This window comes from Lolium perenne, chromosome 6 (genome assembly GCF_019359855.2).
Source record: "Lolium perenne isolate Kyuss_39 chromosome 6, Kyuss_2.0, whole genome shotgun sequence".
NCBI lineage: Eukaryota > Viridiplantae > Streptophyta > Magnoliopsida > Poales > Poaceae > Lolium > Lolium perenne.
Window position 1 is genome coordinate 77,551,443 of NC_067249.2, and position 72,089 is coordinate 77,623,531.

At 43.1% G+C, this 72,089-nt stretch overlaps 1 protein-coding gene and 4 long non-coding RNA genes across 7 annotated transcripts; 3 read left to right on the plus strand and 2 right to left on the minus strand.

Annotated features, from left to right (window-relative positions):
- Positions 1–7,601: 7,601 nt before the first annotated feature.
- LOC127309609 (cytokinin dehydrogenase 7-like) lies at positions 7,602–9,231 on the plus strand. The gene has a single exon (XM_051340395.2). The coding sequence runs from the start codon at positions 7,636–7,638 to the stop codon at positions 9,229–9,231; it is 1,596 nt and encodes a 531-aa protein (XP_051196355.1). The 5' UTR covers positions 7,602–7,635.
- A 16,303-nt stretch (positions 9,232–25,534) lies between these two features.
- Positions 25,535–27,168, minus strand: LOC127309610 (uncharacterized). 2 transcript variants are annotated; one of them, XR_011746347.1, is made up of 4 exons: positions 26,996–27,168; positions 26,823–26,897; positions 26,667–26,729; positions 25,535–26,157 (listed from the first exon to the last, which is right to left on the minus strand). It is a non-coding gene; the product is annotated as an uncharacterized lncRNA (long non-coding RNA). The 2 variants fall into 2 exon arrangements; XR_011746348.1 differs by having other exon boundaries at positions 26,823–26,917.
- Positions 27,169–29,681: 2,513 nt separating this feature from the next.
- LOC127309611 (uncharacterized) lies at positions 29,682–30,755 on the minus strand. The gene is made up of 3 exons (XR_007857245.2): positions 30,597–30,755; positions 29,899–30,065; positions 29,682–29,767 (listed from the first exon to the last, which is right to left on the minus strand). It is a non-coding gene; the product is annotated as an uncharacterized lncRNA (long non-coding RNA).
- A 4,140-nt stretch (positions 30,756–34,895) lies between these two features.
- On the plus strand, positions 34,896–36,609 carry LOC139831940 (uncharacterized). 2 transcript variants are annotated; one of them, XR_011746350.1, is made up of 3 exons: positions 34,896–34,972; positions 36,299–36,480; positions 36,579–36,609. It is a non-coding gene; the product is annotated as an uncharacterized lncRNA (long non-coding RNA). The 2 variants fall into 2 exon arrangements; XR_011746349.1 differs by having other exon boundaries at positions 36,559–36,601.
- Positions 36,610–36,617: 8 nt separating this feature from the next.
- Positions 36,618–37,446, plus strand: LOC139831941 (uncharacterized). The gene is made up of 3 exons (XR_011746351.1): positions 36,618–36,651; positions 36,745–36,807; positions 37,315–37,446. It is a non-coding gene; the product is annotated as an uncharacterized lncRNA (long non-coding RNA).
- The last annotated feature ends 34,643 nt before the right edge of the window (positions 37,447–72,089 follow it).

Genomic DNA, 72,089 nt, shown 5'->3' on the forward strand with positions numbered 1-72,089 from the left:
TCGAGCGAGGAGGAGGTGGAGCGCTTTCTAGTGGTAAAACAACCCACCTTATAAGGTGGTCTAAGTTCCTCCCAACTTTCTATATGAGACTAAACTTCGCACCTCTTGTCACTCCCTAGTGAGCTGCCACCAAATCGAGCTCAAACTCACATGGGCTGTCACTATGTGGGCTTTGAGATTAAAGGCAAAACTGAAATACTACATGGGCCAAATGATTTAGCCCATTTATTTCAACAGTATCATGGTGGAAATTTATAGCATGGGCACTCACATGAAACTGATCAAAATAAAAAGCTATGCAAATACTAAATAAAAGTAGGAGGTGGAGGATGCCATTTGTCTGTTTGTCATGTCAATTCAGTATGGACGGTCAATCTTTTAACATAAGTTTTAAGCACCACTCATACAAGGGAGCAGGAGGTACCTCATTGCCACCTCGTTACAAGCTATTTGCATACGAGGAGGAACATCTTGTGGCCTAAGTTGAGTAGCGTGTGGTTTAGGCAATTGTGTTACATGGGAATGAGACACTTTACTTAGAACATGTCAAACATATAAGGAGTATATTTACTTTCACTTTAACACCACAAATCAGGGCCCCAAATAGGATCGCGGGCCATTGGTTATGCCATCTACCATCACTTGCACTCCGTTTATTTACAAAAAAATGAGATAAAAGCTTTCCCTATTTCATTGGTTAAGAAGATATTAAGAGTTCATACTACAAGGAGCTAAGAGGATCCAAACAAAAGCCTAGTGGCATTGCTCATAATGGCCAAAATAACTACAGATATATCGAAGCGACATTCCTAAAACTCTTGCATTCCCCTCGTTTCAAATTTCCTAAGAGGCGATGAGAACAAAAGAAGAGAGCCCCTTGCGCCACCATCCATGGACTTCAGTGATTGTGCACCACCATTCATCAATATTGCCAAAACAAAGCCCATTGAGTGGTGTCAAAATCTAGGAAGACAAGTCACTCCTTAGCCGCTCCAAATATGAAGGGAGTATCTACATTTGAACATGAAGAATGCCACCGTCTCTGGTTCCTGCTTGCAAAGTTGAAAAATGTTGCAAATCGATCATACAAAAAAATTGCACTTGGGAAAATTTTCCCACACCGCCGCCTCTTGATGAAGGATGTTGATGCCACCTCGAATTGCGCCAAGTAGGATGGGGCGAAGAGTATTTTTAGAGTTGGTGAGCTTGCAAGTAATTGTGTCTGCGGCCTCACTAGAAATTTTCTCTGTAGGTTGGAGAACTCGGTGATGTGAAGGGCCGAAATTCCACCCTCGAAGGCTAAGTTTGATATCTAAAAATCTCACGCAAGAGCTTATTAATTTACTCATTTCCATCGTTGAAGTATGACAGTTGACAAGCTACCAGTTTTTCATCAGACATATATAGTTTTGAACCAGCAGATACATGAGTGGTATCAGTAGCCGCTTGTGTGCATGAACCAGCGGCAAAGGCAACACCCTCTGTGTTGGCTTTGGAGCTTCTTTGAGGGGCGGATAGTTCTGAAGTAATCACCACTAACTCGTGGAGATTATTCAACCGGTTGACGTATCAGAAGATTTGATTTGGTCTGGACATATATTTTCCTCAACGTTCAGGCACCCTCCCGATCTGCAATATCATATACCTCTAGCCTGTTAATACCTGACAGGTCCTGCCGTCTCGGGGAATTTTTATTGCTTACATGAACTAGGATTTCTATTGCTTACATTCCGGAATCCGGACATCCCATTAGTTTTTTCTAAGATATCGCTAGACCGGAATGTCAACTAGGCCTACATCACAGCGAAAACATGGTTAGCAGTTCAGTGTGAGGCCAAACCTGGTCTCGCTGACTCATTCCATCGCATATGATAGAAGTGTTGTCAATCGGCAAAATTACGACGCCCACAAGCGGCCAAGCTGTTATCAACAAGAGGCGACAACTCCTCACCTAAGCCTACGCTCCCGAGCTACCAAAATAGCATATATACTTCTGAAAAACTTAAAACAGAGGCTGAGCTACACGTAGCTTTTTATTTGCAAACACACAAATTTTGTATTTGAAGTTTTAAAAAAATTCGAAACAAAAGTCTAGATATAACAAATGATGCATACTACAATGGTTACTACTCGATATTTTAGGCTAACACAAAAATAACAAATTCTGACAAATTTTATAGTGAATAGTGCACATTTCAAGAATATAAAATTTATCAGATTTTGTCAATTTTGTGTAACCTAAAATACAAATTAATTTGCATTGAAATTTTACACACTGTAGCATATATTATTGGCTACCTCTTGAATTTTTTTCGACTTTTCTGAAACTTTAAAATACGAGATTTAAGTGTTTGAAGATAAAAAAAAAGACATGTAGCTCGGCCTCCAAAACGGCACACACCTCCTGAAAAACCACACTCATATACTCCTTCCATTTTTTATTTACCTTGTGTTTTAGGTTTAGTTGAAGTCAAACTTTGTAAAGTTCGATAAAAAATGTCGAGAAAACTATCAACACTCCTAATATCAAATGCATACAATATGCAAATATACTTTTGATGATTCTAATACCATAGATTTTATATAATAGATATCAATACTATTTTCTAAATATTAGGTCAAATTTTACAAAGTTTGGTAAACAAAACAAAGGGAGTACTTTTATAGGTTATACCGTAATCTATAATCTTCTCTTTCTTAATACTTGGTTTCATTTTGCTGGCCTCACATTGAGCCACGTCACTGGGTCAAATTTCGTGCCACACCCACGCGCCCCGACACGTCCGGTTGCCCTTCCTCTCCACACACACCACGCTCGAACAGACGTCCAGACCGCCACGCCCGACCGGATGCAGCACCACGCGCGCGGGATTCTCTCCCTTTCATCTCCCCACGACGGAGGCTCCATCGGCGCGCGGATCCTCTCCCTTTCCTCTCCAGACGCCCGAACGGAGACAGAACCGGAGCACCGGCGAGCGGATCCTCTCCCCATCGACATCGATCTCTGCTGCCCTTCCTCGCCAGATGGCCCGACACCGGCCCATGAACCGGCTGACTCTCTTCCCCTTCCTCGCGTCCCCAACGATCTCTCCCCATCGATCTCTGCCCCACCACGGCTCGGCCGTCGTTCGTCTTCCATGATGTTTCTCTCCACCTTCGCCCGTTACCTAAGAATTCATGGCCACACAAATCCATCCGCTGCGATCTATGCCCTCCTCACCACAAATGCTCGTCAAACCATCCCATTGTGCCTAGCATTCATCAGCCATCAGTTCCCTGTAAATGCATAAGAAACTGCTAGGTGGAACTGACCGGACGCTGCCTCCATGCTTAAAAAGATCACCTCCACTCTGGTAGTTTCCGCTCCAGGTTCTCATATCTCCATTCTCATCTTATTCACTGACTCATTTTTTGCCAGTCTATAAGGTTGCCATTATGCTGGAAAGCTGCTCGACATTATGCCTACCCCAATCTGATTGGAATTTCATTGGATTCTTCATGGTGCTTTGATTGGATTTCAATTGGATTCTAAGCTGGTTGCTGAAGCAATGCGGATCATTCTGCAATGCGGATCATCACGCCTATGACCATACTGGACAACACTACGTGCTTAAATTGGTACACAAGCTATCATCTCTTACATTTATTTGTTTAGTTTGCAGTGAATCAACCCACGCATCTTCTAATTTCTGCTTACTGCTGGTATTTTGTCTTGGTAAGCAATGGGTAAGTCAGTTTTCCTTCCAAAAAAATTCAATTTCAGCTGCAGAGTTGCGAACTATTTGCACCTCCATATGCATTGTGTTACAACTAATAGAACCAACAGTCAAAAAGGTATTTACCTCCAATTTGGTGGTCATACTCTATTCTTCTAAATAAATCTAAGGTATACCTTCGCAGGATGTGCTTTACAAATAAAAAGAGAGATGAGACTAAAACCTTTTTTGTAGGTGAGGATTTTTTACTTAATTTTATGAAGAAGTGCAATATTTAACAGGTCGTCTGCCTTATTTATATTACCAGCCAGTGCAATATTTAGCAGTTCCCATTTGAAGAACTATCCGGAGAAGGACCACTATACTCTTGATGGGCAAGAATGGACACAGACCGACATAAAAAAAGTGATCTCCTTTCCAGTTCTGCCAAATGTCTTCAGAACTTTACAATCACTCATCGGAATCTACGTTTTTTTATTTCCATATGGGATTTGTTTAGTTTACAGCGAATCAGATCACGCATCTTCTAATCTCTGCTTCCTGCTGGTATTTTGTCTTGGTAAGCATTTATGGGCAAGCCATTTTTTCTTATAAAAAATGTCAATTTCAGCTGCAGAGTTGCGAACTATTTGCACCTCCATATCCATTGTGTTACATCTAACAGCCTGGAAGGTAAACATTTAACAACTTTGCAACCAACTAGCCACACATGTCTTTATCAAGTTTCCCCTTCTTGCGGTCTAAGTTCACTTCTGAATTCAGATTTTCAGTGTGAAATATACATTTGTTTTACTTGATGGGCTGACAAGTGCGATGACCTTATTCCAATGATAGTTCTGAAGAAGAGATATATGCTTCAGAACAGATTCCATTTAGTTTTATCCATCTTCTATTCATTGATAATTTCTCATTTGTAACGTTCTGCCGAATTTGGAATTATGTCCATGCCATCCTTTTTCTACAGTTTGCTTTTGCAATAATTAGAGGTCAAAATACATCCTTCCAATGAAAATGTTTCCTTATCTTTTACTCTTTTTCTCTCTTTACTATGCACTTCTCTTTTCATCTCTTCGTTACACTCTACCGCCATATATTCTCATTACTTACCCCTACGGCAGTTTATACAAGTTTGGTTGGTAATCTGCCTTGCATCGTGAGCTTTGGTTTGTGCAGAACACAAGTATGTCTGCTGTTCTTGCAGGCAAAAAACAACCGCTGCCAACTAAAACTTAAACAAAGTAATCAATACTAATTCTATGCTAAAAAAAAACTACCTCAGTTAATTCTTTTGCAAACGTCCATTTTAAAGCTGCTGTAGCAAGCCAGGGCCGACCGCGCAGTACTTCCATCTTCAGCTGATTGCTAGACTGAACCTAGCAAAACTGTGCAGAGCGCACGTACTTCCATCTTCAGCTGACCGCTAGATCGAACCTAGCAAGACCTATACTGATGCAATGCCAAAACTCACAAGAGGGGAACCAAGGGAGGTATTCACGCGCTGACATCACAAGCATTCTTGGGTCAGATCATACAATCCACAACTGAATACATCAAACATGGAAAGATACATGTGAGGGCTATCCTTTCCGATGACAAAATGTAAGAAGATGAATAGTGACCAATGCGTTCATCAAGCAGAGAGATCATGTAATAAACTTTTTTATCAATGAAATGCTCTACTTTACATCAAAGTTTTCATAAATCTATAAATATATGAATTCTTATTTTGTACATTGCTGAAAAATCCCGCCGCAACGCGCGGGGTATCATCTAGTATCTAAATAGGAGCAACCCACTAAAATAATTCTCTCAACATGCAAGCATGCCACATCACTTTTTCAGTTTCACATTTCATACACCCCACAAAATCTGCCACGTCAGCGTTTCCCAAGGTCTGATCGTCTCAACCCTCCCTGTTATGTTCGACCCAAGCTTTTCTTTTGAGGATTTTCTTTTCGCCCAATGTTGCTGCCGAACCGAATTTTTAGCCCACATCCAGCCCAGTCTTTCATCAGCCCACTTCTCTCCCGATTCTACGAATCTGCCAGATCTAAAAAGAGAAGAACGTGATGAACCAGCCCAATACTATACTTCATCTTCCTCATCGACACACCAAACGGATCTCCCACACAGCCTACAGCCATTAATGCCTCCCGCTCTATCTTCGCCATCAATCCGTGAAGCCGCCTTCTCTTCATCTCCCCCACGATCTCCACGAAAAACGGAAACTAATGGCGGCAGATGACGAGGTCGCGCAGATTTCTCGCCCTTTAAACTGTCACGTCCACCTTCACCCTCTGATCCTTCTCCAGTTCAGGTGGGTATGGGCGCTGCCGCTGGTGATCCACTCTCTTCCGTTTCCTCCATTGCCCCTAGAAAAGGATGACTCACAGATTTTTACTTGCAGGTGCTCAATATGACGTGAACGCTGAACCTGTTTTCCCTGGTCCTTCGCTGCATGCCATACTGACAGCTACATTTGGTAAAGTTTTACATCCATGATCCATCCAGAGGTAATCTGCACAAGGCCCCAGGTGTGACAAGATCTATCACTCCATTTGCATTGATTAGTCTTAGGTTTATCCTCTTCAGACTAGAAACAATTTTTCAATTATAAGCCAAAAGTCATGTAGATAAATTCATTGGCTTTTTAATAGCTTGACGAATCCCAGCTTACTAGCTACTTGCCGAAATGACAAGCCTATGGTTTTCTCAAGCACATCTATAATAATACCATACTGCTAAATATTGAAGTTTTTGCTCTAATCATAGTTGTTGTATCCCTTTTGCAGGTTAGTGGCATATATGGGAAGAAGAAAAAACAGGATGTGTCTTTGAAAATGTTGTAAAATAAAGGTGACTGGAAGATAATCAATGATTTTGTGCACTGTCTCATACCATTTTCCTTACCATTTGATCCGTTTAGTATATGCACAAGTTTTCTTTTATGCTATTCTCGAAATGGTCTAAGAAAAATATACTGCTGGCAGTTCCAAACATTGTATTCCAAGGTGAAATCATTGATAATCATAGTAATCAGAAATTTCATTAGCCTCCACTTTTTTCTATTACACTTATATTCTACAATTTATTGTATCAAAATATTTTGTTACTACTTTCCGCTGCAACGCGCGGGGAGTCAACTAGTATGAGTAATAGTGGGAGATTTTTTGCTAGGTAATAGAAGTAAACGTCTTCTTTTAACATATACAAGGAAATGTCTTTAGATCATTAAGTGTTGGCCACGGTCGATGAAAAATTGGTCTTCTTTCCCTTCACTTCGTTCAATCTAATCACCTATCCCCGGGAAAGTACTGCCAAATTAATTCATGTTTGGGTTTTAGGTTAGCAATCTTATTTTATCAACCTCGCTTATGATGTGGCGCTGAGTGAGAATCGTCCCAGTTGTAACAAGACGAACGGAGCTGCCCAGTATTAATAGAGAAAAAGGGCATCGTTCTGCTTAATTAACAAACCAAAGTGTTTGTTCAACTGGCATGAAAACGAACAGAAACAGAGCAGCCCGTTTCTCCACTAGCCCGGGTCAAAACTTAAAACAAAGCAAAAAGAATGGGATAGATTTAAATATAGCTCCAACAATCATTAGTTATGTACTCTCCAAGTCAAAACCATGAGATGCAGCCATCTCATCAAGCTTTTTTTTTTTGCAAGGGATTTAGTTTTCCTTAACCATGCTTTTGGCATCCTTAATTATTTCCCCCCTCCGAAGTCAATACACTTCAAACCAATAATGCTAACGTAAAACAATTCAAGAACTCTGCACGACCTACATTTGTCAACTTCTGCTAGACATAATGCTACCCTATAAAATGTCATGAAGTTCTGGACCTGAAACAACACACAAGCATCAATCATTCTGTCTACTGACCTAAGCATTTCCAAATCCGGTACTGCTGCCATGGCAAGAACTCGCTTCGTCGCATTTCTCATCGGCATGGCCAGCTTCGTCTCCGTGGTCACCGGCCAGCTCCGGCTAATGCCCGCTGGTGGTCTTCCCCGTGATCTCTTTGCCCTTGGAATCGCCTCCAAGATCCGCATCGATCGCAACTCGACGGCGATGGCGTCTTCAGACTTTGGCCGCATCGTCGAGGCCACGCCGGAGGCAGTTCTCCACCCTGCCACGCCCAGCGACATCGCCGCGCTCATCCGGTTCTCCGCGTCCTCGCCGGGGCCGTTCCCCGTGTCGCCGCGTGGGCAGGGCCACTCCGTAAGCGGGCAGTCTCTCGCCCCGGGCGGCGTCGTCGTCGACATGCGCGCGCTGGGTCGCGGTCACCACAGCCGCATCAACGTGTCCGCGGACTACGTCGACGCCGGCGGCGAGCAGCTGTGGATCGACGTCCTTGGCGCGACGCTGCAGCACGGCCTCGCGCCGCGCGCGTGGACGGACTACCTCCGCATCACCGCCGGCGGTACGCTCTCTAACGCTGGTATCGGCGGGCAGGCGTTCCGGCACGGCCCGCAGATCACCAACGTGCAGGAGCTCGTCGTGGTGACAGGGACGGGCGACATGGTGACGTGCTCACGTGAGAAGAGCTCGGACCTGTTCTTCGCAGCGTTGGGCGGGCTCGGCCAGTTCGGGGTCATCACTCGGGCTCGGATCGCGCTCGAGCAGGCCCCGAAGCGGGTCCGTTGGGTCAGGCTCGCATACTCGGATGTCGCCATGTTCACAAGAGACCAGGAGTTGCTCATTTCTAAGCGGGCTAGCGAGGCCGGGTTCGACTACGCGGAAGGCCAGGTCCAGCTCAACAGGACGCTGACCGAGGGCCCTAAGTCGACACCTTTCTTCTCCGAAGCCGACATCAATAGGCTCGCTGGGCTCGCCTCTGTGTCTGGCTCTGCCGCCATCTACATCATTGAAGCCGCCATGTACTACAACGACACAACTGCCTCCTATGTGGACAAGAAATTGGAGAAGGTGCTAGAGCAGCTAAGCTTTGTGCCAGGGTTCGTGTTCACGAAGGATGTGACTTACGTCCAATTCCTCGACCGCGTGCGCGAGGAGGAGGAGGTGCTCCGGTCAGCGGGGCTATGGGATGTGCCACACCCGTGGCTAAACCTCTTCATCCCCCGGTCACGCATTCTTGACTTCGACACCGGCGTGGTCAAGGGTCTCCTCGGTGGCACCAACCCGGTCGGGGTCATCCTCATGTACCCCATGAACACGAACAAGTGGGACGACCGGATGACTGTCGTGGCACCACTTGCTGGAGAGGATATGTTTTACACCGTGGGATTGCTCCGGTCGGCGGTGGTTCCTAGTGACCTAGAGCTACTAGAGAGGGAGAACAAGGCAGTGCTAACATTTTGCGATAAAGAGGGTATCGAGTGCAAGCAATACCTCCCACACCACATGTCCCAGGATGGATGGCAACAACATTTTGGCGCCAAGTGGAGCAGAATAGCTGAGATCAAGGCAAAGTTTGATCCTCACGCAATATTGTCACGGGGTCAAAGGATCTTCGGTCGACAAGAAGCATTGCGGCAACATAATTGACCAGAACACTACTACCACCTATTTGTAGATACACTCACACGTTGCTAACAACATGTAGGACAAATTTTTGGTATTGGTAGATTGCACTCTAATGTACCTGAGCTTTAGATAGTCAAACATATAATTAAGTGGTGAGAGGAAATTCCCCAATCGATGCAAAATTCTAGATATTGCAAGCTACACCATATTTCTTAGACTTACTTAGATTTAACAGATTCTTAGACTCATCGACGATCCCTCCATGAATATCCTTCTAGGAGGGCCCACTGCTCAACATGTCCCATATTGACGAGGTCATGGCCCCCGACCACTCGATTGGAAGATCATCAGCTTGCGGACATTGGCGATCAGCCCACACATGCTTGGAAGACGTCTTGGTGTGCATATCTTGCAAGGATCAAGCTAGGATCAGGTTAAGGATATGTTCTAGGATCATTGGATATGATATGTCACCGTCCTAAGATCAGATTTGTAATACCTCGCTATGATCCACTTGCCACTATAGGAAATGGCTCGACATCCGTAACCCTAGGTAATCCTATGTATAAAGTACCTAAGGAGCCGTCGAGCAAACACACAACTCTCCCATAACTCATCTAATAGCCACCACCATTCATCCACCATGGACAGGCTCGTGCTCGAGCATATACTCATAGATAATCCATCAACTAGCCACAAGAGTAAGATCTTTAACACACGGGCCCGAACATGTATAAACTTTGTGTCTCTTTGTGCTACCATCTATCCTACCGAACGCGTGCTTCTCTGCCAAACAACAAATATATAGACGGAAAAATACCATGACACATAGGTAGACAAGGATCATGAGCACCACAAGAGCCGGATATCGAGGTCATGCACTCGCGCCATCACAAAGAGAAACTCAATACAATGTCATAGCAACCAACAACACCTCATTTCGAGTTCTAAAGACAGTCTAGATCTAATAGATAGCTCGCAATGGTCATAGAAGGTGAGAGCCTACCATGTGGGCCACGTGTCGAAAGCCAATACGGACCCATCGTACAATCAACAAGACACACCTAACATGATAGAATAACAATTAATCATGCCTACAAAATAGCCTAGAAATACATTATAAGAAAGATTTTGAAGAAATAGATATAGTTTCCACGTAAATAGATATCCTTATTTCTGGTTCCACAATGTTAGAGGTGCTTAGTGAAAAAGGTGATTTAGTGATAAGATAAGGCATATTCTTTTAGATATTTTTTGCCTCCCAGTTACTAGGGAGAAAAAGGCAGGAATAGAAAAATGTGAAATTTGATTTCATGGCGTAGTTTTGAAATCACGGTGCTACTAATAACAGAGCCCAATCCACTTTCCTATACGTGAATCAATTTCCTAGGATGTTCTATGGTACTTGCACTAGTAGAAAATGAGGCTTCCATCCAGCCCCATTAGTCCCCAAATCTTTCGAACCGCGACTAAATGGATCTTTAATCGTGGTTCGGGAGGCGAACCGCGACCAAAGACCTGGGCCCAGGGCGCTCGGTGGCCTGTTGGTGCACGTGAGGGGTTTTAGTCGCGGTTTGCCAGGCCAACCGCGACTAAAGCTCCTCCCCTATATATACCCGTTCAGCACACTCACTTAGCCATTTGGTGCCACTTTCTTCACAACCTTCACAAGTGGGTGGTTGGTTTGATTTTGGTTCCTCTTATGCATAGAAGGTGTTCGATGAAATGCCCGAGAGATAGAAAGAAACATGATATGAAGTGTCCGAGCCACACTTGAGCTTTCTCATTTATTTTTCCTCGATCGCGGTTAGCAACTTGAACCTTTCATGTGTCATTGATAAAATATGCATGTGTGTAGTTCATTGTTTAATTTCTATTATTTCTAGCTAGTTAGTTTAACAAATGCATGATGGTTAATTATATACTTTATATAATAATAATGCAGATGAATCGGCCATGGATGTACGGTAACCGACTATCCGGCGAGTTCACTACGGGTTTGAAAGATTTCCTCGTAGTGGCTAATGCGAACAAGCAGGGGGGGGGGGGGTTTTGTTACCTGTCCATGTGTTTGCTGTAAGAATCAGAAGGGTTACTCTTCCTCAAGAGAAGTTCACCTGCACCTGCTTCGGCACGGTTTCATGCCAAGCTATAATTGTTGGACCAAGCATGGAGAAAGAGGGGTTATAATGGAAGAAGATGAAGAAGGGGATGATTTCATCGATGACAACTATCTTGATCATTTCGGTGATACTTTCATGGAGGATGCTGAAGGTGGGGAAGGTGAAGGGGAAGGTGAAGGGGAAGGTGAAGAAGAGGCACGTGAGCCCGTTGATGATCTTGGTCGGACCATTGCTGATGCACGGAGACGCTGCGAAACTAAAAAGGGGATGGAGAATTTGGATCGCATGTTAGAGGATCACAAAAAGTTGCTGTACCCCGGATGCGATAATGGTCTGAAAAAGCTAGGCTGCACACTGGATTTGCTGAAATGGAAGGCACATGAAGGTCTCTGACTCGGGATTTGAAAATTTGCTGAAAATGATGAAGAATATGTTTCCAAAGAATAACAAGTTGCCCGCCAGTACGTACGAAGCAAAGAAGGTTGTCTGCCCTCTAGGTTTAGAGGTTCTGAAGATACATGGATGCATTAACGACCGCATCCTCTATCGCGGTGAATACGAGAATTTGAATGAATGTCCGGTATGCACTGCATTGTGTTATAAGATCAGAGGCGATGACCCTGGTGACGATGTTGAGAGCCAGAAACCCAGTAAGAGGGTTCCCGCCAAGGTGATGTGGTATGCTCCTATAATACCACGGTTGAAACGTCTGTTCAGTAACAAAGAGCATGCCAAGTTGTTGCAATGGCACAAAGAGGACCGTAAGTCGGACGGGGAGTTGAGACACCCCGCAGATGGAACGCAATGGAGAAAGATCGATAGAGAGTTCAAAGATTTTGCAGCTGACGCAAGGAACATAAGATTTGGTCTAAGTACAGATGGCATGAATCCTTTTGGCGAGCAGAGCTCTAGCCATAGCACCTGGCCCGTGACTCTATGCATCTACAACCTTCCTCCTTGGTTGTGCATGAAGCGGAAGTTCATTATGATGCCAGTGCTCATCCAAGGTCCGAAGCAACCCGGCAACGACATCGATGTGTACCTAAGGCCATTAGTTGATGAACTTTTACAGTTGTGGGGCAGACCTGGTGTACGTGTGTGGGATGAGCACAAAGAAGAGGAATATGACCTACGAGCGTTGCTTTTCGTAACCATCAACGATTGGCCTGCTCTTAGTAACTTTTCGGGACTGTCAAATAAGGGATACAATGCATGCACGCACTTCTTACATGAGACTGAAAGTGTATATTTGCCAAATTGTAAGAAGAATGTGTACCTTTGGCATCGTCGATTTCTTCCGAAAATTCATAACGTAAGAAAGAAAGGCAAGCATTACAACGGCAAGGCAGATCACCGGCCGAAGCCTGCGGAACGTACTGGTGCTGAGGTATTTGATATGGTCGAGGATTTGAAAGTCATCTTTGGAAAGGGTCCTGGCGGACAATCAGTTCCGCAGGGAGCTGACGGGCACGCACCCATGTGGAAGAAGAAATCTATATTCTGGGAGCTAGAATATTGGAAAGTCCTAGATGTCCGCTCTGCAATCGACGTGATGCATGTTACGAAGAATATTTGCGTGAACCTCCTAAGCTTCTTGGGCGTGTATGGGAAGACAAATGATACAAAGGAAGCACGGCAGGACCAGCAACGTTTGAAAGACCCTAATGACCGGCATCCGGAATGGTTTCAAGGTCGTGCCAGCTACGCTCTGACCAAAGAAGAGAAGGTCATCTTTTTTGAATGCCTGAGCAGTACAAAGGTCCCGTCTGGATTCTCGTCGAATATAAAGGGAATAATAAACATGGCGGACAAAAAGTTCCAAAACCTGAAGTCTCACGACTGCCACATGATTATGACGCAATTGCTTACGATTGCTTTGAGGGGGCTCCTACCGGAAAATGTTCGAGTAGCCATTGTGAAGCTATGTGCATTCCTCAATGCAACCTCTGAGAAGGTAATCAATCCAGAAGATCTACCACGGCTACAGAACGATGTGGTCCAATGTCTTGTCAGTTTCGAGTTGGTGTTCCCGCCATCCTTCTTCAATATTATGACGCACCTCCTGGTTCACCTAGTCGAAGAGATTTCCATCCTCGGTCATGTATTTCTACACAATATGTTCCCCTTTGAGAGGATCATGGGAGTATTAAAGAAATATGTTCGTAACCGTGCTAGGCCAGAAGGAAGCATTGCCAAGGGCTATGGAAATGAGGAGGTAATTGAGTTTTGTGTTGACTTTGTTCCTGACCTTAAGCCGATTGGTCTTCCTCGATCGCGGCACGAGGGGAGACTAAGTGGAAAAGGCACGATCGGAAGGAAATCAACGATATGTATGGATGGCCATTCTATGACTGAAGCACACCACACAGCTCTGACCAATTCCATCTTGGTGGCTCCGTACTTTGAGAAACACAAGAATATTTTACGCGAGGACAACCCGGGGAAGCCTGAATCCTGGATTACGAAGGCCCACATGGAGACTTTCGGCAGTTGGTTGAGAAAACATTTAATGAATGACGATGATGTTGTAGATCAGCTGTACATGTTGGCCAAGACACCATCTTCGACTATAATGACTTTCCAAGGGTACGAGATAAATGGGCATACATTTTACACGATCGCCCAAGATAAAACGAGCACCAACCAAAACACTGGTGTCCGCTTTGATGCAGCAACCGAGAATGGGCAAAAGGTCACATATTATGGTTACATAGAGGAGATATGGGAACTTGACTATGGACCCTCCTTTAAGGTCCCTTTGTTCCAGTGCAAATGGTTCAAGCTAACAGGAGGTGGGGTAAAGGTGGACCAGCAATACGGAATGACAATGGTGGATTTCAACAATCTTGGTTACCTTGAAGAACCATTCGTCCTAGCGAAAGATGTCGCTCAGGTTTTCTATGTGAAGGACATGAGTAGCAAACCGAGGAAACAGAAAGATAAGAAAACGATCAGTACATCATGCGATGATCCAAAGCGCCACATTGTTCTTTCAGAGAAAAGAAACATCATGGGAGCGGAGGACAAGACAGACATGTCAGTAGATTATAATATGTTTGGTGAAATTCCGCCCTTCAAAGTGAACACCGACCCAAGCATTAAGTTAAATGATGAGGATGCTCCATGGATACGGCCCAATCGTAAGCATGCAGGGACACAAGGGAAAAAATGATGTGTAATAATTTATTGTACCAAACTTTGTTGAATGGATCATGTGAATTATATTAACTGTGATGTGTTTGGTGTCCATTTTCGAATGATTCGATTGATTCGAGATACCACTGATGATACATGAAATTTGGAGTGACTTAGTCATACTCATGCCTAGGCGTATAATGGGAAAAGGACTAGAGGAGCCGTAATTGCATGGGATTTGGTGGATCTAGCATTACCAAAATTGATTGGCCATGCCATAAATACCATTGATGATACATGAAATTTTGAATGACTTAGTCATACTCCTGCCTAGGCGTATAATATGCATACTCGTAGTCTTCATAGTCCCCTCCGTTGTACTGGTAGTCGTCGCCTTCTAAGTTGTCGCCGTTGGCGTTGCTGCCGTCGTCGTCGCTGTTGTCGGGCGGTGCTCGTGGCTCGAACTGAGGGTAGCGCAGGCGGGGGATATCGCCGGCCGTGATGTAGTCCATGACGCTCTGTAGAGTCCGGCCGTACCACCATAGCCGACGGCCGGCCTCGTGGAAGTTCCCAGGAGGCAGACCGTCCTCCTCATACCTGGAGAGCGCCCTGTCACGCCGATTGATGAAGAAGGCGTCCCAAGTATGCTGGTTATCGGGATGCCAGCGGGGATTCATCCGCTGCTCCGGCGTGAGATCGAGGTAGTAGTGGTTCGTGATGGCCGCTCGGCGCGCAGTACCCTGAGGGACGGGAGGGACCGGCACGCCTCCAACGCTTAGGCTCCAGCCGGCGGGGACGCGGTAGCCCGGTGGGCAAGGGTAGTTCGAGGCGCAAAGCTCCTCCACCTGCTGGTAGGTTAGAGTGGGTGCGGTGGAAGCCATGAGAGAGTGATGAGAGATTGTAGAGATGTGATAATGCTGGTCAAGCCGGGGTACATATATGTAGTGAGAAATGGCGGGAAAAATGGGAGCGGGAAGACAGGAGGCGGGAAGAAAGTGGCGGGAAGAAAGTGGCGGGAAGAAAGAGGCGGGAAGACAGGGAAGAAATGGCGAGAAGAAGAGGAATCCAGAGCTGGTCATCTAACCTTTAGTCCCGGCTGGTGGGTGCAACCGGGACTAAAGGTGGTTTTGTATCATCTAACAAAACGGTCGGGGGGATAAGGACGTCTGGGTAAGCTTTAGTCCCGGCTGGTGGGTGCAACCGGGACTAAATGTGGTTTTTGTGTCATCTAAGAAAACTGTCGGTGGGATAAGGACGTTTGGGTAAGCTTTAGTCCTGGCTGGAGGGTGCAACCATGACTAAAGATGTCGGCAGGATAAGGACGCGTGGGTGGACGCACTGCTCGATGAGATAAAGCATGTAGCGCATGACGCCCTGTCGGAGGAACAAGACAAAGCAGAAGCGGCGCCGTTCCTATAAAAGGAGCATCGATACGCCTTGGCAAGCAGACCAACAAGCCAACCTAGCAGGTATGGAGAGTTTCATCCCCATGGATGGAGTAAAGGGTTGGAAAATCTCCCGTGGCGCAACTTCTCGAAGATGTCGTCGGTGCACACGCCCTACGGCATCTTCGGAAGTTGCTCCTCGGGAAAATTTTCCTGCAAGCCCGTGAAAGACTCCATCTCCTCTAACAGTGTTGGGTGGGCGGCCGGGAAGAACTGGTGGGAAGAGGGGGCGGGAAGACAGAGGCGGCCGAGAAGAACTGGTGTGAAGAGGGGGCAGGAAGACAGAGGCGGCCGGGAAGAACTGGTGGGAAGAGGGGGCGGGAAGACAGATGCGGCCGGGAAGAACTGGTGGGAAGAGGGGGCGGGAAGACAGAGGCGGCCGGGAAGAACTGGTGGGAAGAAGAGGGGGCGGACAGAGGCGGCGGGGAAGAACTGGTGGGAAGAGGGGGCGGGAAGACAGAGGCGGCCGGGAAGAACTGGTGGGAAGAGGGGGCGGGAAGACAGAGGTGGGAAGAAATTTACTTTTAACATTTTGAAATGAATTAGTTTTATTTTTCTGAATTTTTTGATGTATTATTTGTATTATTAAGATTTTGAAATGAATTAGTTTTATTTTTATGAATTTTTTAATGTATTATTTGTATTTTTAACAATTTGAAATGAATTAGTTTTATTTTTCTGAATTTTTTGATATATTATTTGTATTTTTAAGATTTTGAAATGAATTAGTTTTATTTTCTGAATTTTTTGATATATTATTTGTATTTTTAAGATTTTGAAATGAATTAGTTTTATTTTTCTGAATTTTTTGATATATTATTTGTATTTTTAAGATTTTGAAATGAATTAGTTTTATTTTTCTGAATTTTTTGATATATTATTTGTATTTTTTAGATTTTGAAATGAAAATAATTATGAAAATGGCCTTTAGTCGCGGTTGGTCTAGTTCCGCGCGGGAACAAAAAACCCGCCGAAAAACCCTTTAGTCGCGGTTAGTCTCACCAACCGTGACTAAAGGTCGCTTCCTATAAGTTTCGCGCCCGAACCGCCGCTCCCATCTCTTCTTCTCCGCGCGAAGCTCTGCAGCCCTACCCGCCGATCGACCGCGCCGCCGAAGCTCTGCAGCGAAGCCCCGGCCCGCCGATCGACCGCGCCGCCGCCGAAGCTCCTCACGCCGCCGTCGCCGCGCCGGAGCCGCCGACCGCTCGCCGCCCGTTCTTCGACCGCCGACGCCTTGATGACGCGCCGCCCGCTTTCGACGACCGCCGCGACGTACGTCTCGCGCGCGCGCCGCCGTCGTCCCGCACATGCCGCACGCGCCGCTGCCCCGCACGCGCCGCCGGCCGGAGGCGCGCGGTTGGCCGTCGGGCACGTACAGAGAGAGAGAGGAAGAGAGAGGGCCGGCCGCCAGATTTTTTTCTTTTTTTATGTTTTGTTTGTTATTTTTAATTTTAACTATACTTAACAAAAAAAATAAAACTTGTAATTATAATTAATGAATTAGTAACTATAGTTAACAAAAAACATAAAACTTGATAATTAACAAAATCCGCCGCGTGTCGCCTCCCTCGCCGTCGCCGCCATCGTCATCACCGCACCGCGTAAGAATCCGGCCCCGGCCAAATCTGCCGCGCCCGGCCCGTATGTCGCCGGCCGCCATCGGTGTCGCCGCAGCCTCCCTCGCCGTCGCCGACCAGAGGGAAGGGGTGACGCGCCGCCGGCCAGAGAGAGAAGGGGCGACGCGTGCGGCTATTCATATGTAACAAAAAAGAAACACCACCGCCCTTTCTCCACCGACCCGTCGCCGCCCCCTCCGTATACGCGCGGATTTTTTTTTGTTTTTTTACGAGAGAGAGGATCGGCACCGCCACCGCCACTATCACCGCCACCGCCCTTTTACCACCGCCACCGCCCCCCTTTCGCCACCGCCAGGATTAATTAGTTTTTACTACATGTTTTCAGGAGTGACACATATGGCGGACGATAGAGCCGACCCGATTAGGGATAACTATAATCCGGAAGCTGAGGCACATCTTTTCGGCATCATAAACGGCGACATTCTTTATGTGCCAGCCGTAGAAGATGAAGAAGAGGATATCTCTTCTTATCTAAACCTTGACGGTGAAGATGAAGGTCGTCAGCGAGGTGATGACGAAGGAACGGGCACTATTGATGGAGGTCAACCGTCGACAAACACCTCCGGCAATGTTGATAAGCAATTATCAATCACCACCTCTGGCGAGGTATATATATACATTGAGCCTCTGGTGATACAAATTTACCGATTTCAATAAATATGTGTATTAATTCGACTCTCTTTCTTATTTTAGCCCTCGGCCAGAGGATCGTCGAAAAAATCAGTGAAGACAAAGCGTGGCAAAACCAAGACGCTGAAACAAGGAGTAACATATAACATTGATGTTATCAGTCCAACCGGCAAGCCGCTGGAGCCCGAAGAGGCGTACACCAAGTTCATCAACCAATGCGGAGTCGTTGTTAGAGACAGCGTCCCGATCACCGTCCAGGAATGGCATGAGCCAGTGAAGGCACGTGTTGGTTCCAGTTTCGTCAGCAAGAGAAAGAAAAAGGAATGCTGGAGAACGCTTATGGAGCATTTCGTTCTACCTCCGGAATACAACAAAAAAGATGAATTCGGTAACGACGATCCGGAGGGACGTACGAGGAGGAGGCTGGTCAAAGAGTTCGCTCTTCACAAGATGGCCACAACATTCCGGACCTACAAGAAAAATTTAGCAGCTCAATATGTCGAGAAGGGGAAGACTCCGGATTTCAGCGGACAGTATGAGAAGCTGAAAGATGATTGGACCGAATTTATGAGGCAAAAGAAATCAGAGGAATTCAAGGCCATATCGGATAAAAATAAGGGTTTGAGGACCTGGAGATTGACATTGCTACACCTGAAGGGGAGAGAAGACTTGGAGATGTCAAGCAACAGTTCATTCTATGGCAAAAGAAGTTTATCAAGTTTCCAAGCGAGGCGCCAAGGCCAACAAGTCCACCCCCCCCCCTACGGTGGTGGTGGCGGTGGCGGTGGTGGTGGTGGTGCTTCACCTACACCTCCTTCATGTCAGCCGACGCCGCCCCCCAGTTCACCTCCGGCGGGTAAGCAGCCGCCGCCCCCCAGTCCGCCTCGGGCGGGTAAGCAGAAGCTGCCCCCCAATCCACCTCCGGCAAAGAAGCAGAAGCAGTCCTGGACTATTAACCCGGACCCTTATGTACCTAAGACCACAAAGGTACCGGAGCCATCACTGAAGCCTCTCCCCACAAGGCCTTGGGAACGTAGTGCCGAGGAAGTCGACGCGGCCGCGGCTGCTCACCATGAGAAATGGAGGGCGGAATCGAAGGCGAAAAGAGAGCCCGAGCCCAAGCCAGTATATTCTGACAAGGAAAAGAAGTGGGCTAAGTCATTTTTGAGCACACCGTCCCAAGCCGCGAAGAATCTGCCTGACGACTATGCACGTGAACTTTGTAGGCAAGCACTCATGTTCAAGGAGAAGAAAGACTTGACGGAGAAGCGGGAGAAGAAAGCCTTGGAGGAGGCCGAGAAAGAATTAGCAAGTAAAAAAAGCGGGAAACGAGTTGCCCAGCTCGGGGAACAAAGTAAACAGTCGATCGCCCCGCTCATAGTGAAAGTCGCCGGTCCGGATGCTGAACTAATGGACCCCATAAGCATAGCAGCTGCGGCAGAATAGGGAATGACTGTAACGGGTGCCAGAGAACAAGCGGCCCAGATCGGTATGACTCTTCGTGCACTGTTAGGCCTTGAGGAGGCGCCAATGAGTGAGGTAGTAATTACATATGTGCCGAATGGGCCTCTCATCGAGCCTGCGCAGGAAGAGGATCTACCTCCACAAATGAAAAGTCTGCTAATTTGGTACAAGGGTTACATAAAAAATAAAGCCGCCAAAGAATATATTTGTGCGGAAGTTAGACATGAGCATCACTTCAAACATCACTATGTAGCAGTTCATCTGAGTGAATTGTTCCAGCTTTTCAATCTGCGCGAGCTCGACAAATCTATCATCAGTTGCTACGTTCTGTAAGTGATTTATTTCTACCCCATCTCGTTCATTGCCTGCATATATATATATATACCAGCACTATTCTGCAACCGGTTGCAGAATAATATTCTGAGCACCGACTTGTACTTCCCTGGACACAAGGTTGTACTTCCCGGATAACAGGGTTCGACTTTCTGTCGAACTTACCTAAACTTCCCATTTTCTTCAGAGCTACTGATTCTACTTCGTGTTTCCCAACCATTTGTCGGAACTATGCAAATGATATACCGTTTTTTAGATAATGAAAAACCGCAACTTTTTCATGTTCACACTTTTCACAGATTTTGCATGGTTTAAATTTAATTTTGAAAATACGAAAACACTTATATATTGCCAGAAAACGAACTTTTAGTTCGGTTTTTGAATCGCTTATCGAAACTGTGCAAATGATATACCATTGGAAAGATAATGAAATTGTGCAACCTTTTCATGTTTTACGTTTTTCCAAAATCCTCAAAGTTTTTGAACAATTTTGAAAATACCGAAATTCGGACGTACTCAAAAAATGAGCGGACAGTAATTTGGATGATTTGTTTCAACCGTATATCGGAATGATGCAAATAATATGGCGTTGGAAAGCTATGGACTAGGCGCAACTTTCTTATTCCAATTGTTTCCTATAATTCCTTACAGTTTAATAGAATAACATGAATTACTGTCCGCCTGTTTTATGTGATGGATACCGAATGATTTTCCCCGCGATTTCCATGTGGTATATTTAAACAATACAAATTATATACGGTTGGAAAGGTCTCAAAATGGCGCATCTTTTTTGTATCTACCATTTTTCCAACTCCAAACGATTTGAAAGTAATTTTAGAAGTTTTGAAATCATGTTTCCGGTATATTTTGTGGGACAACAATTTGAATTTAATAGATTAGATCCATTTATTTGTTGTAAAATGTTGTAGGTAATGAAATTAGACATATACTCTACCATATAAAGCTTTTGGTGACAATGATTGAAGTGGTTGGTGATCAAATCGATGAGATTTGAACAATAGATTTCCGCCCCGTAAAAACAGAGCATTGAACTTTCCTCGACACGAACTTGCACTTCCAGGGAAATGCGGTTGTACTTCTCGGCACTGTTTCACATAAGTGTTCAGTAAAATGACTATAAGTTTCTCATACGGTGTTCGTTTGAGGTCCATGTCCACACAAAATGCCCAGCACAACCACACGCATCTGAACTTCCCACGACATGTCCTTGTACTGCTTGGCCTTCGTGGTTGTACTTCCTGGAAATGTGTTGATACTAGTGTGTTTTACAAAAACTAGCATGTGTGCTTCAAAATGATAATGTTAGATTGTCCCTATATTCTATTACAAAAAGAGATTATGTACTTCCCGGATCTTAATATTTGAACTTCACAATGTTGCTATGTGAACTTATGTGGGGGTATTTTAATTCATGTAATTACCGGTTGTACTTCGTGTTGTCTCCGCCTGTACTTCTCGGAATCACTGCTCGTACTTCCTCGTAGATGATAGGATTATTTTGTTTTTCTACATTTGGACTTTGTCGGGTTTCATGTACTTAGTATATTAAGTGGGTGTACTATTCATGCCGAATGGTTGTACTTCTCATTGTCAAGTATGTGAACTTATTTAAGGGTGATGGGCTTATTATTGTTTTTTTCTATGTGGACTTATGTGGGAGTATTTTCTTTGAACACTTTTAATTCATGTAAATTACAGCTTGTACTTCATGTTGTCTCCGCCTGTACTTCTCGGAATCACTGCTCGTACTTCCTCGTAGATGATGGGATTATTTTGTTTTTTCTACATTTGGACTTTGTCGGATTTCTTGTACTTCCTATATTAAGTGGGTGTATTGCTCGTGTCGAATGGTTGTACTTCTCATTGTCAAGTATATGAACTTTAAGGGTGATGGGATTAATTTTTTTTTGCTATGTGGACTTATGTGGGAGTATTTTCTTGAGCAAATGATGTACCTTGATTTTGGAAAAATAAAATGCACCAGGGTGGACATAACTGTGTCTATTTTATACCTAGAAGCATGAAAATCCAATAGAGGAAAGGAATTCCCAGATTGTAGTCCGTCCTTACAAAGATGGGTATTCAAGAAATAGATGCTTTTCTAAACAAGGAGATGGGGCGTGTATATATACTTTTTTCCTTCAAGAAATAGATGCTTTTCTAAACAAAAATATGTGGGTTTTCTCCACCGTACTCTTGCTGCCAGTATCCTCTCTTTTAGCATCATTTTAACTATTGTCACTCTCCCCAATTATTTGGCTATTCATCGACGACATCTACAGCATTAAGAAAAGCTAGATACAAAACAAAACATCACAACATCAGCTATCCTTGCAAATGCAACGATATTAACAAATAAACAACCGAATCCAAGCCAATCTAATTTCTGCATCGCACTGAAGAAATTGTGCCGCCACTACTGCCTTTTACTGCTAACACATGTAAAATAGTGCATGAACACCGCGGTGCCTCTTCGTTCCTCGGCGAAGAACACACAAAATAGTGACCCAAATGAGCATTCCCCTTTTATTTCTTCTCAACTTAATGTTCCGAAGACTCATACTTCCCGGTCACAGCAATACGTACTTCCCGACAGTTTATTTGTCAGATTTTCTTTTGATCTAACTATGCTATTAAAATATATATTGTGACATTGTGCCACATAAAAAAACCAAAGAGATGTTTGGATACTGCCTTTTCATTAACAGATTTTGTAAATTTGCTGTCGTTTTCAAGAAATTATCTTAGTTTTCTGTTATTTTCAGCCGAGCAACATCACATACGGTAAGTCACAAAAAAAAACAAAAATCAATGTATAAGCGAACTGTTTGTTGTCTGCAGATTGAACATTTTTTGTGTACCATATATGAGCATAACTGAAGAATAAATTTGTCAAATGAGTTCTATCATGTTTTTGGTTGATCAATTTTTATATACTAAGAAATCATCAAATAATTTTTATCTTCTTTTTTTCATATCCTAAGATGCAAACTTCTCGGAAAATATAGGATTTGCACTTCCATATATGCAGCGGACATCGAGTAATGGAGGAAGGGGACGCAGGGCATCACCGCAGGGAGATGCACCAGGAGCTGGCACGGCGTGGGGCGGGAAGGTCTCATGGTCGGGAAATCGACGGCGGGACGCAGGGGCCTGCAAAGGATGCAGGGCGACGCAAAGACCAAGCTGCGGGGGCGCGAGGAACTCCAGTCGGCGGCGCGTGGACCTCCAGGTGGTCTGCGTGAGAGGGAGGCGCCGCTGTCGCCGGCGAATGTTGGGGAGCGGGACCTCCCATGGTGGCGGTGGTCAAACTCATGGCGTCGGCGGCGGAGATCGAGGGGTCGGACCCTGGGGCGGCGGCTGTTGGTGGAATCAGGGGCAGCGACGGCGAGACGAGCTCTGGACGGCGGCGCGTTAGCGCTGCGGCTACAGTGGCGCGTGGGTCCGGCTGGGGAGGAAGGGATGGCAGGCGCGCGCGGCAGGGGAGGTTGGCCGGCCGGAGGTGCGCGTCATGGGCTTCCAGCGGTGGCGCGGGGGCCCTGTAGGCCGACGGTGGGGTGGCCGGCGGCGGGAGGTACGATGGTGGGGAAGCAGGGGGATTGGGGTCGAACCTGGTGGTTGGTGGGCTCTGTGGAAAAAATTGTTTCGTTCGGGCTGTCCCGCCCCCATGGGCGGTTTGGGTAGAGATGGCGCCATTGGAACTTTCTGTCGCAATTTTTTTCCCTTTCTTCTTCTCCACTTTTCATTGCATTTTTATTTTGATCTAGTTTGATCTGGGGTGACACTGAACAAACATGTATGAACCTCCTGATTTGTCTTTCAATAAAGAATGGATTTGTTAATTAGCTAAAAATAAGTATGGATCTTGGAATTTGAAAGAGAATGGATCTTTCATGGACATGGGACGGGCACGAGGCGCTGTTGGGCCTTCTGACAACCGCACGTGGAGGGCTCCACGTAGCCAGCACGGTGTGAACTTTTTGCAGTTTCTTTCGCTGGAATGGATGCCGCACAGTGTTTACAAACACTCAGACGGAAACGAGTAACGGATGAAGACGGCAAAACGAATCACAAGATAACATCGGACGATCGTAAGCCTATGCACAGCTATCACCCTAGGTAGAAAATCCGCGTCCATATATATATATATATAGATATATATATATATATATATATATATATATATATATATATATAGGTCTGCTATTCTCGAACCGGTTCGAGAATAACTATTCTCGAACCCTTTCTGAACTTCCGGGGTGTTTCCTAGTGAACTTCTCGACGGAATACCAGAATTGCATGTTCGTGCGGACAGTATTTTCATGATGATTTTCAAACCGCTTATCGGATTGATGCTTATAATATACCGTTGGATTCGCACGGAAATTTCGCAACTTTTCCGTGTTCATTGTTTCCCCAAATTCTATATTTATTAAAACTAATTTGAAATATACAAAACAACGTTTTCGCGGATTTCTCTATTTATGTACAGTTTTTGGGTTCTAGTTTTCAAACCGTTTATCGGAATGATGCGTATGATATGCCGTTGGAAAGGTGCTGACTAGGCGCACCTTTTTCATGAAGAACACTTTTCTAAATTCTTTATAGTTTAAGAGCAGATTTGAAAATACGTGATTCCGTTTTTCGAATTTCTCGGTTTTTCGAACTGCTTTTGGGGTTTTTCTCCGAACCACTTATTGGAATGTTACAAATGATATTGCGTTGAAAAGATATTGATTAGGCGAATATTTTTCATGTTGAATGTTTTTCCAAATTCTAAATGGTTTTAGTTTAATTTCAGAAATACGTAAAAGTGAAGATAACGCCGACACAAGAATATTTTGAAATAGGCTCATCCAGATTGATTAGATGTGGCATTGCGGTGTGTTGGAGTATTAGTATAGTTATATTAGTGCTAATTGTACGTAGCTCCGGTCGATTTGCGCAATGAGAGGTCGTACGAAGGATTTCTATGTGTATGATTTCACTTGAGAAAAATAGAGTCTCGATTATGGAAGTGAACTTCCCGATATCTCGTTTGTGAACTTCCGGTCGCGTTATAAAAATTACAAGCATGTTCAAAATGAACTTCCTACATGTTCAAAGTGAACTTCCATAAACTTCACTAGTGGTTTTAGGTGAACTTCACTAGTGTGTATAGTATGATTGGGATGAATTTTCGTAGCATTGAAATTGAAGTTCCATTTTTTATAGAGAAGTGTCATACCAAAATAACATGGGGATGTCTGACATCCCCAAAACATTGTTTGTGAACCTCGCTCTTTTAACGTCGTGAACTCCCGTGATAAAAGAGTGATTTGCACAGTTACATGTGTGTATTGAACTCCCCATATATAAGAAGAGACAATAGAGCTTCCTGACAAATAGAGGAGTATTGCTCGTAAATGCTGATAACGAAGGGTTACAATTTTTTATCAAGATACACATGCACTTCTCGAATGCAAGAAACGAGCTTCTCGAAGTCAATAAATGAACTTGCAAAGTGTGCTGCACTCGACCAAACTTTGTCAAAACAAAACATTAACACATAGTATGTGTATTAAATTAAAGAATTAAACTCGCACATACACATGGCCTGCTGCACTTTGGAAGTCATATAGCGGGCAGTTCACAAATCATCATGTCGAAATACACAAGCAGCCACCTTTTGCAGTTCAGAAGTTGGTGTAGTTCAATCTCATGTGCACAATTTTCACACTACAGGGGGATGGAGCTGCACATGCTTGCGGCAATAGCGATGTGAATTCCCTCGGTGGTGGACACTGAACTCCCTCTGTGGGCGACAGTGACTATCAAACAAGCTAGCTAAGCACGGGTTTATCGAGCTGGATGGCTTCGATGATGCAGCAGGCTAGGAGCTTCAGTGTGTGTACCGGGGCAAACTGCTACTCTGTGGGAAGCAAGCTGTTGTTGCCTGGGAAGCGAAGTGTTGTTGCCTGAGAAGTGAATTGTTGCTCCGTATAGCCGAGCCACAATACTGGACTCAAGTAGAATCCTCCTGGATTTTTTTAACCCTGTGCTATCCAACTGCCACTAAGGCGTCGTTGAGAAATAATCCACCAACAATCTCCAGCACGTGTGTTGTTGAGTTTTCCTGATTGGTCTAGAGCAAGCAATTATTTACAACTTCCTCACAGCCTGTGAATTTAAAAACAAAGAGTGATTAGTAAGATTTGTTTAGTATTCATGTGCAGCAAAATACCTACCAAAATTTCAAGCAAACAACGACGGGAAAACAAGCTAGAATAGGCATCAAATTCGCAATAAAAACAAGCAAGAATAAGCATGTGTTTTCTTAATGTGTTCCCCTGTTTCAATTAATATTCCATTAATCTCGCATCTCTCTTCTTCTCAATAATTGCACAGAAAAAAAATTACATGGAAGTAGTTGATTACACATTAAAGCTTTGGATTTGAAGTGAACCTCACCGTTAGTGAACTGCTTTAAATAATCATGCAAACTGCTATTTTTAAGTATTTTCAATCAGAGTTAATACAAGTACCGGTGGTCAATAAACCTTCAACTTATACACGGATAAACTGAACTTCACGGCAATATAAATCCTTACTTCAATAGAGAGAAAGTGAACTTCAGCAATAAAATAAACTTGCCCAGAAAATGAACTCACACACATGAGTAAACGAACCTGAGACGGCAATGTTTGCAGGCTAACACGAAGCTATTATGTGCACCGTACAAATGAACTTGCCTGGTTTCATTTTTTTCCATAAGAAACAGAGAACACACACAGAAAAAAGAGACAGAACAAAGTTTCAGAAGTAGAAATCAACAGTTGACAAACCTAAAGATGGAGCTGTAGAGAGCGATTTGAAGCCCGCTGGACTGTCAAGGATACGCGAGTGAACCCCCAGTGTAGCTACATTTATGCACATGAAACTTTACACTATCAAAAATTAATAAAATAATAGTCCATCTAGCAAGAATAAATAAAGTAAAGTAGCAGGAGATGTGAACCTCACGAATTAGGAGAAATGAACTCCACGGATTAGGAAAAGTGAGCTCTTCATCTCCGCACCTTTATTCTTTTTGTGCACTTGTGCTCGGCTGCTTCACGCAATGAAGAGCATGACTTGCAGTGACAATCGTAGGAGCCAGCCGCAAGAACTCACAGCTCGTTGCAATGCTGCTTGTGGGTGCTTGTGATGATCGTTAAGTCATATAAAAAGCGAACTTCACATATGGAAAAAGGTGCACTACGCCAATCAAGTAATGTGAACTTCAAAAGAAATTCCACAGATCTTATTAGCATAAAAATCACAAACTAAGTGCAGGCTTGTGAAGCTTTGTAGGTTTCAGCTACTTTTGAGAAAAATGTCAAATTGTTCTACCTTTTTTCTCTGAAAGCTTTTCCCTGTTGAACTAATTGAACTTCACAAAAATAATCTATCTAGCAGGAATATATAAATTGGAAATAGCAATAGCTGTGAACTTCGTGAATTAAGAGAAGTGAGCTTCACAGATTAGGGAAGTGCGGATGAGAAGAAGTGAACTCATATATTTTTGATAAGGTTCTGTTTGTTTTTTCCATAAAAATCAGAGAACGGCATGTTTAAGTTTTGCTTGATGATAGGCTGTAGTTTTATTTTGCAAATATTAAATAACATTGAGAGCACGTAATCTAGACCATAATAGCAAGATGATTGCCAACTGTATTCATTTATTTTCCAAACTGTTTTTACCACAAAAAATGGACTTCTCATATGTACATATAGAAAACTGAATGAATTACTGCCTAAAAAATGAATTGAACTCCCTTTTGGTCCTAATCCAACTGCTATAAATAACCAAGAGAACCGCTCGATGCTGCACTCAGGAATATGAGCAGGTCCATTTTCATGTACTGAACCGGTCTAGAGCAAAGAATGAACTTCTTTAGCAATTGCAAGAATAAATTATTGCAAATTAGAGGAATGTCGACACGTACAGAGAAATACTTGTGGAAGTTATTCTAGAAACATAGTGCTTCACTGCCAACAAATTAAGCTAACTACTGCAGGAACAAGTGAATTTATTTTGGGCCAAGAAAAGCTGAACTTACTATCCGCACGAAGTGAACTTTTATTGATATAGCCCTCCTCGGAAAACAGAAGTGAACTAACATGAGCGATCCCTAAGGATGATGTAGTGAACTTCGTGGTAGAAAAATGTGAACTTTTCTTCCTCACGAATAAATGCAAATAAGGAAATTATAAGAAGAATGAACTTTCTGGAATTGATTTGTATGCTAACGTCCAAATTTTTCTGACAAACAAGCACTCACAAATCTATTTTTAATTAAACTTCATAAGTGGATGAGGTGAGCTTCTATTTGTTCCATAATCAGTCGATGCAAAGATAGGTGTTCTCTAAACTGTTTGCACAAGCAAACATGTGGAGTAATATAAGGAAATAAACTAGAACGGACTGCAGCATCAGCATAGATCATATAAAAGGAAATATCATAGGTAATTGTTTAGAAGTGCATACCAAATGCAAGTGTCTTCATTTTCATACATTTTTTAGTAAGTGCCAAACATGCTTGCCATCGGGAGCCTCAAAGGTCCTGCCATACGAGAAAGATATAGTTCATTTTCTAGAGCTCATTGTAGTGATATATAAAAACAATGGAATAGCATAAATGCTAGATATACAATCGCAGAGCAGCATTGTTATAAAAGTTGATTAACGAGTTATTTTTGAGTTTCAAGACATGATAAAACAAGTGAGCTTCCCCTAATGGAGGAACTGAACTTTTAGCAAATAAAAAGGTGAACCGCAGAACCACATTGCTTTTTAATTAGCTATAATTCCCATGTACATGTACCAAACTTCGCGGTAGAGAGAAAGTGAACTTCAGATAAGAAAAGATTGAGCTTCTAGTCATGCCTAAAGTGAAAACGATCACCATGAAGAGCATCTCTTAGGTGCAGAACAAGCGACAAAGTGGAGCATGAATTGTGAGCTTCAGTGTCGCAACCAAGTGGACCTCTGGACATGCAATTTTCTAAAGGTTATTTTTCCGCGCAAGAACTTTTGTTTTTCAGGTATTGAACCAGTTTTAATCAAAGAGTGAACTTCATGTGTTATTGCGAAGCCATTTTTTTGTAAATTAGGAGCAAATTCTGGTGGAAATTATTTTTTCAAGGATAATTCTTTTTTGGAGACATAAAAGCAAACACTTGTAGGGAACAAATTCACAGATTGTGAACTGCTACCATGGCCTATGGTGAACTGCGCCATGGCCACTCGGTCACAGACGATACATCTCTGAGTTTGGATACTCGCAATAACCTTTTAACAAAAGGTGTCGCTCGACTAATAAAAATAGTTTACTCCTCTCACCAGACGAACTGAACTTCTCAAACAAATAAATGAACTTTGCAACCGCACTAAATTCTTAATTTTTTTTTGTCTAACTGCACTTTTTTAGTGTGTTTTTACTGAAACCACCACGTAGCTTGAAATAAAAAGTGAATTTTCTGCATGGACATAATGAACTTATTTTCTTTTCATTTCATCGAATCAATTGATCAATTAATCAATGCAAAAGGTAAAGTGTCATATATATAAATCCACTAGAGAAAGCATAAAGTAGACAGGAAGAGAGGTAGCGTATTCCAGAACTTACAACACAAGGACTAGTCGCTGAGCGATTGCACTTCTTGCATTTTTCTCGGTACTATTTCTTGGATTGAGCCAACCCAATACAGCTGACTAGATCGCTCCATGAGGCAAGCTTGTGAGATTCTGTACAAGAGGAACAAAGTAAAGGGAGGTGGACAGTTCAGAAGTAGCGGTTCAGAAATAGCATCACAATTCTGAAAACATAAAGCAGTGCAACAGGTAGGGCATGCAGTTCATAAGTAGAAGAAACGAACTCTACAGCAGCAGCAGTGTCGACACCGATGCAAATGTTGGCCAGCAGGATGCAGTGCACACGTCGCTGCAGCACAGCCTGGGAGGCGGCCTTTCGGGGGTTCAGTACCCAATCGTAAGCTTCCACTCAGCACCGGAGGCCACACATGTGACAACCCGTAGTTTTTTTCTGCAGAAATTAACATGAGTTTTACTTCTAGAAACTTTAGTCGGCCAGTTTTTGATGCAGAGATAAACTTTTATATACAGCTAGTTTAACACGCTGCATCCTGTAATGAACTGAAGTTCAGAGATTCCCTAAAGAAAAACGTAGTTCACATATTAAAATGGAAAGGCTCGATGCAGAAGTTGTCGCGGTTCAGATCAGCAATGCACTGCAGTGCACACCACCGAACATCATTCAGTTGGACTGAGCCAATCCAGGTCGATTGAATCGATTGTTCGATGAGCTAGCTCATGTATAAGGAACAAAGAAAAAAAGGGGGCCTCTAGATCAACAAAAACAGAGTGGCACTGGCCACACTATGCAGCCGGTCCTCCCTGCCCTCTGCTAAAAAAAATAGCCGCTATAAATTATTCCCAGCTTGTGCAATGACCATTAAAAGCAAAAAAGCACGTCATCCTTATCGATATAAGTTTCAGTTTTCATAAACAGGAGCACACCAACCTAGAAATGAAACAAGTCCATAGTTACTTATACCTTCAGGAAATGCTCAAAATAATAGTTCAAATGTCTCCGATGAACATATTGTTTGTCATCCAGGTGATTGTCCTCGCTGAAGACCATCCTCTATTATTTTTGTTTGAATTTCTGTTATTGTGTTAGACAACAATAATGTGAACCAAAAGAACAACCTGAAAATACAAAGTGAACTTGCGCCTATGAATAATGTGAACTAATGTTTTTAGTACCAGACAATTGAACGAGAATAAAGTGAACTTGTCCCGATCCACATTGCAGTCTTCTTTTTATCGATGTAATACATAATGGAAACAAATTAAAAAGGGGGGCTCACCAGAAGAAACAACACGGCAGCTCAGAAACAGGCAAGTTCAGATCAAGCGATGGAGTGCCACAGCCGGCCGCTGGCACTGGCTCGGCAGCCACGCCGGCCTTGAGTGCTGGCGAGACGAGGCTGCAGCGAGCCTGGACCACGATGGGGCGGAGCTTGCCGGCCAGCGCGAGAGGTGGGCGAGGCAGGATTGGAGAGGAGGGCAGCGGCCGACGGTGGCTGGCGCGGGAGGTTGGGGAAGGGCCGTGCGAGGCGCAAATCGTCCCCGTGTGGATACCTCCTGATCGATGTGGACTCGCTGGTAGCGTTGTGTTGGTGGTGCAGGGAATTGGGAGGAGTACCAAAGTGGATGCGAGAGGTAGTCCACGCCGGGCGCTCGATCGAGTCAAAGCCCGCATCCGCGAGAATCGACGCTGGGAAGGGGATGGAAGGAGGGGTCGGCTACCGTGCGGGGAGGCCAGGTGGCCGGTGAGGCGGCGTGGAGGAGGTCCGCGTTCGCCAACGGCCGTGGTTCGCGGCACGGTGTCACGGAGCGCCGGGTTGGCGGCGGTCGCACAGAACAGGGGCAGCACGGAGAAGCTCTGGCCGGCGGCCGCCGCGTAGCACAACGGCGTGATGGAGGAGCTCCTGGCCGACGGTCGTGCAGGGGGAAGAAGGTGAGGCGGGATTAGGGCTGGGTGCGCGATCGGGGGAAGAAGGTGAGGCGGGAGTAGGGCCGGATGCGCAGCGCCACGGAAGTTCGGACAGTTCGGTACTGGGTTGGGGGGAGTAAGGAGAACTGGTTCAGGTCGGAAGGTTTTTCTGGTGGATAGGGGTTCGAGAATAACTATTCTAGAACCACTCTTAAGGGGTTATTCTCGAACCCCTATCCACCAGAAAAACCTTCCGACCTGAACCAGTTCTCCTTCCTCCCACCTACCCTGTACCGAACTGTCCGAACTTCCCCAGAAGCGCTGCGCATCTGGCCCTACTCCCGCCTCACCTTCTTCCCCCGACTGCGCACCCAGCCCTAATCCCGCCTCACCTTCTTCCCCAGACGACTGTCGGCCAGGAGCTCCTCCATCACGCCGTTGTGCTACGCGGCGGCCGCCGGCCAGGAGCTTCTCCGTGCTGCCCCTGTTCTGTGCGACCGCCGCCAACCCGGCGCTCCGTGACACCGTGCCGCTTAACCACGGCCGTTGGCGAACGCGGACCTCCTCCACGCCGCCTCACCGGCCACCTGGCCTCCGCACGGTAGCCGACCCCTCCTTCCATCCCCTTCCCCAGCCGATTCTCGCGGATGCGGGGCTTTGACTCGATCGAGCGCCCGGCGTGGACTACCTCTCGCATCCACTTTGGTACTCCTCCCACCCCTGCACCACCAACACAACGCTACCAGCGAGTCCACATCCCCACGAGGGATCCACACGGGGACGATTTGCGGTCTCGCACGGCCCTTCCCCAACCTCCCGCGCCAGCCACCGTCGGCCGCTGCCCTCCCCTCTCCAATCCCTGCCTCGCCCACCTTCGCGCGCTGGCCGGCAAGCTCCGCCCATCGTGGTCCAGGCTCGCCGCAGTCTCGTCTCAGTCAGGCACTCAGGCCGGCGTGGCCGTCGAGCCAGGCCAGGCGGCCGGCTGTGGCACTCCATCGCTTGATCTGAACTTGCCTGTTTCTGAGCTGCCGTGTTGTTTCTTCTGGTGAGCCCCCCTTTTTAATTTGTTTCCATTATGTATTACATCGATAAAAAGAAGACTGCAATGTGGATCGGGACAAGTTCACTTTATTCTGTTCACCTGTCTGGTACTAAAAACATTAGTTCACATTTTTCATAGGCGCAAGTTCACTTTGTATTTTCAGGTTGTTCTTTTGGTTCACATTATTGTTGTCTAACACAATAACAGAAATTCAAACAAAAATAATAGAGGATGGTCTTCAGCGAGGACAATCACCTGGATGACAAACAATATGTTCATCGGAGACATTTGAACTATTATTTTGAGCATTTCTGAAGGTATAAGTAACTATGGACTTGTTTCATTTCTAGGTTGGTGTGCTCCTGTTTATGAAAACTGAAACTTATATCGATAAGGATGACGTGCTTTTTGCTTTTAATGGTCATTGCACAAGCTGGGAATAATTTATAGCGGCTATTTTTTTTAGCAGAGGGCAGGGAGGACTGCTGCATAGTGTGGCTGCCACTCTGTTTTTGTTGATCTAGAGGCCCCTTTTTTCTTTGTTCCTTATACATGAGCTAGCTCATCGAACAATCGATTCAATCGACCTGATTGGCTCAGTCCAACTGAATGATGTTCGGTGGTGTGCACTGCAGTGCATTGCTGATCTGAACCGCGACAACTTCTGCATCGAGCCTTTCCATTTTAATATGTGAACTACGTTTTTCTTTAGGGAATCTCTGAACTTCAGTTCATTACAGGATGCAGCGTGTTAAACTAGCTGTATATAAAAGTTTATCTCTGCATCAAAAACTGGCCGACTAAAGTTTCTAGAAGTAAAACTCATGTTAATTTCTGCAGAAAAAACTACGGGTTGTCACATGTGTGGCCTCCGGTGCTGAGTGGAAGCTTACGATTGGGTACTGAACCCCCGAAAGGCCGCCTCCCAGGCTGTGCTGCAGCGACGTGTGCACTGCATCCTGCTGGCCAACATTTGCATCGGTGTCGACACTGCTGCTGCTGTAGAGTTCGTTTCTTCTACTTATGAACTGCATGCCCTACCTGTTGTAATCGCTTTATGTTTTCAGAATTGTGATGCTATTTCTGAACCGCTACTTCTGAACTGTCCACCTCCCTTTACTTTGTTCCTCTTGTACAGAATCTCACAAGCTTGCCTCATGGAGCGATCTAGTCAGCTGTATTGGGTTGGCTCAATCCAAGAAATAGTACCGAGAAAAATGCAAGAAGTGCAGTCGTTCAGCGACTAGTCCTTGTGTTGTAAGTTCTGGAATACGCTACCTCTCTTCCTGTCTACGTTATGCTTTCTCTAGTGGATTTATATATATGACACTTTACCTTTTGCATTGATTAATTGATCAATTGATTCGATGAAATGAAAAGAAAATAAGTTCATTATGTCCATGCAGAAAATTCACTTTTATTTCAAGCTACGTGGTGGTTTCAGTAAAAACACACTAAAAAGTGCGTTAGACAAAAAAATTAAGAATTTAGTGCGGTTGCAAAGTTCATTTATTTGTTTGAGAAGTTCAGTCTGCCTGGTGAGAGGAGTAAACTATTTTTATTAGTCGAGCGACACCTTTTGTTAAAAGGTTATTGCGAGTATCCAACCTCAGAGATGTATCGTCTGTGACCGAGTGGCCATGGCGCAGTTCACCATAGGCCATGGTAGCAGTTCACAATCTGTGAATTTGTTCCCTACAAGTGTTTGCTTTTATGTCTCCAAAAAGAATTATCCTTGAAAAATAATTTCCACCAGAATTTGCTCCTAATTTACAAAAAAATGGCTTCGCAATAACACATGAAGTTCACTCTTTGATTAAAACTGGTTCAATACCTGAAAAACAAAAGTTCTTGCGCGGAAAAATAACCTTTAGAAAATTGCATGTCCAGAGGTCCACTTGGTTGCGACTGAAGCTCACAATTCATGCTCCACTTTGCTGCTTGTTCTCGCACCTAAGAGATGCTCTTCATGGTGATCGTTTTCACTTTAGGCATGACTAGAAGCTCAATCTTTTCTTATCTGAAGTTCACTTTCTCTCTACCGCGAAGTTTGGTACATGTACATGGGAATTATAGCTAATTAAAAAGCAATGTGGTTCTGCGGTTCACCTTTTTATTTGCTAAAAGTTCAGTTCCTCCATTAGGGGAAGCTCACTTGTTTTATCATGTCTTGAAACTCAAAAATAACTCGTTAATCAACTTTTATAACAATGCTGCTCTCACATTGTATATCTAGCATTTATGCTATTCCATTGTTTTTATATATCACTACAATGAGCTCTAGAAAATGAACTATATCTTACGTATGGCAGGACCTTTGAGGCTCCTGATGGCAAGCATGTTTGGCACTTACTAAAAAAATGTATGAAAATGAAGACACTTGCATTTGGTATGCACTTCTAAACAATTACCTATGATATTTCCTTTTATATGATCTATGCTGATGCTGCAGTCCGTTCTAGTTTATTTCCTTATATTACTCCACATGTTTGCTTGTGCAAACAGTTTAGAGAACACCTATCTTTGCATCGATCGATTATGGAACAAATAGAAGCTCACCTCATCCACTTATGAAGTTTAATTAAAAATAGATTTGTGAGTGCTTGTTTGTCGAAAAATTTGGACGTTAGCATACAAATCAATTCGAAAGTTCATTCTTCTTATAATTTCCTTATTTGCATTTATTCGTGAGGAAGAAAAGTTCACATTTTCTACCACGAAGTTCACTACATCATCCTTAGGGATCGCTCATGTTAGTTCACTTCTGTTTTCCGAGGAGGGCTATATCAATAAAAGTTCACTTCGTGCAGATAGTAAGTTCAGTTTTCTTGGCCCAAAATAAATTCACTTGTTCCTGCAGTAGTTAGCTTAATTTGTTGGCAGGAAGCACTATGTTTCTAGAATAACTTCCACAAGTATTTCTCTGTCTGTGTCGACATTCCTCTAATTTGCAATAATTTATTCTTGCAATTGCTAAAGAAGTTCATTCTTTGCTCTAGACCGGTTCAGTACATGAAAATGGACCTGCTCATATTCCTGAGTGCAGCATCGAGCGGTTCTCTTGGTTATTTATAGCAGTTGGATTAGGACCAAAAGGGAGTTCAATTCATTTTTTAGGCAGTAATTCATTCAGTTTTCTATATGTACATATGAGAAGTCCATTTTTTGTGGTAAAAACAGTTTGGAAAATAAATGAATACAGTTGGCAATCATCTTGCTATTATGGTCTAGATTACAGGCTCTCATTGTTATGTAATATTGGCAAAATAAAACTACAGCCTATCATCAAGCAAAACTGAAACATGCCGTTCTCTGATTTTTATGGAAAAAACAAACAGAACCTTATCAAAAATATATGAGTTCACTTCTTCTCATCCGCACTTCCCTAATCTGTGAAGCTCACTTCTCTTAATTCACGAAGTTCACAGCTATTGCTATTTCCAATTTATATATTCCTGCTAGATAGATTATTTTTGTGAAGTTCAATTAGTTCAACAGGGAAAAGCTTTCAGAGAAAAAAGGTAGAACAATTTGACATTTTTCTCAAAAGTAGCTGAAACCTACAAAGCTTCACAAGCCTGCACTTAGTTTGTGATTTTTATGCTAATAAGATCTGTGGAATTTCTTTTTTGAAGTTCACATTACTTGATTGGCGTAGTGCACCTTTTTCCATATGTGAAGTTCGCTTTTTTATATGACTTAACGATCATCACAGTACCCACAAGCAGCATTGCAACGAGCTGTGAGTTCTTGCGGCTGGCTCCTACGATTGTCACTGCAAGTCATGCTCTTCATTGCGTGAAGCAGCCGAGCACAAGTGCACAAAAAGAATAAAGGTGCGGAGATGAAGAGCTCACTTTTCCTAATCCGTGGAGTTCATTTCTCCTAATTCGTGAGGTTCACATCTCCTGCTACTTTACTTTATTTATTCTTGCTAGATGGACTATTATTTTATTAATTTTTGATAGTGTAAAGTTTCATGTGCATAAATGTAGCTACACTGGGGGTTCACTCGCGTATCCTTGATACCAAATGGCTTCAAATCGCTCTCTACAGCTCCATCTTTAGGTTTGTCAACTGTTGATTTCTACTTCTGAAACTTTGTTCTGTCTCTTTTTTCTGTGTGTGTTCTCTGTTTCTTATGGAAAAAAATGAAACCAGGCAAGTTCATTTGTACGGTGCACATAATAGCTTCGTGTTAGCCTGCAAACATTGCCGTCTCAGGTTCGTTTACTCATGTGTGTGAGTTCATTTTCTGGGCAAGTTTATTTTATTGCTGAAGTTCACTTTCTCTCTATTGAAGTAAGGATTTATATTGCCGTGAAGTTCAGTTTATCCGTGTATAAGTTGAAGGTTTATTGACCACCGGTACTTGTATTAACTCTGATTGAAAATACTTAAAAATAGCAGTTTGCATGATTATTTAAAGCAGTTCACTAACGGTGAGGTTCACTTCAAATCCAAAGCTTTAATGTGTAATCAACTACTTCCATGTAATTTTTTTCTGTGCAATTATTGAGAAGAAGAGAGATGCGAGATTAATGGAATATTAATTGAAACAGGGAACACATTAAGAAAACACATGCTTATTCTTGCTTGTTTTTATTGCGAATTTGATGCCTATTCTAGCTTGTTTTCCCGTCAGTGTTTGCTTGAAATTTTGGTAGGTATTTTGCTGCACATGAATACTAAACAAATCTTACTAATCACTCTTTGTTTTTAAATTCACAGGCTGTGAGGAAGTTGTAAATAATTGCTTGCTCTAGACCAATCAGGAAAACTCAACAACACACGTGGCCGAGATTGTTGGTGGATTATTTCTCAACGACGCCTTAGTGGCGCTTGGATAGCACAGGTTAAAAATCCAGGAGGATTCTACTTGAGTCCAGTATTGTGGCTCGGCTATACGGAGCAACAATTCACTTCTCAGCAACAACACTTCGCTCTGTGCAACAACAGCTTGCTTCCCACAGAGTAGCAGCTTTGCCCCGGACACACACTGAAGCTCCTAGCCTGCTGCATCATCGAAGCCATCCAGCTCGATAAACCCGTGCTTAGCTAGCTTGTTTGATAGTCACTGTCGCCCACAGAGGGAGTTCAGTGTCCACCACCGAGGGAATTCACATCGCTATTGCCGCAAGCATGTGCAGCTCCATCCCCCTGTAGTGTGAAAATTGTGCACATGAGATTGAACTACACCAACTTCTGAACTGCAAAAGGTGGCTGCTTGTGTATTTCGACATGATGATTTGTGAACTGCCCGCTATATGACTTCCAAAGTGCAGCAGGCCATGTGTATGTGCGAGTTTAATTCTTTAATTTAATACACATACTATGTGTTAATGTTTTGTTTTGACAAAGTTTGGTCGAGTGCAAAGCACACTTTGCAAGTTCATTTATTGACTTCGAGAAGCTCGTTTCTTGCATTCGAGAAGTGCATGTGTATCTTGATAAAAAATTGTAACCCTTCGTTATCAGCATTTACGAGCAATACTCCTCTATTTGTCAGGAAGCTCTATTGTCTCTTCTTATATATGGGGAGTTCAATACACACATGTAAATGTGCAAATCACTGTTTTATCACGTTAGTTCACTACGTTTTAAGAGCGAGGTTCACAAACAATGTTTTGGGGATGTCAGTCTGCCCCATGTTATTTTGGTATGACACTTCTCTATAAAAAATGGAACTTCAATTTCAATGCTACGAAAATTCATCCCAATCATACTATACACACTAGTGAAGTTCACCTAAAACCACTAGTGAAGTTTATGGAAGTTCACTTTGAACATGTAGGAAGTTCATTTTGAACATGCTTGTAATTTTTATAACGCGACCGGAAGTTCACAAACGAGATATCGGGAAGTTCACTTCCATAATCGAGACTCTATTTTTCTGGGCGGAAATCATACACATAGAAATCCTTCGTACGACCTCTCATTGCGCAAATCGACCGGAGCTACGTACAATTAGCACTAATATAACTATACTAATACTCCAACACACCGCAATGCCACATCTAATCAATCTGGATGAGCCTATTTCAAAATATTCTTGTGTCGGCGTTATCTTCACTTTTACGTATTTCTGAAATTAAACTAAAACCATTTAGAATTTGGAAAAACATTCAACATGAAAAATATTCGCCTAATCAATATCTTTTCAACGCAATATCATTTGTAACATTCCAATAAGTGGTTCGGAGAAAAACCCCAAAAGCAGTTCGAAAAACCGAGAAATTCGAAAAACGGAATCACGTATTTTCAAATCTGCTCTTAAACTATAAAGAATTTAGAAAAGTGTTCTTCATGAAAAAGGTGCGCCTAGTCAGCACCTTTCCAACGGCATATCATACGCATCATTCCGATAAACGGTTTGAAAACTGGAACCCAAAAACTGTACATAAATAGAGAAATCCGCGAAAACGTTGTTTTGTATATTTCAAATTAGTTTTAATAAATATAGAATTTGGGGAAACAATGAACACGGAAAAGTTGCGAAATTTCCGTGCGAATCCAACGCCGTACGTCAAAAAATCGTTCGTACGTCAAAAAAACCAGTTCCATCGGCCCTTCGTACGGGGAAAAACCGGATAAAAAAACCACCCGAACCGTCCTGTCTGGACACTGCCGCACACACCCGTCCCCATCTATCCCCAATCTTGCCGACGCCTGCTCCCTCCGACGCGGGATCCACGAGCTCCACGCCGGCCCCTCCCCAACAATCTCCCTGGCGGCCACGTTGAGGCTAAAGCCGGCGCGAATCCTATCCCGTTCGGGTCGAGCTCACTTGTCGGTTGCCGCCCCTGCGCCTAGCCTCCATCGCTAGAAGCGCCCGTCTAATCTTGCTGCCCTTCTGCAGCTTTGGGGGAGGAGCAATCCGATAGGATGCCTGCTGGTGGAGATGGATCGTGGAAGAGGGGGATGCAGAGGGGATGGACGCCAGGGAGAGGGGGACGAAGGTCACCTGAGAGAGAGATGAAGGTGAAGGGGGTGGGAAGCGTGCTGCTTCGGGAGAGAGATGCTACGGCGAGTGGAAGGCATGGGAGGAGGCTACGGAGGAGAGAGCAAGGAGCAGCAGAACCGGAGCTCCAGGCATGGCCACATTGCGATGTGGTGTGGGCGTGCAGGGAAAAGGAGCGACCAGCTCGATGGGAAAGAAAGATAATTGTTTGATCTGATTTATTGGCTGCTGCTCGTTTGCTGCTATTCATTAGACTGCTACTGCCGCTTTGTAGACTGCTACCTCTTTGGTGAGACAGGGAGAGAGAATTTGAGAGAGGTAGTTAGAGCATCTCCACTCGTCCCCCCGAGGAGGCCCCCGGCGAGCGTTTTTTCCATCCGGACGGCGAAATTCGGCCCAGTCGCGCCCCCGGTTTCTCGTTTTCGTCCGGATTTGGGCCTAAATTCATCCGGCGATCCCACGCCCCCCCCGGCCCCCCGGGGAGCTCTCGGGGACTCCGGACGAGTGAAAAGCGGGGAAGGGCCCGATCTGTCGGTGACTCGACGCACGAACCCCACCGCCACGTCGCTCAAATTCTCCCCCACCCCTCGTATCTCTCTCGCCGCCGGCACCACCCCGCCGGCTTGTTGCCCAGATTGCGCCGCCACTCCTTCCCCACCTGCCTATATTCCGCCGTGTTTGGACGACGGCCTATCTGGCTGCTCTTCCGCCGGCCTGTTTTCCGGCCTGCTTGCTCGTCGTCGCTCGCGGCTCGGGTTGCGTCGACCACGCCCGTCAGGTGTTCGTCCATTTGCCTCGCCGGCCATGGACTCGGACGAAGAGGAGGAGCAGATGTTCGTCGAGCTTATGCAAGAAGAGATGGCAGCAGCCGCCCAAGACGAGGAGATTCGAGACTCTACAATGCACCAGCTGCTGCAAGATGATCTGGTGGAGCACATATGGAGGCTCCGAGGCAACGCCAACGCCGACGCCAACTAGTCTGTCTTAATTTGTTTGAAAAATTGTGAAATTTGTGTGCTTCATTTGTTTCAGCACTTGTTAAACATTGTACTGTTATCGCCGAATTTGTTTCAGCAATTTTCGTCCTCTTGTTTGCCGAACTTGTTAAATTTTATGTTGAATTTGTTTGAAATATGTCAAATGGTCGAGGTTGGGGGTTTCCTGCCGGGGGGACGGCTGGAACTTCGGCGCTCCCCACGCCAAAACTTCATCCAATCCGGACGAAAATTTCGCCGGATTTGGGCGTGGGGAGCGCCAACGAGTGGGGATGCTCTTAGAGGCTGCTCTGATTTTTTTCTAAAATCTTGCTAATTGCTAGGTGCTATTCATAATTAATAATGCTATTGTGGGATGGACGATTGTGCCTTCATAGATTTTATTTATGAGTTTTTTATCCAAATTACATTGTACTCCCTTCTTGCTAAACCGTAGTGCATATAAGTTTTTCAACGAGTTAAACGATGTAAAGTTTAATAAAATATGTAGATAAAAACATCAACATCTAGATTTCCAAATAAATATTATTAAATTAATCATGTACATTTTCATATATAAAGCATATGCGTTAGTCATTGAAATATTTGGTATTTATAAAAAAATTAATTAATATATGTGTGTGGGACGTAGTTGAGGTTTTCATCTTTCATCAAAATGTTAGCGCGAACTGGAGCATCAAATTGTTTAGAGAGCTCTACACATGGATATAGTTATCTTCCTTTCAACTAAAATGACATCTTTCCATTCATCAGCAATACACCAGCTATAATTTTAAATAAAAATCTAACTTGTACAACTCAAAACAATTTATTTTAATCTCCCATATCAAGTGAATATATTTAAACATACATACTATGTAGAATTCAAAGATTCAGTTATGGGTAGTACTTTGATGTTCTATGAACTCTGTAGTGTTCGCTTCTAAAATTCTCAAACTTCATAGATGATCGGTTCGTAGCTTAAAAGTTGCACATAACAAGAAATTTATTTAATTTAGATTTTCCGTAGCAACGCACGGGCATTCAGCTAGTGTATATATATATATATATATATATATATATACTCGACGCGGATTTTCTACCTAGGTGGCTAGCTGTGCATAGGGCAGCTACCGTCCGATATTGTTCTACAATTCGTGCTGCCGTTTCCTTTCATTCACGTCCGTTATCGATCCACAAGAAAAATTCAACCTGTCTGTGCCTTGCTCCACTGCCGTTGCAGCAGACAAAAGGACAAAAGAGCCACAAAAGTAGGCATGGCTGCCCAGCTACATGACCATTCTGAGAATATATTATTTTGATGGACAGGATACAAATTTATGTGACAGAAAAAATATGTATTATATCTAAATATCTATTTACATCACACTTTATTTGACTGAACAAGGGATCTAGATTGTGAACACCCTGCAACAAAAAATTAAACATCACGCGTTTAAAGCAAAATCCTAATCGAAACTTCTAAAAAGATCAACATAAAATCTGAATCGAAAACACAGGGAAACTGAGATCTGAAAAAAGGTGAATCAAATCTAGATTGGGAATAAGACACGGACATGACTTGTTTTCTTCAACATTATGGTTAGCAAGATTTTTTCCCTCCAAATAAAGAAAACTAATTTCCTCAGATCGAGTCAAAAAAAAGGCCAAACGGAATTGCTAAATAGTTTGCATTGCCGGGGGCCATCGTCACTCTCAAAGCACACCGACGACGCCGTGGATGTTGCTATATACAAGCAGAACAAGAAGTCAGGGGAAGGAATTTAGGAAACTCAACATCACGCAAAAAATCTATCTCAAAGTAGAGCAAGAACCTGAAATCAACGAGGCAACACATGACAACTTGAAGTAGCTGGACTTTGTTCAGAGTAGGAAAAACATCAGACTACTTCCACAGAAATCAACCAAGAAGCCCACATTAATTCAGAACCATACGAACTGAACAGAGCAATGCACCAGCAGTTCAGCACCATGAACCATGAAGCCGTGAAAGTCTCGACAGCAAAATCATCAGAAGAAGAATAAAGATACGGAGGGGCAAAAGAGCAAATCACAAATCTGAAAACAAATATGAAATCGTTTGATCTAGAGCACTACAAATCAATCGAAAGAATAGCGCGGCCTTCACGTGGTGCCCTTCCTCCTGGCTTGCGAATCACAGTGCTCGCATCCACAGATGGAGACAATGGAAGAGAAAAAACAAATCGTTTTACCCCTCTGAATCCAAGGAAGAAATCAAACTGTTTCTTCCGCTGCTCAAGAACATCTACGCAGAAAAGAAACCAGAACCAAGAGAAGATGAGGCTGCTGCAAAATTTACAGAATCATCAAAAGAAAATCGACCAATCATCCGACGGGAGATGCAAGAAAATCCAATCTCAAGTAACCCCCTCAAGTCCATGTGCCTACTGCCTAGCCACACAACAACCCCACAATCTAGTATAGTAAGATGGGAAAGAAAATGCAAAGAGGAGATAAAAAAGAGGAAGGAGAATGTATCAACGCCAGAGCAGCGGGAAATAAACAATCTCGTGCTACAATTTTGTGCAGAAAGAATCGGATGAGAACTTCATTAATACGCTGCTGGAATTCATAAGCAGGAGAGAGAATAAATCCAACTTGAACACATCAATCCGTTGCTGGAATTCATAAGGAGAGAGAATAAATCCAACTTGAGCACATCAATCCGCTGCTGGAATTCATAAGGAGAGAGAATAAATCATGAACAGGAGAGAGAAATTCAAGAAATCAAAATCTAGAATAAAGAAAACATGTGAATGCAGGGCGAATCAATTGAAAAGGTAGCGCAGTGTATTCTACAAAAACAGCAGGGGCGAATGTAGGAGCCACCAGGCGACCGCCGCTCGTGGGCTTATCCATCGGTGCACGCCTGCGCTGTGCCGCGAACCCATTCTCCTACCGGTAGGTTGGGGGATGCGGCGAGGATTGGAGGCGACCGAGCCGCTAGCTCCTTCTCCGGGGACAGCGGGCGCACGCAGAAGTCAACCACCTGCACCAAACCGGGTCGATCTAGGCCCAAACTGGTCTGCCCATGGGGGGCTGGTCTAATTCGACCAATCCAGCCGGCGGCAGCCCTCATAGTATAGATCCGCCAGCTCCGGCCACCATGGCAGCAGATCGAGAGAGAGGGAGGCTGGTGGAGGCGCTGGGAGAAGGGTGGTTGGAATGCCACGTGAGGTGGAGGTGAATGGTTGGGGCGGCGCACGTGGCGAATCGACCGGCGGCGGAGCTAGTAGAGAATGGAGGCGCGTGGTTCCTTTTGGCCGGAGTGGTGCCGCTAGGTGGGGAAAAATCACAGGATGAGGCGCATGCGGGAAACGGTTGGGTTTGGGGATTTGGTCGAGAGAGAGAGGGTGGCATGCGGTGCGGGGGAGGTGGCCGGTGGGCATGCAGGTGGAGTTCCTTAAGGGGAGAGAAAAAAGGTTCGTAACGGCGTTAGTTTAGATGAGCGGTGGAAATATCCCATAGGGAAGATTCAATGGTTGGATGGATGTGCACAGCTAGCCATGTGGTTAGCTGGCTATTTTCTATATATATATATATAGGATAAATACTTCCTACTCCTGGGTGTAACTACACCCACGTCTCATATACTACCATACGGAAGTATATAACATACTTTATTGGTTTGAGTATGTTCGTACACTATATCTAAGATACTCCATACCAACTTTGGTGAAAACAAATTAAATACACCCATAGTTTGCACTATATATACAAAATACATGCATATTTATACGTAAAGAAATAGTGTACGTAAAAAAGTGTACATACTACCTACAAAGTTGTATATATACTACCAAAATATTCTTATATACTTCATACTACATGTATATACTCTTCGGTATGATAGATACTACCTAGATTGTGTGAAACACACGTGGGAGTAACTACACCCGGGTGTAGCATGAATATGTCATATATATATATATATATATATATATATATATATATATATATATATATATATATATATATATATGAGCACTATTCTGCAACCAGTTGCATAATAATATTCTGAACACCGATTCGTACTTCTCTGGACACGAGCTTGTACTGCCTCGGAACTTTTTTGCAGTGTGCGTTCGTACTTCTATGTGTTCTTCATGGAATCGATGTTTCTGTCCCGAAATCGATCTGTTTGTTGTTTTCTAGTGTCGTAATTATATTTTCTAGCTAGTATACACCAATCCGCACGCATGCATTACAACTTTTACAAGATTTAACAAGCTTTTGAATCGGATTGATCCGCCGGCATGTCCGTTGCGTACTTATTCCGCGAATCCAAATTGGCATCTAGATCGTCGTTTTTAACATGGAATTCGAGTTCCATTCGCACCAGTATGCATATATTAGTGAATCATATGTTTAATCTGGTTGCAATTTTGCTAGAATCGCTGATTCGGTAGTTTCCCGTGGAGAGCAGTTCCGCCATTGTCAGTTCATCGATTTCTATTCGATTTCGCTTTTTTGTTTGTGTTTCTGTTAAATTGATTTGTTTTTAGCCGTCAAATTCATACTAGAATACTCATTGAATAACTAAAAGTCGAACTGGAATTCGCGATCGAATCCGTTGGCAGGTTTGCGTTCCGTGCGCCGTCGGATCATGCGGGTGTGTATGAGTTCATCATTTTTTTCGTGAATTATTTTTTTGATAGAGTTATAGTAGGTGTTATATCGTTATTAATTCCAGATATACTCATATATAGTTTGTTTGTTTCGATTTTGATTCCGACCTGTTCGTCAAATCGACCGATCATCTATGTTGCAAACTGAACTTTTCAGTGTAGCGAGGTTGTACTTCTGCTCTCCGTAGTTTGTTCTTTCTTTGTTTTCCATTGTGATTTTCATGTTTTTCTAGATAAGGTTTATCTTATCCATTGCTTTTTTGTGTGTTTTTATTGTTAGCTGTGCGGATGGATAATTTTGCTGGTGGTTTGTATAGTGATCTTCTTCGTATCCGCGCCCGTACTTCTCGGGCGGTCTAGCTATACTTTTATCAGATAATGTTTATCTTCTATGCACATTTTTTTCTATTCTGTTCACGCCTATATAAGTGTTCCTTTCTCATTGAGCGCAGCCATAAACTTGATCAGATCTTTCTTCTTTTCTATCGTCTCCCAATGGCCAAAACTCCCTTCTCCCACGAATACAAACTTCCTTGCCATGGCACAACCGAGATGAATGTGTTGTACACCAACACGGCATCCAGAGTAGAGGCATGGCTTACTTCAATTGAATCTACCCTTGATGCTTCTGAAAGGAAGATTGTGGGGATAGATGTTGAGTATGACAGGGTTAGAGGATCCAGCATTAATCCGAAGAAGGCCGCTGTCATCCAACTTTGTGTGGGCACTGAATTTTTGGTGTACCACGTTTGCCATGCTGATGAAAGGAGTGAGAAGTTGTATAATTTCCTCTATGGGTACCGGTACACATTCGCTGGATTCTGCACTGCTGAAGATCATAATGTTCTTGGTCGTTCTCAATTTTATATCCATAATATCAAGGACATCCAGATGATTTGGAGAGACCCGGACAACAAGAAGAGGACTCAAGGTCTGAAAGATGTTGCTGCAGCCATTATAGATCCATTTTACATGAAGATGAAAGATGGATTTGGGAGGACGGAGCTGAGCATGTGGGCTAATGCGCCTCCTCTCCCACCTGAACATATTTTATATGCTGCTAGGGATGCATATGTGACCTACGAGGTGTATAAGCGTTTGGATGTTTTCGAGAGAGGATTTTTTTCTCTTGACAAACTTTCCGAGAAGAAACGTGGCAGGGATTGGTGAATACCTTAAAGTTGTTTGATTAGTTTTCCTTATGAATTTATCCAAAATGTATTCCTTTAGTTTTATATAGTCCGGTATTCGAGTTTATCCTTAATAAATTTCATTTTATTTTTTGTGAATAAACATGTACTTCTTTTTTTATTTTCGTTACAGTATATCATGTTTGTTGTCATTTTTCACGCAACTAAAGGTTTATTATTCTTATGGAACTCAAGATTTTAGAGCTTGTACTTCTTTGGTTTATACTGCAGTACTTCCCCTTGATCAATAACTGTACTTCCGGTTGTTCATCTAGATTGTTACTGAAGATCAAGATTCATATGTTTGTACTTCGTAGTTCGTCCTCCTTCCTTTTTTTTGTAATGTGTACTTCGTAGCTCTTACTTATGTACTTCTTGTGCCTCTACTCTTGTACTTCCTGTGAGAGGGGGGTTTGGGGGGGTTTCCCCCCCATACATAAAATCTATTATATTTTTTGTTACTGCAGATCAAGATATATAAGGTGTACTTCGTAGCTCTTACTTCTGTACTACTTATGCCTCTACTCTTGTACTTCCTCTGTAATTTTGTTATTGGAATTCAAGATTCATAGTTTGTACTTTTCTTTGTTGTGAGCTCGTACTTCTATTAGTTTTATTCGGTACTTGCCGCTTCTTCACTTTATCCTACATGGGATATTCTATTTGATGTATTTCTTTTATAATTTAATATTATGAGTTTGTACTTTGCTTTTGTATCGTTTTGTACTCTTTTTTTCAAGCCTGTACTTCTATTGCTGTAGAGTCATATATGATATTTTTTTTAATTGTATTCCTGTAAATTAAGGTTGTACTTACTTGTACTTGTATCCTGTACTTCCTTATCGTGTATGCTTGTATTTCCTTTTGCTGCCCTTTGTTTTTTGTTGAGGCTGTACTCATTTGACTGATAGGCCAGGTAACGGCCCAGTTGGGCTTTTCTGGGCCCGATTTGTTATGAATTGGTATTTACTTCCCTTTTATTTTTTAGTGGTAATTACAAAACTATGGTAATTGTTTTTTGGCCCAGTCCATAATTTTTGGCCCATTTAATTGTGGCCCGGTGGCGTCCGTATGCGTCTCTTACACCATAACTGCAAGTTGCGTAGCCGTTCCGCACGGTCCGGAAGGTGTAACTCCACCTTCCCCACTCTCTCTTCGCTTTCCTCGTCTCTCATCGCAGAGAGGAACTGCTGCGCGGTTGCGGCAACGGAGCCGCTGCCTTCTTCCGGCAGGATCTACTTCTCCGCGCCCCTCCCTATCTCGCGCGGTACTTCTATTCTCTCTATCCTTCTCCGGCCCCTCAAATTTTCTCCCGCGAATGCTCTCGTGAGGTTGTGTTCCGGATTAGGGGTTACTGTTCATAGCTTAGGGTTTCCTGCTTGTAGATCTTGTTTGTTCTTTCTTTTTGTATCGCGCAGCGTGTCTTCTTGTTTGTCTGCTGCATTCTCCTCGGACTAATTCGTTTTGATTTTTGCTTTTTGATGTGTGGTTGGTTGCAGGGTTCGTGTTCATGTGCTTCTGATCTGCGCGTTGACTGGGAGAGGTCGATTTTATTTCTTTAGTCATGGAGCCTGCCCCGAAATCCCCACTGCCTCAGGAAACCCAAGGTAATTTTATGTTTTCGTTTTTGTTTTGTGTTACTTAATTCTGGCGAAATTGTTTGCATGCTTATTTTTTTGGTTCCTCATGCTTGTTGTGCTTCCCTTAGATCTCGAACTAGTTTATACAATGTTAATTCTTGCGTTGCTTGTGCAGTTATTTTTTATTTATTATTTTTTTCAACTGCTTGAAGATACAATATCTGTTCTTTACTATGTTCATTGTTTGTTTATAGTAGGTTCATGTTTTTTTGTTCGAATTTGACTTCTAATCTAACAATAAAAATTCTCCTAATTGTTTTTCTTTCTCCATATAAATATACTTATCTGGTATTCATATATGTACTTACTTGTTGGTACAAGTTGTACTTCCCTTGTTTAATTTCATATACTGCAGTTATTGTTTTACTCATGGATGTGTGTTATCTGACAAGAGAAATTATTCTAATTGTTTTGATTTTGTTTTCTACATGTAGATTCGGTCATGTGCTGTTGTTACATGTACTTATTTATCTGTACCAGTTGTACTTCCTTGTTTAGTTGCAAATACTGCAGTTTATTTTTACTTTTCTTTTGTTTTGTGTTATTTTGACAATGGAAATTCTCCTAAATTTTTTGTTTTTGTTTCTACATGTACATGTACTTATCTGATGTTAGTACATGTACTTCTTTTCCAGATTCATGTGTATGTTCTTATTTGTACTTCTTTATTTTTAGTACTGCTCTCTCCTAGTTTTGTTTGCATTTTTCTTGTTATGATTGTTTCTATTCTACTTATCATCTTTTATTGTTCATTTTACTATGTCTGAACCCATTTCTTTTTTTAGGTGAAGTTACAGTTATTAAGAAAGCGAAATTGTTTGCCGCTGATGGCAAACTAAGTCTCGTTGCCGGTATTCCTATTGTTTTCCCTGATGTTACTGTGAGGATTAGAACTGAGGCTGAGGCTAAGAAAAGCTCTTCTACATCTGGTAATCATTTTTAATATGATCCCTGTTTTTGTGCTCATTGTCTTTTTTGTGATTTTTGTATTGTCATGCTTGTTCTCTTTTGATATGTGAATCATAAGACAACGAAAATATATGCTCTTAAGAGAAAGAAGACTGTGTATTTTATTTGTAGCAGTTGTACTTCCCTTATTTTTATTTGCAAATAGTGCAGTTAATTGCATTGCACTTATCTGATATGTATTGTTGGACTTCCTTACCTTTTATTTTACCATTTTAGGAAATTAATTTTTTTTTTCATTGCTGTTGTAATTAATTTGTTTCTTTTTCTTTAATGCAGATGCAGATTTGGAAACAGAAACTACTGACAAGGATATCACTGATGTACTTGCTTCTGTAGAAGAGACTTATGGAGATGGAGATTGAATGTCTGCTCATGATGGTTCTGAGCAAGGTGAAGGTGATATAGCTTCTTTGGAGTTGTCGTTAACTCCTACTCAGGATGTTGACGGCACTGAGCCAGTTACTCAAATAGAAGATGTTCCAGCCCAGCTTGTTGCTGAGGAAGAAAGGGTTGCACAGAAAATTCTGCGTGATAGGGAACGAAAGAGCAAGGCGATTCATGATGCAGGAGCATCTAATGTTGGTCCCATAGCTTACCATCGTAGGGAACGGAGGAGCAAGGCGGCTAATGACGCAGAAGCATATGATCTTGTTCCCAAAGCAAGTCGTACGGAACGGAGGAGAGGTGGCTCATGATGATAGTGAGGCTGCTCCTGATGATAGCGATGCAACTCTTGATGATAGTGTGGTGGCTCACGTTGATCCCGAGGCTGCTCCTGCGTCTGATGCAGATGCTGATGTGGTGTCCCATGATGATAACGCAGATGCTGCTCCTGCGTCTGACGCAGATGCTGATGGGGCGTCTGATGCAGATGCTGATGGGGCGTCTCACGATGATAATGCAGATGCTGTTCCTGCGTCTGATATTAATTTGTCCATTGCTGTTTCTAGCAGTCCTGTTATCACGCACAGGAAAAGGGGTGTTGTCCGAAAGAAGAGGATGACTGATGCTGGTATAGCTGGTAGCCCCCGCAGAAGTCCACGTGTCTCTGCTGTGTCTAGTGTTGATGGTAGCCCACGGCAAAGCCCACGCATTCTAAATATGCAGAAAGCTAGCCCTCTTGGTGTTATTGCTAAGGGAAAGCAAGCTAAATCTAAGGTGGAAGCAGGCTCATCTCACTTCATTTTAAGTTTTATCAACTTACCTGATATCTCTTTATCTTTCTAATTACTTGATAATTTTGTATCTCTAGGTTTCTGCTTCTAAGAAGAAAAAGCCTGCTGATGCGACTGGTGGTAAGAGTGTTGTCGATAAGCCGAAGGTGAACCCTAAGACGGTGAAAAAATCTGCTCCTAAGAGAAAGAAAACTGTTTGTTTTAAAGAAGATGCGGATTTTGTGGCTGAGGATCATCAGGTTTCTGATGATGACATTCCTAAGGTTATCTCCTATTCTTTTCATATTTATTATATGCCTTCTCTAGTTGTTTATATGTATGGTTTTTTTTTGTGCTAGTACTTCCTCATTTGTATAACTTGTACTTCAAGTGTTCCTTCTCTTGTACTTCCCTTTCTTTTCATATTTATTATATGCCTTCTCTAGTTGTTTATATGTATGTTGTTTCTTTTTTTTGGTATTAGTACTTCCTCATTTGTATAACTTGTACTTCAAGTGTTCCTTCTCTTGTACTTCCCTTTCTTTTCATATTTATTATATGCCTTCTCTAGTTGTTTATATGTATGTTGTTTCTTTTTTTTGGTTCTAGTACTTCCTCATTTGTATAACTTGTACTTCAAGTGTTCCTTCTCTTGTACTTCCCTTTTTTTAGTGTACTGTTTGTAATTATCTGTTTGTGCTTCTATCTCATGCATGTATTTTTGCTTGCATTTGTTTATTGTCCTTTTTGTTTGTACTTACCCTGTACAAAAATTTATTAGTTCCATGATTACATATATGAATTTTTTTTTGCTGTGTTAATATGTAATGTTCTTTTAATTTTTGTATAAGGTTGTTAAGAGAAGGAGAGGGCAGGCAGAACCTTCGGCTGTGGTTGATGATGAAAAGGAGCGCTTTAATACTATTGCCAGGTGCTCTTTGAAGGAATTAAATTTTTTGCTTTGGTTTGCTTGAGGAAAGACACAAGCTGTTGGTTCGTGAAGCTGGATTGGGGCATATTGGGGATTTCAAGATAAGAACAAACATCAATCGACGTCTTATGTCCTTTCTGATGTACAATATCGATCCTGTCACGTTGAATTTGGATCTTGGAGATGGTACCAAGATTATTCAGATCAATGCTGATGCAATTCACAAGTTGTTTGCGCTTCCTTTTGGCGAGAATTCACCTCCTAGGCCTTCGGATAGTATCCATGATGATGCTTTGATGAAGTTAAAGGCTGAGTTAGGTTATGCCAGGAATAAGCAAATTGAGACGAAGGATCTTAGGAGGTTGCTTGCAAATCTTGTGAAAGACCCAGCCAATGATGCTTTGGCTTTGAAGGTTTTCGGTCTAGTTCTTTATAACAAATTTATCTGCCCTGGCTATACTACTCGTGTTTCAAGGGAAGCCGCAATGGTTGAAGATTTTGATATCCTCAAGCTTAAGGATTTTAACTTGTGCCAGCTTGTAGTTGATGAGCTTAGGAAAGCTGTTTTGGACTGGCAGGCATCCAAATCAGATTGGGCTGCTATTCCTGGCTGTGCCATTGCTCCTCTTCTCATGTATCTTGACTTCATTGACCACATGAAGCTAAATCCTAGGGATAAACGCACACCTCGTGCACTTTTCATGAATCCTTCGAATCTTTTGAAGCTTTCTGATATTGACTATATTAAGGAAGGTGACTGGAAGCCTTCTTCGTGGATTTATGGCAAGTTACCGGTGAGTCCACTTTCTTCTTTTATTCTTGTTTTTTTATTTTTGTTTCATGTAACTTTTGATTTTAACATTGTTTTATCTTCATGTGTGTTTGCAGTGGAAATCACGTGGTGATATTGTGTTCTTTGATGATGTATCTAGAATGACTGGTGGGCGTTTGACTCCTTCGAAGAGGAGTAGCTCTTCTCTTGCAGCTTTTCAGTCTTCTAGACCTTTTTTGGCAGGTAGTAGTAGTGGATCTGCTCTGGATGCGCAATGTGCTCCAGCTGAGTCTTTGACTGTTAATGTTTGTGGGGATATCGAAGCTCTCCTTTCAAAAGCATATGATATGTCTGTTCAAATACCTACATCTGCTAAGCGACTGAGCTACACCGCTGGCTTCTTGCCTCCTGAACTTTGTTTTAATGAAGTTGCAGCAAAAGATACCCTTGATTTAGAGGCTGCAAACATTGTGTACTTTCAGACTAGCATTGTTCACATGTGCCAGAGTTTGTGCCTGTTCAAGGCATCCCATGATGCTCGTTGTAAACCATATGAGGAAAAAGCTGAGGCATATTTGAAGGTCATGAATGATGCTGATGCAGCTGATGCAGCTGCTTCTTCCGCTGCAGCTGGTTTTCCCCCTGTGCCTGATTGTGCTGCTGTGCGTCCCCGTACTCCTACTGTTGCCGATGCTTCCGGTTCATCTCTTGGAGATGTGAGATTTTCTGTATTTTTATTTTGATCTTCTTTTTAGATGCAAAGCTGAACTTCTTTTCTTTATGTTTGTCTTATGCTTTCTTTTTTCAAATTTTTTTGTAATGACTTTATTTCTATTTTATTTTTATGCAGGCTACTACTAATGAAGATTTGCCTGCTGCTGATACTCCTCCATGTGATGATTTGGAGACTGAGAATACTGTTACGGATGTACGTCAGGATGACAAGGACAATTTTGTGGATGCCATGGATGATCTCTGGTCTGGCAAGGACGGTGCTGAAACTTTTGATGAGTAGGAAGCTCCTGATGGTGTTAATGTTGGGATTCGTTGCATAGAAAACAAAAAATTTCCTACCGCGAGAACGCAATCCAAGCCAAGATGCAATCTAGAAGATGGGAGCAACGAGGGGATGAACGAGACTAACCCTTGAAGATTTCCAAAGCCTATAAGAGTAGGCTCTTATTGCTGCGGTAGACGATCACTTGCCGCTTGCAAAAGCGCGTAGAAGATCTTGATCACGGTGCCACGATCGGGCAGCACCTCCGTACTCGGTCACACGTTCGGTGTTGATGACGACGTCCTTCTCCCCGTTCGAGCGGGCAGCAAAAGTAGTAGATCCTCCTCGGAATCCCGGCAGCACGACAGCGTGGTGGCGATGTCGATGGAGATCTCCGGCGGAGCTTCGCTAAGCATATGCGGGAGAAGTAGTGGAGGAGGTCTGCTAGGGTTTGGGGAGAGGGGGGGTGCCATGGGCACCGGCCTCAAGGGGGGTAGGGGTGGTGCGGCCAAGCCATGGGCTGCCCCCTCCCTCTCCTCCTCATTATATAGGTGGAACCCCAAGGGTTTGCCCAAAGTCTTCGAATAAGACCCCAACAGAAAAACTGCCTTATGGACGAAACCTAGAGGGACAGGGACTCTCCCTTTCCCCCTTTTTCTTGGCCGGCCAAGGAGGTGGAATCCACCATGGACTCCACCCTCCCACTTGGTTGGCTGGTTAGGGTTTGTGGAGTCCCTCCGGAACTCCTCCTTCCATAGTGATTTATTTCCGGATAATTCTAGAAACCACCTTCCATAAATTCACCGGATCATTTCCAAACTTGGAAAGTGACTTCCTATATATGAATCTTATTCTCCGGACCATTCCGGAACTCCTCGTGATGTCCTGGATCCCATCCGAGACTCCGAACAAAACTTCGAACTCCATTCCATATTCCATATCTACTTAAACGACATCAAACCTTAAGTGTGTCACCCTACGGTTCGCGAACTATGTAGACATGGTTGACAAATCTCTCCGACCAATAACCAATAGCGGGATCTGGAGATCCATAATGGCTCCCACATATTCAACGATGACTTTAGTGATCGAATGAACCATTCACATACGATACCAATTCCCTTTGTCACGCGATATTTTACTTGTCCGAGGTTTGATCATCGGTATCTCTATACCTCGTTCAACCTCGTCTCATGACAAGTACTCTTTACTCGTACCGTGGTATGTGGTCTCTTATGAACTTTATTCATATGCTTGCAAGACATTAGACGACATTCCACCGAGAGGGCCCAGAGTATATCTATCCGTCATCGGGATGGACAAATCCCACTGCTGATCCATATGCCTCAACTCATACTTTCCGGATACTTAATCCCACCTTTATAACCACCCATTTACACAGTGGCGTTTGATGTAATCAAAGTACCTTTCCGGTATAAGTGATTTATATGATCTCATGGTCATAAGGACTAGGTAACTATGTATCGAAAGCTTATAGCAAATAACTTAATGACGTGATCTTATGCTACGCTTAATTGGGTGTGTCCATTACATCATTCGTACAATGATATTACCTTGTTATTAATAACATCCAATTTTCATGATTATGAAACTAATCATCCATTAATCAACAAGCTAGTTAAGAGGCATACTAGGGACTCTTTGTTGTTTACATATCACACATGTATCAATGTTTCGGTTAATACAATTATAGCATGATATATAAACATTCATCATAAACATAGAGATATAAAATAACTACTTTTATTATTGCTTCTTGGGCATATCTCCAACAGTTAAGTCTCCTCATACTGGTGAAGGTCTTAAGACTGGTTCTGTCCATGCTCCTGCTACAGCTGATGTTACCATTGCTCCTGTTATTCCTGAAGTTACCAAGAGTGATGTTGTCACTGCTACTCTTAATGCTGAAGCAGATACTTATAAGTTGACGCGCCCCCTTCTGCTGTTCCTCCTGAACGAGAGACTTCACCTTTGGTTTCGCAACTTGTGCCAGCAAGTACTTTATTTGCTGCTGCCCCTTCTAGGCAGGAGGATAATGCTGCTGAACAAACTGAGGAGCCAGCTCCGACATCTCAAGATTTAGGCAAGACCTCGTAAAGTTCATGCTTTGGTAGTTTGATTTGCTTGTTTGTTTGCTTTTGTGTGGTGTGCTTTGGAAGTGTTGGGGATGTGGGAAATGTAAACTACCTTGAACAAAATATCGTTAGATTATGTACGTTCTTGTTCTCGGACCTGGGTTGTAAAATAAAAATTCAGTTTCTTTTTCTATTAAGTTTGTGTTCTGGAAACATAGAAAAGAAGTGTGCAGATTTGCTTGTACTTCCTGTTTCACTTTCTGTTTTTTACCTTGACGTTACATGTACTTTTCTGTTTACCTTGCTTGTACTTCCTTACATGTACATCCTTTTGCACGAAAAAGAGTGCAGCTTTGCAGCTATATAGTCATGAATTTTCTGCTCTTGTACTTCCCTGGCAATTGTGTTTGTACTTCCCACAACTTAGGTAGTTGAGTACACTTAGTTTTACTTTTTTCAGCATGTACTTCTTTGCACATGGACCTGCACTTCTTTGCTGTGTAGTCCTGTACTTCTCTAGTCTGTGCACTTTAACCTGTATTTTTTTTATAATCTTTGAATCATATCATTTTATGTTTATTCTTTTAAGGTCGTGATGTTTTAATTTCTTTTGTTTCTGCAGCCTCTCAGTACCGCAATTATTCTGCAAAACCTCGAGAAAGTATTGACAAGTTTTTCTATACTGTTACAAAAGTAAAAAGCAGAGATGAAGTAGCGTAAGTTGCTATTTTTTTTATGCAACAATTCTTATGGCAACTCTTTCTCATATTGACATTTTTAATTAAATATTATTTTATTATTATTTTTTCAGGAATAAGGTGATGTTTCATAATAAATTTTGCGAAGCTACTGTTAAGGATGTTTCAGAATCCTTTAACCTGCGTGGGATGCTATCAAGTACTGTAACCAAAATTGGTATTCACCTAATGAGGGAGAAATACAAGGGCACCAGCAAGCTTATTGTTCCTTTCTGGGTTTGTGTAAGTTGCAGACATTTATGATGTAGTTTTGTTACTTACCTATCTTTTTTTCCCCTGGTATTTGAAGTTTGTTACTTACATTTCAGCGTAAGATATGGAACGGATCCTTTGACAAAAATGTGAGGTCTTGGTTTACTGAAACTGGACTTGAGCGTATGGACAGGCATGATATTGTGAGTAAAACTTTAAATTTGTTTGTATAATATAAATTTTACTGCCTGATGCCTTTCTTATATATTAATTGTCCATTTTTACAGGTTGTTTTTCCAACTTTTGATCCTCCAAAAGCTAGAGACGAGGTTGGACATTACGCTATGGTTACGCTGAATCTGAGGGATAGATCTTTCCAGTATATTGATTCTTTGTATACATGCAAAGATCCTACTGGATGGTTCATGTTCAACAAGATGACGAAGAATATAAAGCAGCTTTGGGCAGATGCTTCCCAGGACATGCAAGACCCTCTCAGTCCACTTACTATTGATGACTTGAAGACAGAGTACTTGTGTACACCGCAGCAGGACAATGCGTGAGACATGTGTTATTTTTTTAATCTATAATTTTTGCACATCATTTATATGTCCTTTTTTTCATGTTTTTGTTCTTTCTTGTCATGATGTATCTTGTTTTTTCCGCAGTCGGGACTGTGGTTTCTTCATGTTACATACCGTTGGGTCTTGGAATGGTAGGTCGCTTACAGAATTTACATGCAAGGACATTCCTAACATAAAGAAAACCATGCTCTTTAGCTGGTCGACGTGTGGAATTTTTGAAGTGGATCTCGTGGGTTTGTTTGGGTATCATCCAGGTTGGTACTTTTTTTTTGCATATCATGTTCTTCACCTGTTCGTTTCTTTTTTCATGTAGGGTTCCTGCATGTACTTCCCTTTTCTACCTTTTGTACTTCTAATATATATCTATTGTACTTCTTGTTTAATCTTCTTGTACTTCCCTATCTTTACAGTATTTTCCTGTACTTCCTATATTTTCTTCTTTTTTTGCATGCAAAGTTAATTTTTAATAAGTGTCAGATACATTTTTTTAAAAGTTTACAACTGACTTTTGTTGCAGGTGAATCTCTTGATCCTGATGAAGAGAATTTCTGTCTTTTCGATAGCCAGACTCAGACCTTTGTCCCTGAAGCTGATGTCGTTAACATCAGTAGTCAAGATGATGATTCTGTGAAGAGAACTGACAACAAATCCTTTGATTATCTGAAGAATAAGCTGGCTGATGTTCTTGGGAAGGCTACTGTTATTGAAAAGACAATTTGTGGATCTTTGAAGTTATATCCTCTGATGATGACTTTGTTACCCCAAAGACTAGGTCTGGAAAGGTACTTACTCCTGTTAAGAAGAGAAAGGATCCTTCGGTCGACTCGGCTAATATCACGACTACAAAGAGGGCTCCAAGAAGACCCAAGAAGTGGAGTGGACCTGTAGAGATTTTAAAGCCTGGTGAGTTCAATCACCTTAAAAATGCAAGGCTGCTTAAGGACTTCATGCTGAGCAAGCATGGAGTCAAAAAATATGGAAGGTATGATGTCTTTTATGATCCTTCTGTCCACATGTTTTTTCCTAAACTTTTTCTTTTCTTTTTTGACCTGTTTTTTCCCCTCTGTAATGATTTTTGTTTTTTGTGTCTATACAGCGTCAATTACTGTAGATTTGTCCATGGGAAGGATACGTTTGGCGATGATATTGAATCATTATTTACCGGCAAAGAATTGGCTAAGGCCTTTGGAGATCTTGGGGAGTTAGAGGGTGAAATGATGAGCTATATTATCTGCCAGTGGAAGGAAGATCCCACCCATAATCATGTCTTTGCTTCTGGAACGCGTGTCCTATTGTCTCCCTACTTTCTTACAGTGAATAATATAGTTTCTCTTCTTTTTTATAAGCTAGTTGTTATTTGTTGAATAGTCATAACATTTTTAACTATACTCTTTTTTGTGTAGTATTTGCTAGAAATGGACGGCATGACTGTGAGCAACAACTTTGATGTTGTAAGGGCTGTGCAGAGTTTCCATGACTATTTGAAACCAGGAGAGAATCTCTTGACTGCAAATCTGGTAATACATTCAATAAAAACTTTGATGCCCTAACCTGCCTGCACTTTTGATGAGTTTTTAACTATGTTCTTCCTTTTTATTTGTATTTTTTCACTTGTGCACATGTTTATTTTATTTTTGATGTACTTTTTAATAACAGATCATCATGCCCTACGGTAAGACGATGCCTGGTTCACAACAGAAGCATCATGTCTTGTATGTCATGAACAAGTATCGTGCAACCTTTGATGTTCTCGATTCGTTTGATTGGAGTAGCCACAAAGAACTTTCTCGGAGTTCGTTCCATGCTGCAGATGTCAAGGAGATTGTATGTTCTAATAATTTTCTGCTTTATTTTCTGACAGTTTTTTTAGGTTAAATATCCCTTTGCTTAATGTCATTCCTTTTTCATTTCAATGTTAAAATAGGCTCGAAGGTTGACCTTAGTCATGGAAGGAGTTTATGGCAAACAACATTATGCCAAAAGTGGTCATCCCAATTGGACCAATGTTTCAAAGAAGCCGAACTACGTGCACGTCCCCAAGCAGGGTTTCAACCAGTGTGGCTACTACTGTTTGAAGTTTGCATCTTCTTTTGACGGTGACCAAGTCGTTCTGGACATTGCAAATGATGATGTATGTTTTTATCTTCATAGATGAAGTAATTTTTTCTTATATTTCTGTATTTTTCTTTTCATAATTCTTGCTTTTTCTGTTTATTTTATGCAGCCTCGCGTTGATGATTGGAAGGCAGAGTACTTGTACTCAACTGTGTTCCATGTCAACAACATGATTCCTCTACATGATCTGCCAGTGGAAATTCAATGCCTTTCTCCACATTCTGTGTTGTCTACCCAAGGAGAAGATCTTATTATGATGCTTAGCCAGATGTCATAGGAACATAATTTTCATATTCGTATATAATTTGAATTTGATATTCATATTTGTAATTTAATATAGTTTGACCTATTGGAACATCAGTATTTTTCATTTTGTACTGGATCATTAGTGTACTTCATACTAATCAATCATGTACTTGGTACTGAGTAAGCTTGTACTTTTGACTGATGTTATCCTGTACTTCTTACAATACATCTCTTTGTTCTTCCTTTTTCAATTAGCCTTTGTGTTTTTTTTCCGAGTGAAGTGTTGTACTTCCTGCAGATTTTAGTTTGTACTTCTTCTGTATTTTCCATATAATAATTTGCGATATGTATTTTTTTATGTAGTTGAAGATTCGAAGCTAGTACTTTTGTATTTTTCCAGTTGTACTTCTTTTGTCTTTACTCTTGTACTTCCTGGTCATCTTCTATTTTTTCTTAATCCTCCTCTGTATCCCCTACAAAACGAAAGCTATGATATGAACTTCTTAATGGAGTTTCAAGAAAGTAAACTTGTTGTACTTACTTGTATTCATGCAGATCCATCTGTTATATATACATTTCTTTCTTTTTATTCGTCTAAATTAAGCTTGTACTTACTTGTACTTGAGTTATGTACTTCCTATCTTGTGTGATATGTTTTTTTTTGCTGGTCTTTTATTGTTTGAGGCTGTACTTCTTTAACTGACAGGCCAGTTAACGGCCCAGTCGGGCTTTCTGGCCCAGTAAGCATGCCGGTACGTGTGCAGTTTTTTTTGCGGGGTGGGACTTGTACTTCTTTTGCGCTTCAACCTTGTACTTCCTTTCGCATTTATTTTGTACTTCCTTGTTGATCATTCATGAACTTCCCTTTTGTTTGTTACCTGTAAGATAAATTAGTGTACTTCGTATATCAAATTTTCCGTGTTGTACTGCCATTCGATGTTAGCTTGTAATTTCTTATATAATTCATGCTAGAACTTGATGTCTCGGGCTTACCCAGGTCTTAATTTTTGTTGTATATTTTTTGTAATTTTTAACACACTACGAACTTCCTATTTGAGTAACCTCGTACTTCATATCAATGTATATCGTACTTCCTAGTTTTTATCTTACTGTTTTGCTGATGTTGCTGATGTAAAGACTTTTGATGTAGTAAACAAATTACTGAATGGAGTAAATCAAGATCATTTGTCCATTTTTATAGATGACTACTGAATGTGAAGTAAACTTAATTACAATATTGTAATATATTTCTATTTTTTTATGCTAACTTATTTCTGGTGCTCCTTCTTAGTGTTGGTGGCGTTGGTTCATTTCCTTCATCCTCGTCTTCCGCTTTGTCATCTTCTTCTTCTTCTTCTTCTTCTTCTTCTTCTTCTTCTTCGTCATCCTCTTCTTCTTCATGTTGTTCCTCTTCCTCTTCCTCGTTCTCTTCTTCTTCCTCTTCTTCTTCGTCTTCTTTCTCCTTCTTTTTTGGTTTTGTTCTTGTTAGCACTTTCTTCTTCGATTTTCCCTTTAGGTTCAAGCCATTTTTCACAGGGCAAGTAAGAGAGTTGTGGCCTGTTCCATATTTTTTACATCCTGAACACATTTTTCTTCTTGGAGCTTTTATTTTACTTATAGCAAGTTGTTTCATTACTCTAGGATCTTTTGGACAAGATCTAGAGTTGTGTCCCGCTTTCAGCTTGCATATACTGAAGTGTTCTTCCCTTCCCTCTTCACAGTCTTCTGCACCTTTTTCTTCATAGCTCCTGGAGGTTTAGAGCCACCAGGTTCCTTATTCCTGCTTCCTTTAGTTTTGGACTTAGGTGGTGGTAGTATAACCCTCTGCGGCATACTGTTACCATCGTTGTCAGGCTGATTATCTTGCTGGTTAGGACAATCAGGATATGTCTGTTGGTTTTCTGTCCAAAAGTGAGTTTCTTCAGGCTCAAACTCATCAATATCTGGGCACTGGCCTGAACCATCTTCATCATTATCTGGTGTTGACGAACCCATTGCATCAAGTTCGTCATAAAGTGACTGCAGACCAACTTTTGCTCTTGCCCGCTGTTCTTCTGAGCATGTTGCTTTCCTAACAACTTTCATAGCCAGCTGTAGTACTTCATTCTGCTGGTACAGATACGAGGTTCCATCAGAAGCTTGTGTCTTGTAATCTCTCCTATCAAAAGTTCCTCTATGTCGCGCTCCATTAGTGTACCTCCTTAGTATGTAACTGACTGGAATGCTATCAACCCTCAGGTGGTCCAGCAGGCATAAAACATGTAGGCAGAACAGTCTTGTTGTAATAAAATGAAGTTTCAATCCATTAGAAACGGTAAGAAGTGCAAGTATGGGTGAAACAGAAGTTTAAGTCACTAGGTAACAGAAGTACAAGTTTTTTTTTGTTTTTTATAATGTTTGTACCTGTGTGTTCCCATAGCAGACACTCGCACCTGTATTCGCCTCCAATAGGATCTGCAAGTACTCTGAACTGATGGTTTGACCAAGAAAAGTCGGTCGTTGGTTGGTGATAGGTCACCAGATAATTGTACTCATCAAGTTCAGGGTAGTCTGGGTTTGGTTTTATGCGGAAGAGTGTGCTTTTCTTCAGCAGAGCCTGGTACTCTTTGAAAACAGTCTTCGTATAAAGTTGCTGGAATTGATGCTCAAATCCATAATGGGTTCTCTTATTTGTTTTTGACTGAAAAGAGGACACAACACATTTTTTTAAATCTTTTATGAAGAAAAGATAACAAGAATGCTAACACGAAGCACAAGATGTGTAGTAAATGTTTTTTAAATTAAGTACCTGTATTGCATATGTCTTTAAATTTTCTGCCTGTCTCCTTTGTAATATTAGTTTGGTAACTTGTTCTGCAAAACGGTTCAGACTGAGCTTCTCATTTAACAGACTACGCTTTAGGGATGCATTCATGCTTTCTGAGCGCTGAGTAGATGTCATTCTTGCGCAGAAGACGTTCTTGAAATAGGCTGAGATCCACTCCTCCCTGATTTCCCAGAGCTGCAACATCATGGGATCATCGTGCAGATTGTATTTGTCAAGTAGATTTCGCCAAGCGTGTTCAAATTCTGTAGGCATGAGTGGCCAATTCAGGATTGCTGTAAACTCAGCCTTGAAGGTCAAATACTTCTTGTACAGACTTGACAAGTGTAGGTGGAATTTTTTCATCATATGCCATCGGCATAGTTTATGCAGTGTTTTAAAGAAAACACGAGGGATTGCTTGTGCCATGGACGGGCATTGGTCTGTAAATAAAAAGAAGGTGTCTACAAATCAATACATAAGTGAAGCAGGCAAATTTGAATTTCGGTTCAGATGTATATTATTTACTATGCTATATGTTCTCACAGAAATATGCAAAAGAATGTGCGTAAACAGACCTGTTAAAATTATTGTGGGCTGCTTCCCATTCATGCACCTTAAGAACGTTCTGAACAGCCAATAAAATGAGTCTTCACTTTCATCCCTGACAAGAGCACAAGCAAAAATAGTGGACTGCAGGTGATGGTTTACTCCAACAAAGACACCGAGAGGCATGCTGTGTCTATTTGTTTTGTATGTTGTATAAAATGTTATGCAATCCCCAAAATCCTCGTATGATCCCCTACAGCTTGCAGGAGCCCAAAATATATTCTTTATACGGTTTTCATCATCAAGCTAAAAATCGAAGAAAAACTCTTTGTTGCAAGCTTTCATCTCTCCAAAGTAAGACATAAGCTTATTAATATCGTCCCTAATATCCTCTTGGGAATTTATTGCCTTCCTGCAATTATATGGATGGAAAGTACAGATTGCTTTAGCAGGAAGTACAACCATACTACAATCAAAAGTACATGGAAAGGTAGACATGCAGTAACATGAATGTTTTTCACACGTTAAGTACAGAGTTATCACAAAGGGAAGTTGAGGTTCACAAACAACTTAAATTCTAAGTTGAAAAGAGCAAAAAGGTTAGATTGTTGCTTTACCGGTTTAGTAAGTCGCGCCCATGAAATGTTAAGTACTGCGCGCCTCCCACCGATGAATATAGGATCGACAAAATTATCCGATGAGATACATTATTAAACTGCAGGAACTTTACAAATTCCAGCAAAGAAGGGTCGAAATTTTTATGAGAATGTAGGAAATTCATCATGCTGGGGCTTTGAATCATATGGTGGTTGTGTTCGAATTTTATATTCTCAATTACATAAGTATCATCTTCCTTCTTCTTTACTCTAATACCAGCAGGGCAACCACATCGACTAGTGGTTTTATCACGCTGGCGATCAGTTTCTGCAACAGTGCTCTCGTAATGACCTTGGCGGTTGCAGTATAGGTATCGATTGGCACCATTGTGCTGTCCAGTTCTGACTCCAAAACCAGCATGCCTTGCATATCTGTTGTAAAATATTTTGGCAGCCTCGAAATCTTTGAATACCATTTTAATCTTTGGTAATAGATAATCTGGAAGATCATTATCCTGCAAAAACAAAAAACAATAGTACATTAGGCATTTCAATGATAAGTACAAGTATCATAAACAAGAAAGTACAAGTATAATGTAGCAACAAGTACAAGTGTGATACAGCAAGATGTTCAGAAACTAAATTTCTTCAAATGTACTCACATGGCTGTAGCGACGTTGCTCCACTGGGGTATCTACTTCTTCTTCAGGGAGTATTGGGCAAGGCGGTGTCACCAATGATTTGTGTAACAATGGATCTAACGGGTCACGGCGTGGTAATCTAGATGACGAGGGTCGTACAGGGTCACGAGGAGGCAATCTAAAGGACGAGGGTCGTACAGGTGCACGTGGAGGAGGAAATCCAGAGGATGAGGGATGTACAGGTGCACGTGGAGGAGGAAATCCAGAGGATGAGGGATATACAGGTGCACGTGGAGGAGGAAATCCAGAGGATGAGGGATGTACAGGTGCACGTTGAGGAGGAAATCCAGAGGATGATGGACGTACAGGTGCACGTGGAGGAGGAATTCCAGAGGATGAGGGACGTACAGGTGCACGTGGATGAGGAATTCCAGAGGATGAGGGACGTACAGGTGCACGTGGAGGAGGAATTCCAGAGGATGAAGGTGCTGCTGGTTCAGGTACTTCTGGTTCCCTACTAGTCATTTTGTAGGCACTAGAATTATGTTGATTTGAATGCGCATATCCATTATATTGAATATGATCTGGAGGATGCGTAGCACCAACCTCAGCAACCTTTCTAGCAGGTCGTCTAGTTGATAGGACACGTGCAATATTCAGGATATGTGGTGGCACAGCAGGCCCTGGATTGTAAGGAAATTGTGACGTTGTTTCTGTTTCAGCACTTCTGTTCGTATCACAATTTGTTTCTGGACTATACATGTCTGAGTCCAATCCCATTGTAAAAGGTGAGTAGCCAGTGACAAAGAAGTTGCGTGGAATTTCAGGAGTCACCCACTGCAGAGGTTTTGGATCAAGCACAACCTCACTTCTGTTTTTTCGCCTAGCCATTGATTCATCCTACGATAGTAGAATATCAGAGATTTATTCGAATTAGAAATGGCAGTACACATATCACAATTATAACTTGGATCAAATAACTAGTTCATGAAAAAAAAAAGTACTATTATGGGGAAAGAGAAGTACAATATAACCAACATTAGCAGTGCAAGATAACTAAATACAACACTCAGAGATTACTAAGTACGACTAGCAAAACAGAGAAGTACAGGACAAAAGGATTTACAAAGTTCAAGTGCTAAATTCAACTAGCAAAACAGAGAAGTACATGTCAACAGGATTACTAAGTACGACTACCAAAACAAAGAAGTACAGGACACAGGCATTACTAAGTTCAATTTTACTAAAGTTCATGTGCTGAAACAGAGAAGTACAGGACACAGGCGTTACTAAGTTCAATTTGCTAAGTTCAACTAGCAAAACAGAGAAGTACAGGTCAAAAGGATTACTAAGTACAACTAGCAAAACAGAGAAGTACAGGACACAGGCATTGCTAAGTACAACTAGCAAAAGAGAGAAGTACAGGACACATGCATTACTAAGTTCAATTTTACTAAAGTTCATGTGCTGAAACAGAGAAGTACAGACACAGGCATTACTAAGTTCAATTTGCTAAGTTCAACTAGCAAAACAGAGAAGTACATGTCAAAAGGATTACTAAGTACAACTAGCAAAACAGAGAAGTACAGGACACAGGCATTACTAAGTACAACTAGCAAAAGAGAGAAGTACGAGACACAGGCATTACTAAGTTCAATTTGCTAAGTACAACTAGCAAAACAGAGAAGTACAGGACACAAGCATTACTAAGTACAACTAGCAAAACAGAGAAGTACAGGACACAGGCATTACTAAGTTCAATTTGCTAAGTTCAACTAGCAAAACAGAGAAGTACAGGTCAATAGGATTACTAAGTACAACTAGCAAAACAGAGAAGTACAGGACACAGGCATTACTAAGTTCAATTTTACTAAAGTTCATGTGCTGAAACAGAGAAGTACAGGACAAAAGGATTTACTAAGCTCAAGTGCTAAGTTCAACTAGCAAAACAGAGAAGTACAGGTCAAAAGGATTACTAAGTACAACTACTAGAAGTTGCATATATTTGTACGCTACTAGAAGTTGTACACGTTCATTCATTATATATATATATATAGATCGATCAAACAAATATTGGAAGCAAAAGTCGATTCCCCTTACACATATTCGTAGATTCCCTACATATATACATGGAGCTCACGATCGACAAGCGGTACTAACGACCGTCTATTTGGAGGTAGAGCATCTATTTGGACTAAACAAGCCTTTGTTGTTTATTACTTCTCTAACCAAAAGTCCCGCCAGTTCCTCCGCGATTCCTAGTGCGTGTTCCTTTGGTTGGAGTCTGTCCCGCATGAAGTCGACCTATATACGAAAATGAGATGAGTATGACTATATCAGTCTTGATAACGAAATATTGATGATAATAAATAAAGTTGTGAATGTTATTGCTTACGTCGAATTTATTTTTGTTCTGCTTCTCAGTGGTTAACATGCGAATGGACTCGCAAACGTAGTATCCACATAGATTCGTCCCTTGTGGCTGCTGGGGGCACGGTACAGGAGTAAATGTTAGCTTCTTTGCAAAGGTAATCTCCTTATGATGATTCTTCAAAGCTTGCCAAGCCCTGCTAGGCAAAAGAATGATTGAATGAGTGGATAATTAATTGATATCTCACGAAAGATAAAGCGCGGCGATGAAGGAAATTACACTTGGAGCAACTTCTGCAAGTCCTGGAACCCGTCCACGCCTCTACTCAGTGGGTCTTTTACTTCAACTATTCCCTTATCAGGTTGAATGTCTAGTAGAATTCAGTGGAAGCTGCACATGTTATGCATATACGTCAGGAATTACACTTAACATCGAGTAAGAAAAATTGAATGTGCATAAAAGATCATTAAGACTCTCACTCGTAGTTGTAAGGAAACAATATTGAATCACAGAAATATTGCTCCCCAAAAAACCTTAGTAGGTTTCCCCCCGTTTCTTCGCGTTTATACTTCACCGTTTCAACATGTATTTTATCTGGGTCAATAAACCCAACATTGATAATATTATTACTTTTGCATTCACTGATCTTCAGTCTGCATAAGAGAACACATAAGATATAATGAGTATATATATGCAATGAAACCCAACATGAACTGAATGAAAATGAACTTATATGTAGTTAACAACTTACAAGCAATAGCAACTCATGAGAGATTTGTCGAGGGCATCTAGATTGAATAACTGCTAGAGTTCATTCATCTCAATATGGATCTCCTCCTTTCGGTAGTAATAATCCCATGGTATACTCGCCACGATGTACATTATGTTCTCCTTGCATGCATCAAGGTACCACTGATGCAAATTCTGCATATGTGTTGGCAGTTTATGCAGCTGCTCTCTGCTGACCAAGTCGGCCCCGTAGACAAATTTAGGAGCTATATCAGCAATGGGTAGTGCAGCATCTGCTGCAAGTAGCAATTCCTCCACGGTAACTGAACATGAAGCCGCTAGCCTTGCAGCTTCTTCCATATCGATACCACCATGTTCCTGGTACACCTTGGGAACATTAAGCACTTTGAGTGCTGGGATCGATTGTTTGGGCTGAGCACCGAGGAGGGGAACTTCCTTTCTCTTTTTGCCTTTTGTCGTTTGCTTGGCCTTGAGGGGTGCACTTGTTGAACTTGACTTTTTCTCAGCTGCACTTCTAGCTGATGATTTGCTCGTGCCAGCAATGTCCTTCTCCTTAGCCTTTTCATCCTTCTTTTGGTCAATTACCTTCGCAAGAGTGCGTGTATAGTCATCCTTCTTCTCGTGTAACTCATACTGCGATGGTGTGTTCAGAAAACTAGTAGCATATTCTATTTGCTTCTCTGTGTATGGCTCTGGCGCTGGAGGTTTTGGCTTATGAAAAAAATCATAATTGTATTTCTTAACAATGGCATCATTTTCCTCCGGGGTACGATTGTAAGGATGGGGGGGAGGAACCTTTGGTACTTTTGGGAGGGGCGACATCTTGCGGACAGGACTCTTGAAACGCTTCCGGCTGGGTGCATTCTGAGTCTTAGTGGGCGGAGGCGGCGGCGCTGGAGATGGAGATGGACTACTGATGTCGTGGTCGACGTCGTACCCATGGGGTGATGGTGGCGACATGTGATCAGTAGGAGGAGGTGATGGTGGCCTGCGATCACCTGGAGGAGGTGATGGTGACCTGCTGGGACGACTGGTACTAGGTGCTACCCAGCCTGGCAGCCTGATGTTCTTCTTTTCCCAGAGAATGATTTCTCCCAGCACCTCTCTGAGTGTAAGCCTCCCATCACCTCCAGGGATATCGAGCTCCAATGTCTCCCACGACGGGACAACTGAATCCACCCCGACACGAGCATAGCCAGCTGGAATCGGATTGCCATGCCATGTTGCCGGCTCACCTTCAGGTCCAAATGCCGGTAAGACAGAGCCGACCGCCACCTTAACAGAAACCTTCCTGAACACCTCATGGAGATCATAAGGTGTTTGCTCCTTGATTCCATCCAAGGGGTCGCCAGGACCGGCATCTATCATCATCCGTGTAGGAGGGGCATCCGAGTCGGCCACGCTGCTGTCTCGTCGCTGAGATATGTCAGCGGTATTATCTGGCGGGCGCTGTCCTTTTAGTTCATTTATCTCCCGTTGCTGCTGCTGAAGCTCCCGCTGCTGCTGGTCAAGTCAGCGTTGGAACTCGGCCATCCGGTCATTCTGCACCTCCAGCTGGCGTTGTTTAGCTCTCGCTCGGCTTCTATAAGTCTCCGCGTCGGCCGGAAACCCAAGCGACCACGGAACACTAGGGCCGAAGCCTCTTGTTCGTCCTCCCTTCTCAGGATTATCGAGGACAAGCGTCAGCAAGTCTTTCTCTCTATCGGGAGCAAACTTTAGTTTTCCCGCCTTTATATCTATCGTCACTTCAATCCATTTTTGCCTGGGTACCCTAACCCTGGTGTCACTTTCAACAATGTTCCCTGTCTTCATGTCATACTCACAGCCATGCGCGAGGAACCAATTTCGAGCCCTAGTGTCCCATCCTTCTCGCGTGGGTTCTGGAGTGATCCCGTTCAGCTCCATCTCAGCCTCTTGTGCATCCCACTTAGGCATGGCTACTCCGTAGCCCCCTCGCCCCGTATGATGGTGATATTTCTTTTCGCTTGCATTCTTCTTGTTTTTCGTTGATAGGTTCACAGCCTCCTCTGATTCTTTGTACCTCACAAATTCTTCCCAGTTATGCTCCTGCTTCGCTAGGTAGTTCTCGAATAATGGAGGCTTCTTGTCTTTCTTATAATTTTTCCATAACCGGTTCTTATACGCCCGGAAAAGTTCCCCCATCTTCTTAAGAGCCCATTTCTTCACTAGCGCCCGCTGCTTAGCATTCTCAGAATCCGATCCCAAATCTGGCAAAGTGAAATGTGCCATGAGGTCGCTGAAAAGTGTGTCTTTGTACCTACCGGCAACCTGATTTTCGGACACATTCTTGGTCTTGTTCCATTCTCTGACAGTGATCGGGATACAATCTCTAACCACAACTCCGCACTGATTTTTAAATGTCACTCCGACATTCGCGGGTACCACCGGTTGGCCTTCCGGTGATATAGCTTCAATTGTGAAGTGGTCTTTTTTGGTCAACTTCTTTGCCGGGCCTCGTTTCTCTATCTTATCTTCGGAGGCCTAAGAGAATACATATAGAATTGCATTAATGCCTCTATACTAATGCATCAATACATATGTACATATAGAATTACATTAATACCTCGTCATGACCGGAGCCGTCGGCTTCTCCGTCACCGGAGCCGTCGGCTTCTCCATGACCGGAGCCGTCGGCTTCTCCATGACCGGAGCCGCGGGCTTCTCCATCACCGGAGTCGCGGCCTTCTCGGTCGGCTTCTGTACCATCGCGGATTATGTCCGCGAACATGTCTTCCTGTTCCAAGTCCCGTTCGAATGGATCCATTGTTTCTGCAAAAGAATTAAATCGATAAGTACATGTTCTAACCCTAACCCTAATCAAACACAAACCAAACCCTAACCCTAATCAAACACAAACCAAACCCTAACCCTAATCGGCGATACGTGTTTGCGAGAGGGAGAGGGTGTCGGCGACGCGTGTTTGCGAGAGGCTCGGGTGTTCGCGAGAGGTAGAGGAGAGGGAGAGAGAGGGGAGTTGCGGCGTCAAGTGATCGCGAGAGGGAGAGGGAGCACGGGACGAGGGCGATTGCGCGAGAGGGAGAGGAGAGGTCCGGTGTCGGTGTCGGGGGTGTTCGCGAGAGGTAGAGGAGAGGGAGAGAGAGGGGAGTTGCGGCGTCGAGTGATCACGAGGGAAGGAAAGAAAGTACTACTATGAATTCGCAAAAAGAAAAAAATACACATATGTTCGCGGTTAAGTGACTAATCGTTGGTTGTGTCCTTCTTCAAATAACAATGTTCTTCATCATTTTAAAGTTGCACTATCACACATTACATAAAAACTAACAAATTAACTATTAAACTAACTACTAATTACATAAAAACTAAAACAACTAACAAATTAACTAATTAACTAACTAAACAACTAATTAACTAATTAACTAACTAAACAACTAATTAACTAATTAACTAACTAAACAACTAATTAACTAATTAACTAACTAAACAACTAATTAACTAAAACAACTAACAAATTAACTAACAGAAATGTAAAAACTAAACTAAAAACAATTACAATAATAAAAAAAAGAAAAAAAAGGCCCGGCGGCGGCCCGAGGCGCGCTTACCTCGACAGGTGGCGCGGCGACGGCAACGAGCGCGCGGCGGCGGGAGACGGCCGGCGGCGGAGAGCGCGGCGCAGGAGACGGCCGCGGCGGCGGATGCGAGGAGACGGCCGGCGGCGGCGAGGCCGGCGCGGCGCAGAGGCAGGGCGCGGCCCGAGCGCGCGGCGGCGGCGGCCGAGGGCGAGGCGCGGCGAGGGGCGAAGACGGCCGGCGGCGGCGGGAGGCGCGGCGCGAAAAATCGGCAGCTGGCGGCGCTAGTTCGCTAGGGTTTGGCCTCCGGGTGTTGCGGGTGGGCGGCCCGCCCGCGACGCGCCGTTATATACGGACCCCCTTTTGTCGCGGGTGGTGGCTCAACCCGCGACAAAAGGCCCCCCTTTAATCGCGGGTTGAGCCACCACCCGCGACAAAAGGGGGGGGCCTTTTGTCGCGGGTTGAGCCACCACCCGCGACAAAAGGGGGGTTCGGCCGATCCGTGGCACTGCGCATCCAACGGCTCCGGCCGTTTGAATCCAACGGCCTGGAGCCGTTGGACACGGATCAGCTCTGTTTTTTTTCTTTTTTCTTTTTTTGTTTTTTGTTTTTTCTTATTTCAATAACTTTTAAATGGTAAATCAAATAGAAAAGTGTTATATATGAAAATTTGTCAGAAAAATACAAATATGACATCCATATAACTAGTTGCATCTCACAATGAACATAGTCGTGTATGTTTCACCCCTAATGATATGCGGAGTGACACCGAGTAAGGTTTCACCTCGCCACGTGTCGCCGCCTTTTCCACGCGTCTCGCCCCGTCGCTGCCGGCGTGCGACGTGTGTAGCCGTGGCTTACACGTGCCTCGCCACGTGTCGCCGCCGCTTCCACATGCCTCTCCCCGTCGCTGCCCGCGTGCGACGTGTGTAGCCGTAGCTTACACGTGCCTCGCCACGTGTCGCCGCCGCTTCCACGTGCCTCGCCCCGTCGCTGCCCGCGTGTGCTATATAGAGCGACGAGTGCGGGCGCAACCACACGTCTCCACCGCCTCTGCTCATTCATCTCTGGGATGCCTCAACGTCGTCGAGGGGCGTCCGGTTTCCGTGGCGTTCGAGTGCGTCCGAGCGGTAGGTTCTACGCCGAGATACGCGCCGGTGGCTTCCGCCTCACCCTCGGCACGTACAACACGCCGGAGCTGGCGGCGCGCGCTTACGACGTGGCGGCGTGGCGTTTTCGGTGGCCACGGCGCGACATGAACTTCCCGGATGTTGAATCGCTAGAGGAGGCAGAGTTCCTCGCGCCACCGCCGTGCCTCGTCGACGACGAGGACCGTCGACGGCACCGCCAGGTGCAGCGCAGGATCGCCATCGCCGAGCACGACGAGCAGTTGATGCGCCAGTGGAGGGCGCAGTTCCCCAACGACGTCGACAACACCGACGCGTTCTTCGCTATCCTTACGGCACAACGCAGGTCCAACAGGCGCCACCGTCGGGCCGTCGCCAACTTCGAGCTCGAGAACCCGAATACAACTTGGACCGAAGACGACCCTCGGTGGGATGACATTTGGACGGAGACAACCTTCGACGACGACTGAGACTAGACTAGTAATTTATCTATTTTATTGTAATTTCAATAAAGTCGTTGTCGGTTCTATTAGTTTAAATTTAGTTTATAAAGTCGTTGACGGTTGTTTGTTCAATAAAGTGGTTGACACGAAATTTATTACGACTGAACTGAAATTAAAGTACAGAGCTCAACTGAAAATTAAGATACATGGCCAGATTCGAATGTTGGAGCCATTCAATCATAGTCGTGCCTAGCCCTATAATACTCGCCACTGTAGTCATCATAGTCGCCGACGTCATCGTCGCTAGCATCGGGGTCGCGGTTGTCCAACCTCGGCGGGTGAGCACGCGTGGGCTGGGATTGAGGGTAGCACAGGCGGGGGCCACGATAGGCCAGGATGCTCTGGAGAGTCCGGCCGCGCCACCAC

What these genes read in the sequence shown, in the direction of transcription:
- LOC127309609 (XM_051340395.2), top strand. Translation starts at nt 7,636, where the DNA reads ATGGCAAGAACTCGCTTCGTCGCATTTCTCATCGGCATGGCCAGCTTC.